This window comes from Haliotis rufescens, unplaced genomic scaffold (assembly GCF_023055435.1).
Source record: "Haliotis rufescens isolate VD_foot unplaced genomic scaffold, xgHalRufe1.0.p SCAF_8, whole genome shotgun sequence".
Lineage (NCBI taxonomy): Eukaryota > Metazoa > Mollusca > Gastropoda > Lepetellida > Haliotidae > Haliotis > Haliotis rufescens.
In genome coordinates, this window is record NW_025964372.1 from 50179650 (window position 1) to 50251738 (window position 72089).

The following is a 72089-nucleotide window of genomic DNA, read 5'->3' on the forward strand; positions in this document are numbered from 1 at the left end:
CTTTTTCAGATTGTCTATTCTTGTGATGACACTTTCTGAAGTAGAAGAAAACATGATCCACATTAACAATGACACCTTTCTCCTCTCATTTTGGATTTATTCGCACGTTAAACAAGAGTCATCAGGAGACGACATTATCATCCCAGTCTGGGGCAATTCGGAGATGGAATTTGACTACCTACACCCCACTTTTTGTTCATTGCCTTTGAAAATGATGCTGTTTGGAGCCAAGTGGGCGCAAATGACCGACATCAGATCCGTACAGAGTGTCGGGGTGTCGGATTGCAGCTTTATGATTGGTCGATGTTTTAATTAGTTGGGGGAAACACTTAAACAGCAAGAACAGTAAACAAATAGAGAGCTGCTTTCTGACTGTGAAATGCCATGCCTAAGGGTTCAAACTTACGGTTTCCTACTGTGAAATGCCTTGTCTGAATGTTCAAAGTTACAGCTTACTACTGTGAAAGGCCGTGTCTGAGTGTTTAAAGTTAGTTTCCTAGTGTGAAAAGCCGTGTCTGAGGGTTCAAAGTTAGTTTCCTAGTGTGAAAGGCCTTGTCTGAATGTTCAAAGTTACAGCTTACTACTGTGAAAGGCCGTGTCTGAGGGGTCAAAGTTAGGTTCCTAGTGTGAAAGGCCGTGTCTGAGGGTTCAAAGTTACAGTTTCCTACTGTGAAAGGCCTTGTCTGAATGTTCAAAGTTACAGCAAACTACTGTGAAAGGTCTTGTCTGAGGGTTAAAAGTTACAGTTTACTACTGTGAAAGGCCGTGTCTGAGGGTTCAAAGTTACAGCTTACTACTGTGAAAGGCCGTGTCTGGGGGTTCAAAGTAAGTTACCTAGTGTGAAAGGTCGTGTCTGAGGGTTCAAAGTTACAGTTTACTACTGTGAAAGGCCGTGTCTGAGGGTTCAAAGTTACAGTTTCCTAGTGTGAAAGGCCGTGTCTGAATGTTCAAAGTTACAACTTACTACTGTGAAAGGCCGTGTCTGAGGGTTCGAAGTTACAGCTTACTACTGTGAAAGGCCGTGTCTGAGGGTTCAAAGTTAGTTTCCTACTGTGAAAGGCCGTGTCTCAGGGTTCAAAGTTACAGCTTACTACTGTGAAAGGCTGTGTCTGAGGGTTCAGAGTTACAGTTTCCTAGTGTGAAAGGCCGTGTCTGAGGGTTCAAAGTTACGGTTTCCTACTGTGAAAGGCCTTGTCTGAATGTTCAAAGTTACAGCTTACTACTGTGAAAGGTCTTGTCTGAGGGTTCAAAGTTACAGTTTGCTACTGTGAAAGGCCGTGTCTGAGGGTTTAAAGGTACAGCTTACTACTGTGAAAGGCCGTGTCTGGGGGTTCAAAGTTACAGCTTACTACTGTGAAAGGCCATGTCTCAGGGTTCAAAGTTACAGCTTACTACTGTGAAAGGCCGTGTCTGAGGGTTCAAAGTTACAGTTTCTTAGTGTGAAAGGCCGTGTCTGAGGGTTCAAAGTTACAGTTTTTTTAGTGTGAAAGTCAGTGTCTGAGGGATCAAAGTTACTGTTTCCTACTGTGAAAGGCCATGACTGAGGGTTCAACGTTACAGTTTACTACTGTGAAAGGCCATGTCTGAGGGGTCAAAGTTACAGCTTACTACTGTGAAAGGCCTTGTCTGAATGTTCAAAGTTACAGCTTACTACTGTGAAAGGCCGTGTCTGAGGGGTCAAAGTTACAGTTTCCTAGTGTGAAAGGCCGTGTCTGAGGGGTCAAAGTTACAGTTTCCTAGTGTGAAAGGCCATGTCTGAATGATCAACTTTACAGCTTACTACTGTGAAAGGCCGTGTCTGAGGGGTCAAAGTTACAGTTTCCTAGTGTGAAAGGCCAAGTCTGAATGATCAACGTTACAGCTTACTACTGTAAAAGGCCGTGTCTGAGGGGTCAAAGTTACAGTTTCCTACTGTGAAAGGCCTTGTCTAAGGGACCAAAATTATGATTTGATGGTATGAGATATTCTTGCCTTGTGTGAGGCATCCCCGATGTCCCTTCTCCCCAAGGCCAACATTAGAGGCGTTAGAGATGTTGGTCTGTGACACGGGGCACTGATCTGGAACAATGAGAAAGCATTACTAGAAACCTTTAGTCTTACATAAAATGAGATCAACGCTGATTATATACTAGTACTTTCTTTAAGAACTATTGGAAGAACTTTGATTGGCAACTCATGAGTTAGTGAATGAGTTACGGTTGATCGTCACATCGGCAATGTTTCAGCCTTATTTGGCAACAAATGAAGTAAAGTAAGATATTCAAATGTAACTCACAATAAAGATGTTGTGTTGTAGATGTTGATGTGGGTTGTCTCCCCTGTTCCAGCTCTCTATGTACTTCAGCTCTGATCTCAGGAGGATTCTGGCGATCATCGGCTTCAACAGGGGTGCGGTACAAAAGGTTTCCCATGGTCCTCGCTGACGACCGTCAAGGGGACATAACTCTGATACGATGATCACTGAAGGTAATATATGAAATAAACATATTTATTTCCATAAAGTTTAGGAATTGGCTTATCTGAATGCCTCTGCCATAGAGGGAGAAGGTAATATATGAATGTAGGGCTTTATCCGTTGTATCAGACATTTCTCACCTTGTGTCGGACTTCGTCAAAACACCATTAAATTAACAGCCCGAAATTTACAGAACATTTATTAAAAGGATGACACACACAATCCTGTTAATTCCACCCAGTGATTTTTCAAAGAGATTGAAGGATAGGATTCGGATATCATTTTTTTGTTTGAAAATATTCAACAAAGGATATGTGACGAAGGATGACTGTACATTGGTGAGGCGAGTATATCTGAGTAATATTCATTACTAATCTCACGGACCGCCGTCACATTGCTTGAATATTGCTGAGTGTGGCGTTAAACAAAAAAATATAAAAGTTAAAACTAATCTTACTTCAAACTGTAATGGGTGTAATAACAAGCGTCATCAGCAGAAGACAAATTCCCGCATCCCCAAAATCGAAAAAACCAAAATCAAATTACTGTTACTTTAAGTCATACTTGATGAGAGAATTTCTTTTTAATTTGTCTGTCCATATACAAGAGTAGTTTTTAACTTCAATTTTTTTTTAAACTTCTAAACAGCCAAAGACACCACTTCCGCCCTTGGTTAATACACATGCCAAGCTTGAATGAAAAATGTTTTTCAGTTCTGCTCCGTCAACGACACATGACACCGTCGTTTCAGGTAAATCAAGCTTGTTTCTATGGATAAAATCTTATTTTAAATCCCTAATTTGCGAAAGGCACCAGTTAACAACCTGGTCTTTGTGTGTGCAAATTTTTCTTGAAAGAATACCTATTTGTTTTAGAGATATGGTGCGGACAAACACACAACTATAAACACTATGAACACTAAAACTATGAGTCAATGTCAAACCTCTTGCCATGGAAACAGAAAAAAATATATAACATTAAAATGCCTTATTAGCAAAAGGCGCCACTTCAACTCATGATTAATACCAAAAATGTTGAATAGTATTTTAGTTCTGCCCTGAATACGAGTCTAAATTATTTCCAAGAAAACAAGGAAAAATCAAATTGTGAAAAAAACCTAAATAGCAAAAAGCACCTTTACAGCCCTTGATTAATACATGTACCAGGTTTGGATGAAAGGTCTTTCAACTCGTCAACAGAAAAACACACCAACAATTGGTGAAACGATCCTGATATGCTTGTCGGACGTGTCAGTATGAGATCAGGGAATTGGGAACGTGTTTCCACGTATGACATCTTTACATGAACGGCCGTAAAAGGTGTAAAGAAAGAAGTGATATAATTTATCCTGAAGGGGGCTTCAGTCTCTACAAGACAGGACACAATACTATCATTATACTATCACAGACAACAGCATCTCTTTTGATGCTTCGTCAAGGCTATCAATCACAACCATGGAAAACAAGTATAAATCACAAAGTGACGAAATGTCCCCCGCCCCGATATGTGTTTTTCAAATATTTTATTCCTTTGGAATAATATTATTTTTTGTGTTTCCTCCTCCATGGAACTATTTGTCTTACCATTAGAAATAATTACCCAAATTCCTGCAAATAAAATCGGCTCATGGCTGCTCATATAGAGACATGTCTGTCATACTTGCATAACAACATGACACAGAAAAAAAAGAAAGGCAGATATATCGAGGCAACACCCGTTTTCCAACTCCAAAAGCCAATATCATCAAACATGAAGGAATCCAGAAATTAGTTCTTGAGATATCGCAGCAACACTGTTTTCCATCTCGAATAACAGATTTCCCTGCTGTTACCTTAAAAATTAAGTTAAGATCACCAAAATCTACTTGTGTCTGCGGAGTCTTTATATACAACATAGTACCAAATATGAAGACAATCCAGCGATTAGTTCTTGAGATAGTGCGGCAACACCGTTTTCCAACTCCAAAAGCAGATTTGCCTGCTGTGACCTTGAAAATGGGGTCAAGGTCACCAAAACCGACTGGTGTCTGCGGGGGCAAAAAAAGGAAGAGATGAGTGAAATAAAGGTTCGGGACACTGTGCACAACAGTCATGACTTGCGGCAAGTTCATTTTCTAAGACCGAAGTGTCTACATACAAGAGAATCCACCCTCCAATCAGGAAATCGGACTGGGAAACCTTAACAATGAAAAAACAATAAACACTGATCTATTTAGTATATTCACGAACACAAGTAAAAGAGTGGGTACACATGTAGGTTATGAGCGTGTAAGGCCATGGTGGAGGTGACAGCTCGAGTTTTTTTCTTGGACTGCAGAGGTGGACTTGCAGCTGCTAAAGGAAAGATGGAGCACTCTCGCTGGACATAAGGAGAGGTAATCCATGCACAAGATAGAGGTGAGTGATGGGATTTTGAAACGCTGATCAAGGCTGTCCCGGAAGGTGGTTCTTTGCAAAATATTCCAGCAAAGGCCCAGAAAAACCTTCCTGTTCAAGGACCGTTCAAACTGCACCAAGTTGACATCCAGAGTGTGGATCTCACTAATACGTGCTGCAGTCACAAGACCTAGTAAAAAACGGTTTTGAAAGTGTTCAACATTTAAACTATAGCAGCAAGCTATTCGTAGTTAGCCAAAGATAAATGGCGATTATTAAAGATTCCAAGCAGGAGGCCCAAACCGGGATAACTTGTCCACCAATTAGTAGGACCGATTGAGAGATTGACATTTAGCAATGGTAGAATCGTTTGATCCCGTGGTAGTGGCAATGACAGTTGATAGCAGCGAGATACATGGCCAGAGTAGACTCCCTGAGCTTCCGTCTGTATCAGAGGTGTTGAAGATAATCAGTGATATGTTGTGGTGAAGCAGTAGTGGGAGAGGAAATGTCATGAGCCCGCCAATAAGACTGAAAAAACGTATTTGCAATGTCGTAAAGGCGTTTGGTTGAGTGGTGAGCCTCGGAAATTGTCTTTGCCACCCTATTGGGATAACCTTTCGTGACATGAGATTTCTGCAAATGTGTCAAACGCGATTGGACTGCCTCCGCGGTCTAGTGGTAGAGCGTCCGCCTGGACAACAGAAAGTCCAGGGTTCGATCCCCAGCCGTGTCATACCAAAAGACATTACAAGATAGTACTTGTTACCCTGTCTGGCGCTCGGGCGAAAACAAGGACTGGACGGCTCGGAGTCAGTATACTGTGTCTGAGTTGGCTATTCATGGTATCTCAGTGAGCTAGCAGTATAAATCGGCATCAGTCCGGACTTGTTCAAACAGCAACACACACAAGTGCATGCACGTCGCTATATAAGTGCAATAATCTTTGACATAACGTTAAACCCAATTTCACCCCTGCTCACCTCCAACGCAATGGCGCAATTGGAAGTAAGGCTGCAGAAGAAAACAACTCAAACTGAAAGGCATGGGGAACTAATTGCACGTTGAACAAACGGGCGCGACCAAAAGCAGATACCAAAACCTTTTGAAGGACCCTAGGAAGAATGTCGGTTGAGGTCCTACCAGGAGACCCTCAGGGCATCGTGGTCTCAAGCCATAGGATCGGGGATTGGAGACCATAACTGGGAGAGCTAAACATTGAATCTACTTGCAAACAGATCAACGTCTTAGACGTACAATTGGCAGATCCACCAAAAGATCGACGGGTGAAGAGACCATTCCATTGGGGACAGGGAGTCGGCTATCACACTGAGACACCGAGAAAGTAGAGTGCAGTAACTGGATGTTGAGGGAGTCGATCAACTGCAAGAAGTTGATAACGAGCGACAGGAGCGACATTGGCTTGGTTGATCCCATCTTGCTGATGTATCAAACTACCATGGATCATGAGGTGAGAGGAACAGAGGAACTCCGAACAATGAGATATTGCCAGTATCACAGCCTTGAACTCGAGGTTGTCCTTATGTAGGCAATGCTTGTCGTCTCACCAACGCCCTGCTACTTGTAGATCTTGAAAATGCGGCCCCCAGCTTCAAACATTCGTCTCTATTAGCCACAACTTGAGGTGCGGACGCCAATGGATTGATAGGGAGAATGGTGTCGAGTAATCTCCGCTCTGGATGAAGGGTGTGAGGAAACACTGGATCGACCAAGGTGAAGTTGGGTTCACAAAGTGAGGGCATGCGCCGACGTCAACAAGCGATTTGGTTGCCCAGATGGGTGTCGAAAAGATCAGCGATAAACCGTAATACAATGTTTTAAAAACTAAAAACTTGCTCATAAGCTTGTATTGTCAACAGCAAAATGAATTCCATTGATTGTAGATTTTAAAGGCGTTTCCCATTTCCGGTCATTGTGATATGAGTAATAATATAGCAAATATCTTTTAAAATTAGCAATATTGACCTACTGCATTCAGATACGGCTGACAAGTTTGAATTTGTATTTATTATTAATTTATTGCATTAATTGTAGATTTAACGGCGTTTTTTTCATATCTAGTTAAAGGGATATGAATACTAATATGGTAATATGGCAGCTGCAGTTAACCGAAATGTGTGTGTGTGTGTGTGTGTGTGTGTGTGTGTGTGTGTGTGTGTGTGTGTGTGTGTGTGTGTGTGTGTGTGTGTGTGTGTGTGTGTGTGTGTGTGTGTGTGTGTGTGCTTGTATTAGTCTCGCCTGATACCGATTTATAGTGCAAGCCCACTGAGATACCATGCCGCAGTTTCACATTAATATCCCCGTCAGACAGTATACTGACAAAATTTTGGTTTCTTTATTAAATATGAGAAATCCAGATTGTTTCATCAACATAATTTGTACCGATGCATATATTTTATCTTGGCTTGATTACCAAATGAAGTTGATTCCTTTTCATCTTTTGTTATTTTATCTGTACTCCTTTCTGGTCAAGACATTTTCAAACTATTCAGGATAGATGTATTAGCAGCTTCCTTTTGATAAACAATTACCTATCATCATACAGGATTAAGTTTCCTTTGAACTTATTTTAACATTTCACACATAATTACTTTTGTCGTGCACGGTGCATTCTCAATTGTTAATAATCGGTTAAATAAGTGATGTTTGAAGAACAAGTAAAGTTTCATCTGTCAATAATTTTTTAATTTGAAGTTTACACGATATACGGCTTTTCCATTAGACGAGAGGTCGGTCACATGACCGCGAAATTGACGTTCATAAGTGTATGAACGACATAATTTGTCGTTCATACGTTTTTCACGAGACCGTGTTCTTGAAAAGACGTACACACTAACGGACTACTTCCACATTCCTGGGAAACCCCTGGGAATTCCTTAGCACGAAAACATACATAAACATTATTTCTGATCATTTAGAATCTTTAATCTTGGTCTCAGAATTTTAGTATACATTGAGAAATGTAAGATAGCTTGACTGCATGATTGTTCACGAATTTCCTTGCTACGGCCCATCCTAATGAACAAACGAATAAAATGCACACCCAAACTATCGTCAGTATCGACTCGATCTCTGTTTAGGCTGACAGTGATTGTCTCCAGCAATCTACGAATTTACCTTGGTGTCTGTTTGACGCATCTTTAATCACCTTTCAATAATTGGTCAGTTGATCAATGCAATGATGACTAACACATGTAACCGCCACAGGTTCATTAAAAACTTCGGAAATCCTCCCGGCACGTTTATCGTGTCAGACATTTTGACGTCTTGTACTTGATGTAAATGTATTACGACGCGCTGACATTGTGACTGACTTACTGAGGTAGTTACTTACAGACCTTTCTCATCTAATGGGGATATTATATGAACACATGTGTTGCGTAAGATGTTTCTGAAGAGCAAATTCTGCATCCATACGCTCATGTCACCTCTCATTTTCTTTTTTCTTTTTTTTTCTTCTTTTTTTTTTTGGGGGGGGGGGGGGGGTCGGGTAGCCTAGTGGTTAAAGCGTTCGCTCGTCACGCCGAAGACCCGGGTTCGATTCCCGACATGGGTACAATGTGTGAAGCCCATTTCTGGTGTCCTCCCGCCGTGATATTGCTGGAATATTGCTAAAAGCGGCGTAAAACCATACTCACTTACTCACTCTCTTTTTGGGGAACTATTTTATTCCGCGATATAGCTGGTTGTTGTTTGGCTGTCAGTGTAAACATGAAGTCGCACGTACTAAATAATAAAATTGTGTTTAGATCTTGGCCTACATCCTTTGAGGTAAGAAATTGTGATAAAAAATTATAAGAATTGACCTTCACTTTGTGTGAGTTCATTGGAGTATGAACCTTCATAGAGTGAGGGCCAAACTGTATGAACGTCGGAGCTTGCGACACAAGGTGAAGGTCAATTCTTAATTGTACACACTGAATAGAGTTATCGCCCCTTCTGAATATATATTTTGACACACGAGTTATTTTGTGAACTAATTTCATTTACATCGTAAAATGTTAAGATGAAAATCATTGCAGAAAAAGTGTTTTTTGTCAACTGCACTCATGGCAAAACGACAGTGCGTTGTACAGCAACCACCACTATGAAACGTGAAATGAACATGATCGACGATCTCGAGTTCGCCAAGCCGCGCATTACTGAGCAAATTTGCAAAAGTACACTGACCTGTTACATGTTATGCGGTTCATTTACGAAACAAAACTTCTTTCATTGAATGTACTGTCATATTGTACCTATATGCCGACGAGGTTATGATGAATATAATATCTGTTTCTCGAAATGCACCTTTCGATTCACTTCCGGGATCCTGACAGCAACATGTTAATGCCAGTGTACTACAGGCATATTGTAGTTGGACCTCAGGATTAAATGGGAAATATCTTCTGTATTAGATACAGAGGATACCATGTTTTGTTTGTTTGAAATGTCCATCAGTGAAATGCACAACATGCTGTCTGTTCCCTATCAGCTGATGCGACTCACATTACATGGAGCTTTGCTCTCCAAGCCTTGTTTTCGATCCAAGATGGCGAAAGTGTGAAAGAGGTCAATAGACCTAAATGAAGAAAGTCTAGACTGTTCACAGGTTCAGGACACCCTCATCTCACTGGGTCTCTATCTATCAAAATTATATTATTATTAGCAGAGACTAAGCGTTAATAGTATGTTACCCTAGCTGTGCTTGATATTTCTCAAAATTACAAGTTGTTTATGGAGGTTTAACGTACAAACTAGTGTTCCCACTGCTGGCAGATTTCCGCGCTTGCCTCCTTATCTGCACATCGTTCTTTTACGTTTACCTCTGTAAACGATAACACATATTTATGTTAATTCTTACGAATAAAAGTTAATAACCACTTCATTGATAGCTTATATAATCATTAATACAAAAAGACCACAGACAACAGTAGCAAGTCTGTGACATAGCACAATAGTGCAACATGTACCCTGCCCACTCTGTTTTCAGGCACTCTGATAATGTTGATGGCTTATTTCCTTTCCGGTTTGTGGAGAGATAAACACAAACAAACGCCTTGGTTAGCCAATCAAATGCCACGAAATTGCAATTTATTAACAGTTTTGTAAACAGACATTGGGCAGAACAACCAATTAACGAATAGGAGTTAATTACCTAAATTATATTTCTTGGTGAGAATTAGTGAATGAATGAGTGAGTTTTACGCCGCTTTTAGCAATATTCCAGCAATATTACGGCGGGAGACACCAGAAATGGGCTTCACACATTGTACCCATGTCGGGAATCGAACCCGGGTCTTCGGCGTGACGAGCGAACGCGAGAATTACTGAAAGATAATCCTCATGGAATAATAGTTATTAATATCAAAGCATGGATGTTGCCGTATAAGGACAGCAAAACGACCATGTGTGTTGGGTATTATGGACACTTCATATCCCATAAGTAGTAGTATGCATCAGTACCAGCGATTCTTTTTCCAAGATGGCGACATACAGGAACCGGAAGTGCCGCCATCATGGAAAAGACGCCGTTAGAAAGGTGGTAAAGTACTCACGGAAATGAAAAAAACCCTGTTTTTTCGATCTCAGATTTTAAATAAATGCAGTTAATATACAAAATATATAAATATACAAACAACTCAATTAGTACTATTTGGGCCTTGGCACAAATACAGCGTATCAAAGGTTTATATGTCTTTTTACACGTAAAAGTGTGTAAAAATATGAAAAAAACAGGCTATTGTGAAACTGAGCATAACCAGGTGTTAGTAGATCAAGGGGAATGTCCATGACCTATGACACCTTGACGACAGGTGAAAACAGGTGCTTGAAACCCACGTGCATGTGATTTGTCAGTGGTTAGTGATTTGTGAGTGGCATTGTGGGATAGTGAAGTATCGTCAAAATATCAGAACATAAAAGTAACATATTCCCTTCTCAAACAACAACTTACAGGTCATGATTATTATGTACATAAACATATCTGTTATTTTTATTGTTGTTTTGATAACTTTTTTCCAGGCTAATTAGCATAACGCCTATAGCCTGTTTCTGCCATGTCAATTTGGACTTAGTTTTACTTTTGAATGTTGAAAGTGCCTACAAATTACCTCCTGTAAAGTACATTTTGTATTGAGCACTGAGATAAAACTAGCAAATCCAGACCAGTACTTTTCCAGTTGTTTTGTTATTTCATATTTACATCTACGTAATGCTTTGTTAAATCCAGCAAAACAGGTTTTTTTCATTTCCATGAGTACTTTAGTATTTTACAGACAACTGCAAACAAGATCCATCAAAAGGCTGACATTTATGCTGCTTGATCCGTATCAGGTACATCTCGGCCCAACAACCCCAAGTGGTTGGCGGTTCTTCTTCGGGTAACAGTGACGGACGTGGGTTTCTCATTCACTTCTCCATCAAGACAATACACACACAAGTATTGACAGGGGATTTTGGTGTGTTTCAGATGTTCTTTCCGGGGTTTGTCTGAGTTTCACACTGCAGCTATAACAGATAACACTATCATCTCGACCATGATAGAAATAGCCAGCCATGGCCATGGCCATGTCCTGAGGGGTTTGGTTCATCTATGTAGTCCAATGTGTATAGGCCAGTGTGGTGGGAGGTGAGGGAAATAGCCTTTCTGGAGTTCAGTCAGTTCAAACGTTTTTGGAAACTGCTTAAGAGTCATGGTCCAGAAAATCAGTGAATCTTTGAAGATGAGACGTCACACGACCACCTGTAAGTTGTGTAAGATGTGTTATCCTCTGGGTTCACCAGGGGCCACTTGCACAAAGCGATCTCAGCACTAAGATGATCGTAACTCCCATACTTTAACATTGGCTTACAATAGTCGTAGCGCTAAGATCGCTTTGTGCAAGTGGCCCCTGGTGAACCCAGAGGACGACACATCTTACAGGTGGTCGTGTGACGTCTCATCTTCAAAGCGATCTTAGCGCTACGACTATTGTAAGCCTATGTTAAAGTATGGGAGTTACGATCATCTTAGCGCTAAGATCGCTTTGTTCAAGTGGGCCCAGATATTGGTGCAGATACAGTAGTGGCATGTCCATCAAGACCACGGTAGTTGTGCAAGAGTGCCTTGCGTTCCTTCTTATGGTTTCTCCTTCTTTTTTTCTGCCAGTCAGCCAATCCCCATGTCATTCAGTGTAGGCCCTTCAAACATTTTGACACGGCTTGGCCCTTTCCTTTCCTTGTGCCACTAACAGTCCCCACACAATTGGTCAGAGGCCTCAGTAATACAGTTTCCACATCCCAGATGTACCGCACACAAGTGGGGAACATTTGTACCTTGGTCTTGGGTGCACTCAAAGTCATAGAAGACAAACTGGCGGTGCTGGTGTAACACTGGTGGTTAGGGCCCACGGGATCTTTATTTTCAGGTTGACTTTGGCACAGCATCGACGACAGGTGTGAATGGTGGAACAGGTGCTGGGATGCTTGTCACAGACTGTCAAGTGGCACAGGAGGGTCCCGAAACCAACACCGACACTTGAGGCAGGAGAGACTTTCATTCACAACATCTCCACACGATCCAGGACGTTGACACCAATCAGGGCAAAACTCTGGTGTACAGGAATGATGTTCAGCCTTGTCATAAATGTCACAAGTTTGTACTGGCCATGGCAATACGGCAATGATATGACTGTTAACTAAAAACAGTGATTCTTGCATGTGGTGTGACTTTGTGTCTATTGGAAGATAACCCCCTGTCGCTGGTGTTACACGAAAGGGAGGAGCTCTAGCTTCAAGACTACATCTGGGCTCTCAGATTCCTCTGTAGGATGACAAAGAGGTCTTCCGTTCTCCAAAAAATGGCTTCCTACAAACACGACAATATCGGCGCAATTGGGATGGTCGACTTGGACGCATGCTGCAATATGTCATTCGTCTCTACAGTAGACCCTAACTCTACCTTATCATAAAACAGGTTGAACCGACATTCGTCACGGAACAGGATTCGTCTCCAGTTATAACGTTGCCAAAGTTGCTTAGCCAAGACAAGAGCAGCCTGCGCTTTGGGCAGAAACATGTCAGTAAATGGAGTACGAGTAGGAACCTTGGATGCGTGTTCTAATTTCTGGGAAGATCAGTGGTCTGGACAGTACTGTTGAAACATCTTAGTAACCTTATTATGGTCTGTCTTGTACATCCAAATGTAGGCGCTCGCTGAACAGCTGACAACCTTGGCGTTTTACTGTTGTGCTTTTGATAATTCTGACCGCTGACAAACTCAGCCGATTGACTTTCCAACTGTTTATGACAAATGAGCAATGAAAGACATTACGACATTATGACATAACGATGGCCACTTTGGTGAGGTTTCATTCTGTCCAGTATACGTACCTTAGTGAATAGTTTTTGCCATATTGTTAAAACGTTGTCATTATACGACTTAGCAGGTCATGTTGGTTGGTTGGTTTGTTGTTTAACACCGCACTCAGCAATATTCCAGCTATATGACGGCGGTCTGTAAATAATCGAGTCTGGACCAGACAATCCAGTGATTAATATCATGAGCATCAATCCACGCAATTGGGATTGATGACATGCATCAACCAAGTCAGCGAGCCTGACCACCCGATCCCGTTAGTCACCTTTTATGGCAAGTATGGGTTGCTGAAGACCTATTCTACCCCGGCGTCTTCACGGGGCAGTAGGTCATGTAAATTCAACGGTGTGGCAAATTCATGGGAAATAATGAATGACCAAAAGGTATTTCATTTAATTACCAGGTATTAATGAGAAATACCCGATCAAGGAAAACATTACACCATGACACACAATCACCACAGTCGCAGCAAAGCCAAAACTAAATGCACTGGTAATCTCAGCATTTCACTACCTTTTTTTTTAGAACCGATCCCTAGAAATCCCACTTAGCACCCGATTTAGAAGTGTACAATCTGGTCACACTTGCATGAAGCCAGTTGACCAGTTCTCCATAATCACCCTTTTTACTGTATTTAATCTGACAGCTACAGGCACTGATCTTTTATACAAGCATTATCTATTTACCAGCATATCAATGATGACGCCAAGTTTCTGTTTGTTATTCACAGGGTCAGCCTAGTCAACCTTTTGCAGATATTGATATTACTAGGTAGTCTCTGTTGAGTACCTTTAAGTATATTATCATGCGCATCTTTGTAGAGTTCTTTTTGGGGGACCAGAAAAACTGGTGAGTAAAACCCCTTTGTAGTGTCTGATATTCATGGGTACAAGGACCTCGTGTTTTGACTGAAAACCCAAGTAGGTATGACCGATGTTTTGTTTTAAGTCATTATATTTATTGATGTCTACCCTCGTGTTTTGACAGGCAACCCAAGTGGCTATGATCGATTGTTGGTTTTAAGTCACAATATTTATTGATGTGTACTCTCGTGCTTTGACTGACAGCCCAAGTGGGTATGATCGATTGTTGGTTTTAAGTCATAACTTTTATTGATGTCTACGCTCGTGTTTTGACTAACAATCCATTTAATGTCAATAAATTAAGCTTTCCAAACGTGCCGAATGTCAGCCATAACTCTGCTGTCATACTTATGACAAAATAGCTCTGAAATAAATAAAGAGATTTGTCGAAGCCAAAGTTCCTGAGCTACCCCTCGAAGAGAGTAAGATCTAAGGCATATTTGTCTCCTTCGTGAAGTGTACCGGTTGGGCAGCATCCGTGGTGTAGTGGATAAAGCGTCTGCCCGTAGAAAGGAAGGTCGGTAGTTCGAACCCTGTCTGCATCATACCAAATTACGATGATGGGGGTGATCCGTGTAAAAAGACATAGCGCTATTACTATTCTAAATGGAAGCATGTTGAATTCGAACCTTAGACTGTTTACTGCAAAGCGTAGGTAGGGTCCACAACTCGGGCGAATAGGCAGACAGACTAGCCAATCTCCTAGTTTGAGGGAATTGCATAATATTTTTACTGAATCCATTTGAAATTTTGGTGGACGTACTAGTCTCTGTTGAGTACCTTTAAGTATATTATCATGCGCATCTTTGTAGAGTTCTTTTGGGGGACCAGAAAAACTCGTGAGTAAAACCCCTTTGTAGTGTCTGACTTTTGTAAGATGCTGATGGCCCCTTTGTCTAGTAGTTCTCGTATAGACAAAGTTGCGGCCGCTAACTTGGCCCCTTACTAGATGTACGTCATCCTTTGGGGTGGACTACAAGCTCCGGACGCTGTTGGAAATGGAGTTTGAACCCTCTTTTTATCACTTCGATAAGCCAAGGGTCTTCCATAATTTACATCCAATTTTCAGCGTATAGTGACAGACGACCGCCGACTGGTCCCGTGGTAGGCGTTAAGATGAACTTTGGTAACCGGTAATCGAGGTCCATTAACATCGCAACGTCCGCTTGATTATAATGAACCAAATGATCCTTTTTACATTTCGACTAACACTCTTGGTCCAAACGCACAATATGGTGATTCCAACAAATGGTTTCGTCGCCAACCAATTAGAGAGAGAAAACTGTGTTCACTTACGAAATCCATGAATGAGTCGGCAGCACTCGAAACATCTGTTGTGTGAGACGATCTCTACTTCTGTCGGAGACATTCGGTTTCCCTCGGAAGTGTTCGGGCAGCCGAGGCCGAGGTGCACGTGGCCGAGCGCTGCCGGAAAAGGGATCGTCTGCAACGAAGCTTCAAGAAAGGTAAAATCCCTAGTTCTGAGCTAACAGTCGCGGACCGCATTTTAGAATAACACTACGCAGATCGTGCCGGACGATCACACTATTAATTGGCGAAACCATCAGGGCAGTTAATCACCATATTGTTCGCGGAAGTAAAATCACTACAGTGGCGCTGCGAACAAAAATACGATTTCTGCTTTTGAACGGGCCGCCATTTTGATTGTTTTGACCGTTGCCGATCTGAAGTGAAAAATTTGTCGTACGATTGGAAGATATTTTCCATTTTTTGTACGGCAAATATTGTAATTATTGATGCTATATGTTATTATATGTATGTCTCAAACATTTTTCATTCAAGTGCCACGCGAATTAACGTGTTTGGCAGATTGAGAAATTTTGACAGTCTGTTGCGAGCGTCAACAAAACCTCTGACCTCGTGACCTTTACCCTCGTCCGTGATACTTTGCATACGAGCGATTGTTTGTATGTATATGTATTTTCTGAATGAAATTTTTGTGTGAGATTGATTTATTACCACGTTTGGTCCACCGTGATACCTATTCATCGTGGATTAATCGTATAATAAAATTGAAATCTTTTGAATATTCTGTGGTGACAAGACAACACAGGAATCGTCGAGATTGGGATCACACACTCGCTGAGTTTTGCGATATTTTTTGCAAAATACAATATTGCTCAACAATTTGAAGTTTGGATCCCACACCTGCTGTGTGTTGCGATAGATTTTGAAAAAACATCTTGTTCATAAAGTGAATTAGGACTTCAAAATTGAATCAAACCATGGCAGAAGACAAAATTTACATTAACTTTTGTGAAATTCAAGATTTGGTCACAGTGCCTGGCATCGGCCGTTCCACAGCAAAATTAATAATGGCACACATTGAGAATAATGGGGAAATCACCAAGGAGGAATTTCTAAATTTAAAAATTCATAAAGTCACCTCCTTGGCTGACTATTTTGATTTCTCTGCACCTGGAAGCCCTACAATGGATAGCCAGCCTCTGGCTCAAAGCCTTCTACAACCAGGTATATCAAGTTCAGCCAACATGGGGCCAAATTCTGCGGCCGGTATGTCATCAGGGTATGGGGGTTTAGGGGGTTTAATGACCCCAGTACATCAACCACCACCTGCTGGCGGTGTTGCGAGCACTCTTGCACTCATACTGACCTGCCTCCTTCTGCTCACATCCAAGACAGAACCTCATGATGACTTGTCGCTCAACATAGTCTTCTGGCAATCTGTCAAATGCAATTGTTGCTGTTGACATGAGCCGTTCCGACCATTTCTCGAGGGACTCATCAGGTTGTTGGCGCATGGTGTTGAATTTCACCTGCGCTGTTTCTGGAAGTTCTTGGCGATCATACCACCGTTGAAACTTCTTAACGAGATCCTCAAATGGGATATCGGGATCTCGCTCAATGCAAGAAGCGAAGTATTCACTTGCTTCGTCCTTCATGCAGAAGCATAACTGGTCCCGTAACTCCTCAGAATTCCAGTTCTCTCGTTTGGCATAAGTCCTAAACTTTAAATAAAAAGCCAACCAACGACTCTTTCCATCAAAGACCAGGGCCCTAGGTACCTTGATTGCCGGGCTGTGTCGGTCCTGACTTGCATAGCTCTGCCTTGGTTGATGCTGTCTGGCCCTTCCTCGGTTAGGAAACCTGTATTCGTCATCATCAACATGATCAAGCGCTGGCTCTATGCAAATCTCTGGTTCTCTGTTACTTGGACGACCAGGCTCGGTAATAATCTGAGTGCGTCGTCTGACATCCCCTGCCCCATACTCTCGGTCACTGAGAAATTGCCCAGGATGTATATCTCTTCCTGGTTGGTTTTCGACCCTTCCTGACTGGGGAATTGTTTGAACATGTGTGGCCTGATATTTGTCAATGACAGAAATTAAATGATTTTGCTGTCTTGTTCGGTCATCTTGAATCCGAGATGCTGTTGCCTGTGCTGGCACGTTGGGTCGAACCCCACCATGGATATTCTGGTCTGGGGTTTGGACTCGGCTGCTTACTGGTACCTGTTGTGTCCGCTCTTTCATGCATGGTATCAAACTCAAGCAAAACAGCAACATTATTGGCTGAATATTTATTTATATTCCTGCTAATTTTCCTGTGACATATATTATTAACTACTCCTGTGACAACAAAGATTTTATAAACACATAGAAGCAGAATGTGTACATAAGACAAACACCCAGGCACATGTATGAAAGACTACCAATGGCCAAACATCTATCATAGCTCATCATGTTACACACTGTCATACATCTCCATCATAATAATGTGCTTATGCCGTCAACCAGCCTACCACACACATCCTTGTACCAGCAGATAGGCATGTCTAGTAGACAGAGCACAGTCTATTTGCACCTACATCTAGAGGATCCTTGCATGAGGTAAGGGAGACAACTTTGTATAGCAATGTGTGGCACCTTAGTTAGACAAATTGAGGCTTATACAAACGCCTATGATATGTTGTCTTTCACAAGTTACATAATCTCATGTACTTCCATCAGGGTAGAGGGGTGGTGGGGTAATCTAGTGGTTAAAGCGTTCACTCATCACGCTTCAGACCCCACTTCGATTCCCCACATGGTATAATGTATGAATCCCATTTCTGGTGTCCACATCCATGATATTGCTGCAATATTGCTAAAAGCAGCGTAAAACCTCACTCTCTCACTCACTCACACTCATTCATTCACTCACTCACTCACTCAGGGTAGATGCAAGTCTGTGATCTGGGAATCAGTCCTGGGGAAGAACACTGATGCAAAGACACTTCCCATTTCAACAACGGCAGTCCAATCGCTGCCTGCTCAGGACTACGGACCAGTCGGTACTCAATTTTGTTAAAGTCAGTGTCTTCATCATTTAGGACACCATCTCTGGGTGTGTTTGGTTGGCATCCTGCTTGCTGCTTGCTGAAAGAAAACCTTGGACGAGTAATATTCAAATGCACATCTAACCCCGTTTCGGGATCAGTTACCCAGTATTTTGATTTAGAAGACACAAAATTCTCAACTGGTCGAACAGGACATTTAAGCTTTGCTTGCTCAATTAAATGTCTGACTCTGCGTCGATGTGAGACTTGGTCATGTGACAAGGGATCTCGACAACCAATCATTTCACACTCTGCATGAGCCTTGTAGAATGTAAGTCGAAGCGGTCTTCGTTTTATCCTCTCCCGTGGTTTGTTAATCTGTCGAAGAACCTCCAGCTTCTCCCTCCATGACAGGCCATCAAGTGTTCTTGGGGTCAAGGTCACCTGGAAAGGGAGACTTTAATAAATGACTTAGAAAATGCAGTTTATACAAATTTACATGGATGACAAAGTCAGGAATATATTTCAGCAAAACTGCTATGGCCAGATGGCATTCAAGTATGTGCAAAAATTGTTACAGGGATATATTACCTTTATACATTATATACATTTGGTAGTAAGAGACACATTTTAACAAGTTAGATGGAACAACAATCCCATTCTGTCTGATAATAATCAATATTGCCACACTAAAAATCCTTTCTTGACATTAATAAGTCAGTAAAGAAAATAATATTTTACTACAACTTGTATACTTGAAAGAAAGATAGTTTACAATCGACAGCACACGCATACAGTTCAGTGAGACAGAGACATGCAGGGAAATGTTGATGTGGTCATTCGTAAGTTGACTTTAACACGAATATAGTTGCCAGCATACATCATAATGAGTGAGTGAGTGAGTGAATTAAGATGGATACCGCTTTGAACAGTATTATTAATCTTCACCATGCTCGTCGTGAGAAATATCATATATATGGATTAGTTTCATGTAGCTCCTTGTGTCAATCCGTGGTCACATGGTATGCATTGATTGAATCCCTGGTCGCAAGGTATGCATTGATTGAATCCCTGGTCACAAGGTATGCATTGATTGAATCCCTGGTCACAAGGTATACTGTGATTGAATCCCTGGTCACCAAGTATGCATTGATTGAATCCCTGGTCACATGGTATGCATTGATTGAATCCCTGGTCACCAGGTATGCATTGATTGAATCCCTGGTCACCAGGTATGCATTGATTGAATCCCTGGTCACCAGGTATGCATTGATTGAATCCCTGGTCACAAGGCATACTGTGATTGAATCCCTGGTCACCAGGTATGCATTGATTGAATCCCTGGTCACATGGTATGCATTGATTGAATCCCTGGTCACCAGGTATGCTTTGATTGAATCCTGGGTTACCAGATATGCTTTGATTGAATCCCTGGTTACCATGAGTGCATTGATTGAATCCCTGGTTACCATGAGCTCATTGATTGAATCCCTGGTCATCAGGTATGCATTGATTGAATCCCTGGTCACCAGGTATGCATTGATTGAATCTCTGGTCACAAGGTATGCTTTGATTGAACCCTTGATTACCAGATATGCTTTGATTGAATCCCTGGTTACCATGAGTGCATTGATTGAAACCCTGGTCACAAGGTATACTGTGATTGAATCCCTGGTCACCAAGTATGCATTGATTGAATCCCTGGTCACATGGTATGCATTGATTGAATCCCTGGTCACCAGGTATGCATTGATTGAATCCCTGGTCACAAGGTATGCATTGATTGAATCCCTGGTCACCAGGTATGCATTGATTGAAGCCCTGGTCACAAGGTATGCATTGATTGAATACCTGGTCACTAGGTATGCATTGATTGAATCCCTGGTCACAAGGCATACTGTGATTGAATCCCTGGTCACAAGGTATGCATTGATTGAATCCCTGGTCACCAGGTATGCATTGATTGAATCCCTGGTCACCAGGTATGCTTTGATTGAATCCTGGGTTACCAGATATGCTTTGATTGAATCCCTGGTTACCATGAGTGCATTGATTGAATCCCTGGTTACCATGAGCTCATTGATTGAATCCCTGGTCATCAGGTATGCATTGATTGAATCCCTGGTCACCAGGTATGCATTGATTGAATCTCTGGTCACAAGGTATGCTTTGATTGAATCCTGGATTACCAGATATGCTTTGATTGAATCCCTGGTTACCATGAGTGCATTGATTGAAACCCTGGTCACAAGGTATACTGTGATTGAATCCCTGGTCACCAAGTATGCATTCATTGAATCCCTGGTCACCAAGTATGCATTCATTGAATCCCTGGTCACATGGTATGCATTGATTGAATCCCTGGTCACCAGGTATGCATTGATTGAATCCCTGGTTACCAGGTATGCATTGATTGAAGCCCTGGTCACCAGGTATACTGTGATTGAATCCCTGGTCACCAAGTATGCATTGATTGAATCCCTGGTCACATGGTATGCATTGATTGAATCCCTGGTCACCAGGTATGCATTGATTGAATCCCTGGTCACAAGGTATGCGTTGATTGAATCCCTGGTCACCAGGTATGCATTGATTGAATCCCTGATCACCAGGTATACTGTGATTGAATCCCTGGTCACCAAGTATGCATTGATTGAATCCCTGGTCACAAGGTATGCATTGATTGAATCCCTGGTCACCAGGTATGCATTGATTGAATCTCTGGTCACAAGGTATGCTTTGATTGAATCCTGGATTACCAGATATGCTTTGATTGAATCCCTGGTTACCATGAGTGCATTGATTGAAACCCTGGTCACAAGGTATACTGTGATTGAATCCCTGGTCACCAAGTATGCATTCATTGAATCCCTGGTCACCAAGTATGCATTCATTGAATCCCTGGTCACATGGTATGCATTGATTGAATCCCTGGTCACCAGGTATGCATTGATTGAATCCCTGGTTACCAGGTATGCATTGATTGAAGCCCTGGTCACCAGATATACTGTGATTGAATCCCTGGTCACCAAGTATGCATTGATTGAGTCCCTGGTCACAAGGTATGCATTGATTGAATCCGTGGTCACATGGTATGCATTGATTGAATCCCTGGTCACCAGGTATGCATTGATTGAATCCCTGGTCACAAGGTATGCGTTGATTGAATCCCTGGTCACCAGGTATGCATTGATTGAATCCCTGATCACCAGGTATACTGTGATTGAATCCCTGGTCACCAAGTATGCATTGATTGAATCCCTGGTCACAAGGTATGCATTGATTGAATCCCTGGTCACCAGGTATGCATTGATTGAATCCCTGGTCACAAGGTATGCGTTGATTGAATCCCTGGTCACCAGGTATGCATTGATTGAATCCCTGATCACCAGGTATACTGTGATTGAATCCCTGGTCACCAAGTATGCATTGATTGAATCCCTTGTCACAAGGTATGCATTGATTGAATCCCTGGTCACCAGGTATGCTTTGATTGAATCCTGGGTTACCAGATATGCTTTGATTGAATCCCTGGTTACCCTGAGTGCATTGATTGAATCCCTGGTTACCATGAGTGCATTGATTGAATCCCTGGTTATCAGGTATGCATTGATTGAATACCTGGTTATCAGGTATGCATTGATTGAATCCCTGGTCACCAGGTATGCATTGATTGAATCCCTGGTCACCAGGTATGCATTGATTGAATCCCTGATCACCAGGTATACTGTGATTGAATCCCTGGTCACCAAGTATGCATTGATTGAATCCCTGGTCACAAGGTATGCATTGATTGAATCCCTGGTCAACAGGTATACTGTGATTGAATCCCTGGTCACCAAGTATGCATTGATTGAATCCCTGGTCACCAGGTATGCATTGATTGAATCCTGGGTTACCAGGTATGGTTTGATTGAATCCTGGGTTACCATGAGTATATTGATTGAATCCCTGGTTACCATGAGTGCATTGATTGAATCCCTGGTTATCAGGTATGCATTGATTGAATCCCTGGTCAACAGGTATACTGTGATTGAATCCCTGGTCATCAAGTATGCATTGATTGAATCCCTGGTCACCAGGTATGCATTGATTGAATCCCTGGTTACCATGAGTGCATTGATTGAATCCCTGGTTATCAGGTATGCATTGATTGCATCCCTGGTCACCAGGTATGCATTGATTGAATCCCTGGTTATCAGGTATGCATTGATTGAATCCCTGGTCACCAGGTATGCATTGATTGAATCCCTGGTTATCAGGTATGCATTGATTGAATCCCTGGTCACGAGGTATGCATTGATTGAATCCCTGATCGCCAGGTATGCATTGATTGAATCCCTGGTCACAAGGTATGCTTTGATTGAATCCCTGGTCACCAGGTATGCATTGACTGAACAGGTATGCATTGACTGAACAGGTATGCATTGTTTGAATCTGAGGTCACCAGGTATGCATTGTTTGAATCTGAGGTCACCAGGTATGCATTGATAGATACAAACATATACAGAAAATCGTTATTAACTCTGTTATTAGGACCGATACATTCATGCACATACAAAACAACAATGTTAGTCACATGCGGTGCGTGGAAAGGAACCACAGATAATTCTATACAAAACACCTTAAAGGTTATTATGCAGTGCTTCAGACTACATGTGGCCCGGTATAGACTAACATTTAGTCTCTGAAATCTTATATTACACAATATCCTTCTTGACTCTAAAAATAAAAAAATTCCCTATGCAGAGCTGGCTTGAGCAGGCTAGACTTGCTTTTGTATGCATTTCTAGATTATTATTTTTTCAATCTGAAGCTCTGACTGTCTCCAGGTCTATGTTTACTGCTTCATGCCACATCCAGAAATATTCCCACAAAATGATGGGGACGTGGTAAATGATTGAGTCTGGTCCAGACAAACCAGAGACTGAAGTTATGTGCTACCATCCATGCCATTAGGCTGCAATGACACTAGAGCTGGGATGGGATACTCGGGTCGAGCAGGTCCTGAGTAGGACTCGGGTACCCACATGACTACCCAGACCCGTGGTTAGTCACCTGATACATGTATATTATATGGGGCGGTCGGGTAGCCTTGTGGTTAAAGTGTTCGCTCATCACGCCGAAGACCCGGGTTCGATTCCCGACATGGGTACAATGTGTGAAGCCCATTTCTGGTGTCCCCCGCCGTGATATTGCTGGAATATTGCTAAAAGCGGCGTAAAACCATACTCACTCACTCACTCACTGTATATTATATTGTATAGTCACTATAGCTCTGTGGTAACACTACAAGTCGCTAATGTTTGCATTTCTTTCTGGCGATGCACAAATTCCTTTTGACTTGTATGTGTTTGAGTAAAGACAAAGCTTCAGTCAACTTCAGTATACGCATGATCTGATTGTTTGATACATGTATCTGAACAGTTTTTTCCAGGGCTGAAGTAAAACTTTTCCCAATCAGATATTTGGTTCCCAACTACAGCGGGTAGGGTCGGGTAATACTACTAATAGGGGGTAGGGTACCCGAGTAGTAAATTTGGACTCATCCCAGCCCTAAAAGACACGCAATCAACCAAGTCATCAAGCCTGACCATTAGGCTGGGACAATACATAGAGAGCCATAAGTGATGTCATTTGATTGTGACGTCATGGTAACCAGTGACGTCACAATGGTTTGCAAAGCATTGTGAGGTAATTTCATTGCAGCGATATCTCCTGTGGGAGCCAGTTTTGGATGATAAACTAACTGTGCGACCCGATACATATCACTATACCTTGCATGTGCTCTTATCTGTGGTGCATAAGCCATCTTTTTCATTGACAGCATGGCCAAATACCTGGCAAACTAACGATTTATTGTTGGCAGTGTCAAGCAAGGCGCAATAGATGAAAATATTTACGTTTTCACTACTCATTTTTACAAGTAATTAGTGTATGGTGTAACATTCATTAAAGAGTACATTTCAGGTAAGAATCAAGTTGTAAAAATAACTCGATCCGCCAATGCATCGGTGTATAGTCCCACTACTAACTGACCACCCGATCCATTAAGTCGCCGATGATGACCAGCATAGGCTGCTTTGTGCCAATTCTAACCCGGAATCCCCGTCTAGGTCTAGTTGCCATGGAAGCAGGAACATGGATACAGAACACAGTTAGACACTTTCGATAAGAACGTACAGGAGTTAGTGACAGTTGGAAGGAAGACTGATACCTGGTTTCTAACTACTTTGTAACAGGGTCATAGCGAGTTGCTAGGCTGACATACGCGCGGCCATTTGTATCAAACCACATCTGAAATACAACATTATACCACATCTTACAAAAGAAACAACAGAAAATGAAACAGTTCTTGCACTGAAATCACAATTGGTCATAAAAGAGAAAACATACATCATGATATCATTTAGAAAATGTATTGTTAATACTTAAATACTTCATAAAACTTTATTGAGCTTATTGATCTGTCAATATGATTATTCATTCTGAAGTTTTCATGTACTCAGCAATATTCCAGCTATATGAAGGTGGCCCGTAAATAATTGAGTATGGGCCAGACAATCAAGTGATTGTTATTTTAAGCAACAATCAAAGCCCTCTGGGTATGATGACATGTACTCAGCAATATTCCCCCCTATATGAAGGTGGCCCGTAAATAATTGAGTATGGGCCAGACAATCAAGTGATTGTTATTTTAAGCAACAATCAAAGCCCTCTGGGTATGATGACATGCTCTCAAACAAGTCTTGTCACCCCATCACCTCTTACAACCTGGGCCCCGTTCCACAAAGTGATCTTAGCGCTAAGTCGATCGTAACTCCCATTCTATAACACTGACTTACGACAATTGTAGTGCTGAGATCGCTTTGTGGAACGGGCCCCAGCATAGGTCCCCAACAATGCAAAAACAACACTACCATTCAGATATTATATTTCCAATAACATTCTATTAAGGCTGGCAGAATGATACAGAGAAAGGACAACAAAAATCAAACATCAACATATTCATTTACAAAATGTCGAATTTAAATTGGAACAAAATATATATACATGTACATAAATATGATTTCTGATCTGAAATGTAAAAAATTTCATATAAGTTACGTATTTCGTATAAATTGTTCCCACCTACGACATGACGATCTGTAAACCAAGAAAGTATAAAAGAACAAATTTCAGTTACCACATTTAACATTAATAGTGTTATTTCAGCCTGTTCACAAGAACACACTATGTGAATAGTAAGTGTAATGAATAAAACAATATAACAACGTAGCATGTTAGAATTTTGTGTTAGTGCTAAAATAAACAAACATTTGGCGAAAATACCTTGTGGCAAACAAATTAGTAATTCAGGCAAAATGTTATATACACCATCATGATCATAGAATTAAACATAGGTGAAGCAAGAATAGGTTGACTTTGTAATCATGACACTATTGTTTTATGAAAGGTTTACACTCACATGAAGTTGGTAAAGTGAAATTCAAATATTCAAGGCAGTTTATTTTAGTTGACATCATGATTACCTTGTAATAGCCACTTGACACAAGTCATCACCAAAACAAATTCCATCATTTGCAAAAGGCAAAATAGCAGTGAAAAGTATACGAATTGATCACTGAAATGCAGTGATGACACCAGGTGTCCATGAAATGGGTAAGCATGCCCTGCAATAAAATACATAATACATGCAGGAATTCCTTTCCAACTGACCATTAGACTATAACTGTTAAAAGTCACAATACCCCTAGCTCGCGTATTGGTACATCACATATTGCTATCGTGTTATTTAAGTCATAATATGATGTGAATGAACATGTACTTGATTTGCAGTTTTTGTGTGAAATTAGCATATTTTACAGATTGATTAGCATTTTGCTTTGTTCTAGACACTAAGGTAATGCTAGCCCAGGCATTATTGCAACAAATCATAAATATAATACTTTTAGAAACTCTGATCAAAACTTGATCTCAAAGATCAGATAGCCTGCATCTGTTGTCAGCGTCAAAGTCATGCACCAGGACATTCGGCGATCAAGCCTTTGACAAAGATGGACCAGTACTGTGGAATAATCTTCCAGCTCATCTCCAATGTATTTAGATTCAGCTGAGACTCACTTCTTCAGCCAGGGGGGGCATGGGTGGCCCAGTCGTCTAAGGCGCCGCGATTCGCTGTGCAGAGTTGCGTCCCTTGGACACACCAGAAACCTATGATTGTGGGTTCGAATCCCGGTTCGCCCCAATTATATTTCTAGGTTTGTCAGCACCATACCCGTGCTTGTGGGTTTCACCGAAGTGGTAAACGTCTGAGACCTGCATCACTTCGAGCTTTCCTCCCACATTAAGCTGACACGCCATGATATAACTGGAATACTGTTAAAAGCTGTGTTAAATCCAACTCACTCACTCACTCTTCAGCCAGGCATACCACTGAATCAAAGAATTGTTCTTTCCTTACTGTCTTTGAGCAGTTAACACTTATGGGAAACAAGCACTCTACTAATGACTATTATTGCTATCATTATCAGTTTGTTTGTTTGTTGTTTAATGTCGCACTCAGCAATATTCCAGATATATGACGGCGGTCTCTAAACAATTGAGTCTGAACCAGACAATCCAGTGATTGACATTATGAGCATCGATCAACCCAATGGGGGATACAATGACATGTATCAACCAAGTCAGCAAGCCTGACCACCCGATCTCGTTAGTCGCCTCTGACAGCAAGCATGGGTTGCTGAAGACCTATTTTTAACCTGGATCTTCACGGGTCTGTGTGAATGATGACACCCCTAACACATGCTGAAATGAAACAAATAATTAGTTCACAATATAATTCAACAACTCGTGAACACGTAAAAATTAACAGTGGATGTGAAGTTAGACGAAATCAACACGGTGAGTAACAACACTGGTGGCTCCTGCACAGCAAACTCAACTCGGTTTACCCCAGATGCGATAGACGGTCCTTGAACCTGCTGTCCAGACCCATTCTCAAACTCCGCCATGAGAGGCGGGGGATCTGCCAGAACCATCTCCGCAAGGTGCTTCAGATTGTGATCCGAGTCCACACACCACTTCTTTGTTCTGGTCAATGCGATCGCACGTTGAGGAACGTTGTGATTCCAGTATTGATGATACGGCACAAATCCTTCCGGAGTCATCACGTCCTCAAGAGGACCTTCTGCCACACAGAGTTCGAAGCCTGGGTGGAGCTGATCAACCAGCCCTGCTGACCCGTGTCGAGCCTCACCCTCATCAATGGGGGAGCGGCAATACTTTTTGGTAGGTGTGCGCATTTTCCGTGATTTCTTGCTCCCATGTAACTCTCCATAACTAACCGTGCTGTGACTCCGGCCCTGAGAGCTGAGACTCTGAACTTTTAACACTGGTTCTTTTTCAGCTTCTGACGTTTCCCCTTTTATTTCCATCAGTGCTAATGTGTGTTCTCTCACCGCACTTCCCTTAGCCATTTTACCTGTTGCCAAGGGAGGGAACTCATCTTTGCCATATTTTCTTTTCGACCGATTCCCATTTGTGTCACCCCTTCTAACAGACAACTTAACATTGGACCGCGGTTGTTTAAATGGGGAATTCATCCCAGCATCCTTTTCATTTCCTTTCGCAGGTTTCCGTTCAAACGCTGATTTCTGTGGGTTCCACATCATGGTACTACTACTGCTAACAATGGTTGCTTGTTGTGTAAGGACAGACTCGGAGGGGAAGATGTGATATGTGCATGATGCCTCTAGTTTTGGAGACTGCTTGACGACAGCGTCGGCTCCCAAGCACGTCGTCGAGAGCTTACCAATACTGATGGCCTCGCTCGCCTCCGAAGCTGCTGTAGCCTTCTCAGCCTCCTCCACATCTGGCTGGGGGACAACGCACACTATATGTCAGTAAGAGATACCCAGTAATAACACTAACATGGGTGGTACATGAACATACGCAGGGGACAACGCATACTATGTCAAAAGGAGATATCGAGCAATGAAAACACTGTCATGGGTGGTACACTTATCCGCTCACCAAAAGCAATCTGCTGAATATTGTTAAATTAGTTGAATGTTGATAGAAATTGATTATAAGTGGTAATTCTATCTACAAGCAGAGCTTCTTCTAGAAAGATCAACATCTGTTCACCCTCACACAAAGGACCAAGGCGCTGTTGCTCACCAGTTCTCCAAGTGAGCTGGATGTTATATATGTTTGTTGGCTGTAAGCTGGATGTTATATATGTTTGTTGGTTGAGAGCTGGATGTTATATATGTTTGTTGGTTGAGAGCTGGATGTTATGTATGTTTGTTGGTTGTGAGCTGGATGTTAAATATGTTTGTTGGTTGAGAGCTGGATGTTATATATGTTTGTTGGTTGAGAGCTGGATGTTATATATGTTTGTTGGTTGAGAGCTGGATGTTATATATGTTTGTTGGTTGAGAGCTGGATGTTATGTATGTTTGTTGGTTGTGAGCTGGATGTTAAATATGTTTGTTGGTTGAGAGCTGGATGTTATATATGTTTGTTGGTTGAGAGCTGGATGTTATATATGTTTGTTGGTTGAGAGCTGGATGTTATATATGTTTGTTGGTTGAGAGCTGGATGTTAAATATGTTTGTTGGTTGTGAGCTGGATGTTATATATGTTTGTTGGTTGTGAGCTGGATGTTATATATGTTTGTTGGTTGTGAGCTGGATGTTATAGATGTTTGTTGGTTGTGAGCTGGAGGTTATATATGTTTGTTGGTTGTGAGCTGGATGTTATAGATTTTTGTTGGTTGTGAGCTGGAGGTTATATATGTTTGTTGGTTGTGAGCTGGATGTTATATATGTTTTTTGGCTGTGAGCTGGATGTTATATATGTTTGTTGGTTGTGAGCTGGATGTTATATATGTTTGTTGGTTGTGAGCTGGATGTTATATATGTTTGTTGGTTGTGAGCTGGATGTTATATATGTTTGTTGGTTGAGAGCTGGATGTTATATATGTTTGTTGGTTGTGAGCTGGATGTTATATATGTTTGTTGGTTGTTGTTTGTGAGTGAGTGAGTTGGGTTTGAACAGTATTCCAGCTATATCATGGCATGTCAGCTTGATGTTGGAGGAAAGTCCGAAGTGATTCAGGTCTCAGATGTTTACCACATGCAATCAACCAAACTATCGAGCCTTACTAATTGATCAATTGTAGTTAATCTTTAGTCAACAAGTAAGGAAAGCGTGGCTGATAATTGGCTGCTTAATATATATCACTAAACCACATTGTTGAAAAAAACACTTGTGTAAGTATCATCACATAAAAAAAATTAGTTCTCTGTCTATCAGTGCCATAATATAAAATCTGAATCCTGTTGTAGTGCCATATATATATATATACTACTCAAAAGAAGTTAAGGATCACCTGATTCTTCCATATTACAATAGTTAAACTCTCATGCCATGACAGATTAACATTACCAATATGAAAGAATTGGGTGATCCTTAACTTCTTTTGAGTAGTATATATATCCTACAAAAGGCGCTTTTGCTTCAGAAATGAAAAGATAATGCATAAACATTTTTTTTTATCCATTTTCAATATATTTAAGCTGCATGACCATGTCATTTCTACATATCATATCTTTCTTCATTCAATAAAAAAAAAAAGAAAAAAAAAAAGTGTAGTTTTTAACACCACTAACAAATCATGTCCTATTGTAATAAACATCTTCCTGTAGATACACGTTCATTCAGCTTCATTAGATTCTGAGACGGACGGATAACGGACAATTCCCCATATGCTCCCTTGTACCCTTGGTCCAGGTGAGCCTAAACCTATTCTCTCTGTCTATTCTATCACACAAGGCTGACATGGAAGCAGGCATGACTGCTGGGGTTACCTGTCCTTCCTGAGCAGCAACACAAGCCAGGGTGTCCAGTGTCCTTGACCCTGTTGGCAATACTTCCGACTTCACATGAAACCCATTTGACCTGAAAGGAAGAAAACGAAAGCTGTTCCGAATGGGCTATTTCAGTGGAACCTGCGATTGTCATTGGTTGGTTGGTTGGTTTGTTGTTTAACGCCGCACTCAGCAATATTCCAGCTATATAACGGCGGTCTGTAAATAATCGAGTCTGGACCAGACAATCCAGTGATTAATATCATGAGCATCGATCCACGCAATTGGGACTGATGACATGTATCAACCAAGTCAGTGAGCCTGACCACCTGATTGCGTTAGTCGCCTTTTACAACAAGCATAGTCATCTTTTACGGCATGCATGGGTTGCTGAAGACCTATTCTACCCCAGAATCTTCCCCGGTCTGCGATTGTCATTAGTTGAGTTAATGGCACGGGTGGTCTGCCTTGGTAACTTGGTTGATTGTGTGTAATATTACCCCGACAACGTGGATCATTACTCTTAATATCACTCATTTGATTGTCTGGTCTACAACGCACCCCTTTGATCATGTATGTCAGGTGATCTTTCCACAAGGGAATTTTACCTCTCTACGAGATGTAAAATTTGCAAACATTGTTTCAGTGTAGCATTTTCCTATATTTTTCGAGCTCTAAGCATTAATGTCAAAACCTTTTCAATGCTGTAAAAGCAAAGACATGAAAATACTTTGTCGCAAAATATAAGCCCTTTACTTGCAATACTATTGATAGCCGTTGAAAAAGTCGGAAGAAAAACATCTGAAAAACAAAGCCACAGAAAGGATTGCTGTATTCACCATACAACCTTTTAGTTTTCAAAGTTTATAAAGACTTCTACATTATTCATTAAAGAATATTCATTTGCCAACTATGAAGTTTCGCTATTCAGTGGTTCATCAGCACCAAAGGACCACCATCCTAACCCACTGAATGCTTTCCACTCCACATGTCAAACACTTTCCACAACGGAACACGTTTTGCCAGTGAACACTTTCCACAACGGAACACGTTTTGCCGGTGAACACTTTCAACAACGGAACAGGTTTTGCCGGTGAACACTTTCAACAACGGAACACGTTTTGCCGGTGAACACTTTCCACAACGGAACACGTTTTGCCGGTGAACACTTTCCACAACGGAACACGTTTTGCCGGTGATCACTTTCCGGGTATCTAGTTGTGGAGTGTAGCTTCTTAATCTGTCAATTTTTTCTGTTGTAATGCATTTTGAAGCCAAATTTGCAAAAAAACTTTCATGTATATACAGTGTTCCAACTTTAAACAAACAAAAAAATGTATGAAAATTATTTAGTTTTAATTCTTCAAACATTATTTTCAGTGCAAAGATGTCATCTCTGCAGTAATTCAGTTAGATCTATACATCATTCACACAAACTTCTGTCACAATTTTCTCTCTTTTTTTTAATATTTAGAGACGAAGTCACTTAACCAAACGATATTGAACCTAGAAATAGACAAGGGGAAAACCCTGATGACAACAGACAAGCTGACTTTGTTCGAAAAATATACTTATATGAATATCACCGATGTTTTGTTCGATAACAAAGATTTATAAGGTACTTTATTTGCTGGTCCACAGGGACTGGCAGTTACATGAATTACCCTTTCAAGCCTAAATTTACTGGTAAAAACATGCTGATATATGTAGAACTTTGTTTAGGAAAGGAAATTTACTGCCCTTGTAATGAGCAGGTAGGGTTGGGGAGGTGAGTACATTTGTTGGTTGATAGTTACGATACCGGTTAATTCCACGAGGGACACTGACAATACACTATATAACTGTACATTAGTAGTGGTTCCATCTGTGCTCATGGGTTTTACCAAAGTGGTATGATCTCTGTAAAACCTTCATCACTTTGGTCTTGCACCCACATTTAAATGACGGACCTTGTTACACCTGAAAACCCAAACTCGCTCGCTCAATAAACAATTTATGCTGACATAAAAACATCCTCATGGTTGATTGGACAGTAATCAAATGGTTTTATGATCATGAGTGAGTGAGTGAGTGAGTTGGGTTTAACGCCGCTCTAATAATAGTACACTGCACCATTTCATTACTCTACACGACCCTCATATTGCCTACAGAGCTCCAGATAAGCTGCGTATCTGCGTAAAATACGCATCAGAAATGCAGAAATACGCAGTAAAATATAATCCAAGCTTATCAAATATGCAACGAACATTACAGATGCGCTACAAAAATAAAACTTGAGCATATCATCAAAATGTTGGGAAGTAACCCTGCGTATTTGATTAGCAAATCACCAACTTATTTTGAACTTATAAACGGGTATTCCGTCAACCTTGCCAAACTCCACGATGACAGTTACACCATGATCATTTGCCAGCACACTTTCTTGTGGAAGTATCATGGTATTTTGGGGTCCTATAAAGCTCTCGAACCCACACGACACCAGTTTGCAGGGACTAGATGAATAGAGTTTTTAAATATTTAACTTAAATACCCACATATGTAAAAACTAGTTGGTAATGGAAATGTGAATACCCAGATAGAATTACTGATACCCAATGATTTTAAAATGCATGGGGAAAATACCCACAACACCAAAAGCTTATCTGGAGCACGGGTCTACATGCACTTCAAGTGAGTGAGTGAGTGAGTGAGTGAGTGAGTGAGTGAGTGAGTGAGTGAGTGAGTGAGTGAGTGAGTGAGTGAGTGAGTGAGTGAGTGAGTGAGTGAGTGAGTGAGTGAGTGAGTTGGGTTTTACGCCGCTTTTAGCAATATTCCAGCAATATCACGGCGGGGGACACCAGAAATGGGCTTCACGTATTGTACCCATGTCGGGAATCGAACCCGGGTCTTAGGCGTGACGAGCGAACGCTTTAACCACTAGGCTACCCGACCGCCCCACTTCAAATGAAAGGAACAGAGACAAACAAGAAATTAAGATTAAGTTTTCATGGAAAAAAGACTAGAATAACTGCTTCATCACAAACTTTAGCAATATCCTCAGTAACTAACATTCCAGTTTGTTTGATATGATATACAACTAGTAAATATGTTTCATCAAGCGACAGAACACACAAGAGAATTATACAGTGGTACATGTTTAAAAACAGATAAATAATACTCAACCACCCTGGTGGAATAATGAACAAGATCACCTCAAACAACAAAAACACATGGCTTTTAAAGATCACACACTGACATTAACACAGATGTTTCACTATTTAGGAAATTAAGATTATTTTTCAGAAGACCCTTCATTCAAAAGAAACAGATATATTTAAGCAAACAGAAAGACAAACTAATACATGCAAGAAATGAGTTTCACAGAGTGACACAATCACAGATGAACAGTGGATAACACACTCTATCAATCGTCTCTGCACAGATACCCTTACAGACAACAACATCCACTGTAGTACTGTTGACCCAGATGATCTGTGCATACTCAACTGTCCCATGACAGAACAGGAAATGTTATCTAGCAACACAAACTTACCAAACAATAAAACTCCTGGGCTCACTACAGAGTTTTTCAAAACTGCACAGCATATAATTATCCAGTCGCTTACACTCCCAAACAGCTGGGGTATAAGTATCATATGCCCCTAACTTAAATTTGACAGTAAAAATGATACAAACAACTACAGGGATATGTCACTGATTGACACTCTCTGCAAAATATTTCTTTCCATTTCCATTTTGAATAAAAGGCTTCAAATTTGGTTGGTTTGTTTGTCTGTTTTTGTTTGTTTGTTGATTTACGCCGCACTCAGCAATATTCCAGCTATGTGATGGCGGTCTGTTAATAATCGAGTCTGGACCAGACAATCCAGTGATTGACATCATTGATCCACGCCGTTGAGATACGATGACATGCATAAACCAAGTCAGCAAGCCTGACCACCCGATCCCATTAGTCGCTTCTTACGGCAAGCCAAGACGCTTCAAATTTGGTGTGAAAGTAATAATGTAATTAGTGATGCGCAGGCTGGTTTCAGACAAAATGACTCCACTACAGATCACATGTTAACTTTACAGGCTGTTATCCAGACGTAATGCTGGAAGAAAAGGGGGAGATTTTACTGCCTCTTTATAGATTTTGTGAAGGCATTTCACGCACTTAGACATGATGTTCTCCTGCATTCATAACATAAAGGACCCGTGAAGATTCCGGGGTAGAATAGGTCTTCAGCAACCCTTGCTTGCCGTAAAAGGTGACTAACAGGATCGGGTGGTCAGACTCGCTGACACATGCTCATTGGGCTCACCAAAGTGGTAAACATGTAAGACCTATATCACTTTAGGCTGTCCTCCCACTACAAGCTGACATGTGAAGATCCTGGGTAGAATAGGTCCTCAGCAACCTATGCTTGCCGTAAAAGGTGACTATGCTTGTCGTTAAAGGCGACAACAATACATACTGGAGTTAGTATTTTTCCAAATGAAAACCATGAAGCCAGGATCTAAACCATCTAAAACAGTGCTTGATTTCTGTATTGTGTCGAGAAAATTATGAATGCTAGAAATTAATAAAGAAGAAGAAAGAATCTGAAAATAGGATACATGTTTACAAAGCGTCTGAGCCTTTTACTATCACTACTACCATCATGTTTTGTAATTGATTCTGCCACTCAGACTGTTGTACTACCACTCTATTGCATGCTGCATTGTATTTGCTGTGCAGTAATTTATACTGATTTGTAAACCTAGTTAACTTTGGAATACAGTTGTTGATTGTTTGTTGGTTTCACACAAAATTCTTCGAAGTAAAGAGTTCTGGGTTAACTTAAATTGTTTCAATTTGGGAGTGAGTGAGTGAGTGAGTGACTATGGTTTTTCGCCGCTTTTAGCAATTTTCCAGCAATATAACGGCGGGGACCCTAGAAATAGGCTTCACACATTGTACCCATGTCGGGAATCAAACCCAGGTCTTCGGCGTGACAAGCGAACGATTTAACCACTAGGCTACCCGACCGCACCTTCAATTTGGGAATCACCATATAACATATATTGTGCAAGCCTGTATCATGCTTTACAGTGTACCGGTAATACTGTGCAGTCTGTTTTTTATCTGTGAGCCAAACTTTTATATTTTACATGTATGGTTTACAGATTTTGCAACATTTAAGTTGGGTCAGTCGAAATAAAAATATAAATTTGAATGGCTCAAGTTATACTTTTGGAGGCATAAAGTTGCATGGGTCTGTATCCAGAGGCACCCTGCCATTAGAGAGGATGCATCTTGTTGACGTGCTTTTTCATGGATGGAGTTCAACGAGAATTCAGCGAGAATTCAGCTTGCAGCATGTATTGCTTGCTAAACATTTCAAGCTGCCTGGAAGGTATTGAGAAACAAAACAGACATCAATCCAATGTTGAGCTAATGTTTCTTTGCCTATGTCATATCAATATTGACTGAACTTTGGGCCAGTGAAATGTAGCCAATGTTGATCCAACTTTGGGCTGACGGTCAAACCAACTTTGGAGCAAAATTGACAGCCAATGTTGACCAAACGTAAGTGATAGCCCAACATCTAAGTGCAAGCTGACATTCTGTGCAGACTATTCAAAAAGGTCGGTTGGCATGATGGGTGTAGTTTATCATGCTGTTTTTCTATTCCGTCAAAGATGGAGCAGTTAGGCTCAAACATAAATAAATTTACACTACGCTTGTTTTATTTACAGATTGTGGCTTTTGGATTTGGTCTGTGAAATCAGTTAGGACAATTCACAAAAAAGGTGTCACCCAAAGAATTATATTGCACCGCCAGGTCGCTACTACATTATGAGGAGTGAGTGAGTAAGTAACGTTTTAAGCCACTTTTAGCAATATTCCAGCAATATCACGGCGGGGGACACCAGAAATGGTTTTCACACATTGTACCCATGTCGGGATTCGAACCTGGGTCATCAGCGTGACGAGCAAATGCTTTTAGCAATAGGCTACCCGACCGCCCACATTATGACGAACACAACATCTCGAGGTATATGCTTACTCCTTCATCAGGTGAACGCTATACTCCGAAACGTTGTGTTTCTCATAATAAAGAAGTTGACATCCATAAATTCTCTTCCTTATGTGTGTCACTTCTAAATGCCTTTCAAAGACTTGCTACAGCTGTTGACAAAAAACATTTATATTTAAACACTGTCCTAACTAAAAGCATAGAATCATCCACAACACAGACATAAGCTGGTGTGAACTCTCTGTCAAAATGACACACATATATGACAAATATACCAGTGTTTACTGTCTCTAAGGACAATACACATGTCTATGAAACCTGTCAATTCAATGGCATACTTAAACACTAGCGGGTCTTTGATTCATTCAAAGGAATTTTGATTAACTGGCGATCTGATATTGAAGCACGCTCTGACAGGTATGTATCAGTAATAGCTCACATACAGATATGTAGACAAACTGAAACGTCTTGCATGACAGGTTACATTGTTTGTTGAGTGGTAAGTCTGTAATAAAGAAATGTGTGTTAGGTGGTTGGTGTGTAACACCTCTAGGGGTTTATCAAGACTGCAGGATATGTCAATAAAAATTCCCCAAATGGAATTAAATCTGTACTCCAAGTCATGTTGATATGGTTATGACAAATGTTATGGCTACGTAGAGGTGACTAATAGTTCACTGATAACAGGACCATTGAAGGGGAAGGCTTTCATACACTGTTTAACAATTTTGTACAGAAGCATTATGCAATGTTAAAATACTTCAGAAATTAGGACAATAAGTAAACTAATTGGGACAATTTAAGAGAATCCCAATTTTGAACAGAAATAGTAATAAAATTCCCAATTTGCCTGCCAAGGAAATTGTATAAAATCCTTGATAAACCCCTGACCTGTGTTGCACTGTTCGTGATACTGTACTTGCAGGTCACTGAGTTAGTGAATGGGGCTCGGATGCTGGGATTTTATCGGAAAAAGTACATCGACCCCAAACTTTTCTTGAAAAAAATCAGGCTGCTGAATAAATAAATTGCCTACAATAAACATTACTTTGTTGCAAAGTTATTTTCTTAAAAGAAAATTTAGGTTCAAAGTTGAAAATAAAACAATACCTGGTTTTGCAGCTGTAGTTGAAATATATGTAATCTCAATAAAATACATAAGTTACTGTAATGAGACAGAGGACAGTTTTAAAAATTCATAAATTTCTGAAGTGAATTTTGCTTGGGCTGGGATGTAATCACATTGACTAATCACGGGTCCTGGTAGTACTGTGGGTACCCAAGTCCTACTCAGTATCCACCCGACCCAAGTACCCGAGTTACCCATGCCAGCCTTAAAATACAGTATAACAAAACGAATGATTTTTCGTCAAGAGTAATTATTTGTATCACATTACAAAGGACTGTACCTCTCTCCTAGGAATGGTGTTACCCAGGAAGTAAATTTGGACTCGTGAGTGAGTTGGTTTAACGCCCTTTTAACAGTATTCCAGTTATATCGCGGCGTGTCAGCTTAATGTGGGAGGAAAAGCCCCAAGTGTTGCAGGACTCTCAGACGTTTACCACTTCGGTGAAACGGGTATGGTGCTGACAAACCTAGAAATATAATTGGGGCGAACCGGGATTGGAACCCACAATCATAGGTTTCTGGCGTGCTCAAGGGACACAACTCTGCACAGCAAATCGCAGTGCCTTCAAGACGACTGGGCCACCCGTGCCCCGCTACAGCCAAGACATGCCATAGATCTGAATATATTGTCAGAGAGACTGATTTTCGACAACTATTGTCTGAATGAACATATTATTCCAAAGGCTACTTACCCCGGAGCCATGTCATGTATATGCCTTGAAACACGTAATTGCCATTATTTTATAAGATGCTAATTAGTGGTGTAACGATATATCGAACTATCGATTGATTGTGATTGCTTGTCTCACGATAGTACACTATCGATTGCAACTTGAAACAATCGATACTATTGGCGATAGTTTGTCTACCTATCGATAGTTTCGATAGTTAATTTGTTTGGTACATTTACTTTCCTAAAAAACATAGAAACAACTCCTATGATCATCGAACCTCTGTCGTGCTTTCGTTTGGATTGTACGACTTTGTCTGCTTGATTTAGAGTTACGTCCCTTAGCTACTCGTCGCTAGGCAACATTGACAAGATGGCGGATGCCACATGTCAGTTTGAAATTGTCACCAATAAGACAGGCAAATCGTGGGTAAGGGACCATTTTGGCTTTGTCAAAACGCAAAACGAGACAGACAAGCAAAAAGTAAGTTGTAGAATCTGTCGGATAATTCTAAAGTATTCAGGAAATACTACTAATCTGACCGACCACTTGACAAGACGGCACCCAGATATTTGTATTAAAATGTTTTTGAGAGGTCAATTTGAATTTGTTTTCTTTTCTTTTCTTGTTTTCTTTACAAATAGGATCACAAAGTTAAAATTATTTTGATGGTGTCAGTCAAAATGCTGAAATATATGCTGCTAAAGCCTGCTATAATTGCAAGTGAAAACTATCGCAATAGTATTGCAATAGTAGGGCCACTATCGCAATGGTATCGCATTAGTTGTTTTAACTATCGCAATAGTATCGCAATAGTCAAAAATGCCTCATTAGTCACCCCTAGAAGATATATACATACAAAAGACACTATGTTCCAGGTCAGCACATAGTGGTAGTGGTTGTTGTCTTGGTGCCCCCGGAGCACCCAGCCTAACCCTAGCTAGGCTAAGGGTAAGACCTTTCTCTCTCCCTCTCTCTGATTTTCATCTCTGGACCAAGGCTTTTTATTGCTAATCCCATTTGTTAATCCTCATTGTATTGTACATCGACTATCTGCCATCCTGAACAAGATTTGCAAGTATGTCAATGTTGCTTATACGTATGACTTACTAAATGTCAGGTGACCTTGGCTATAAAAGCCTTGGTCCAGAGATGAAAATCAGAGAGAGGGAGAGAAAGAGAGAAAGGTCTTACCCTTAGCCTAGCTAGGGTTAGGCTGGGTGCTCCGGGGGCACCAAGACAACAACCACTACCACTATGTGCTGACCTGGCACATAGTGATTTTTGTATGTACATATCTACCTGTATAAAGTAAAACTGTATATACCACAAGCCCTCGTCTCCAAGTTGTCACTTCCTACCAAGAATCATACACCAACCCCTTGCATATACGAGTATGCAATTATAACATTAATCGTCACAATAGCGTGTTGTTAATATATTGTACCAAATTAAAAAAAAGAAACACAAATCAATTTCTAAATAACAGTGTCAAGTCTGCCTAGTCGCATGTAAATTCTGAAATCTATCCAAAGTCAGCTAACATGACATGGGTATCAGCCACAGAAATATGCAGTTTGAATTACCCTAGTCCCATGCAAATGATTCCTGGACATGCAAGCCGGGCGTAGCTTAATGTCCCGAGGAGTCCTTGATAGATTTATTTCCTTGTCGATGCTAGTAGTTGATACGGGAAGATTACACAGGTTGAGTGTGATAGGATTCCGCCTCTACAGCCTGTAGGTTTACGCGCTTGATTAAACTAATATGATTAGTGCTAACCCACTTGGCTCTGATTACACAATATACTGTAACTGATATTAGTACCTGACAACCTTCATTAGTGCTGGTATCCATGCATCTTACACCATTATGAAACAATCAAAGCAATATTCAGATCATGTACCCATTGAATATATTCCATATAGGACAAGGTCATTGCCCTCTAGAACTGTAAAAGGTCGACATACAGCGTTAGAAACTAACAGTTTTCGTCCACTAGTCCTTATAATGATAACATATAGCAAAACCCTTAAAAATGACAATTTTCTACTAGTCCTTATGATACCTTTACCATTGGACAGTTTGGCAAGGACTATAGGACTAGTGCCAATTTCCAACCCTGACATACAAGGCCATTTTTTTCATCACTTGATTGTCTGGTCAAGACTTGATTGTTAATAGGCTGGCATAGTACGGCAGGAGCACTGCTGTGCCGCGTTGGGCAATAAACAAACATACTTTTTCATGTACATCGTGCCAGTGGCAGGTGCTCCCAGTAGAGCAGGACATGCTTACCCTGTCCGTGAACAATGGCCTGGTGGCATCACCAATTTTCAGTGATCCATTCAATGATAACTACTTTTTTTCCTTTAATGTTCATTGAAATCTTTTTGGGGCAGATAATTGGGACTAATAATTGTTTAATTGCCTTTAGGATCTACACAAGGTATTTACCTAGGTCTATCTATTTTCGGTTCCCTTTGCCTTTGGGTGTCCAAGGTATGAACATAGTAGAGTCAGGCAACCTGAGTGAGTGAGTGAGTATGGTTTTACGCCTCTTATAGCAATATTCCAGCAATATCACGGCGGGGGACACCAGAAATGGGCTTCACACATTTTACCCATGTCGGGAATCGAACTCGGGTCTTTGGCGTGGCAAGCGAACGCTTTAACCACTAGGCTACCCGACCGCCCCCAGGCAACCTGAGGCACTGCACATGCTTGGAAGTCTCTATCCTACTATAGATGGGGATTTCAATGCCAGTAGAAAATCTCCCCCAACTTACAACTTGAATTTTTTGCACCCTTTTCATAGTTTACAAGATGCACTATATAGAGTCCAGGAAATCCTACTGCATGATTGAAGCTGTGAACAATACTTTTCACAAAGTTCTGTCACGAAATATGTTCACGTAAATGAGAATAAGACATTCATATTTTCAACACTTGCATATTTTGAAAGCCATAAAAAATGAATATTGAGGTAAGAAGAAAATGGGATTTTAGAAATTTTTAAGAATTTTTTTTCTGTAATATTTGAACAAAAACTTGTTCATTTTCGCCATTTTACGCACACCATAAGGTCAAAAACAAAAATATTGCAACCATAAGAAAAAAAAGCTAATTGTCAGACATGTTAACACGATACCTAATATGCATAACACATTCCAGTTTTCCTAACCATAACATGGTACATTTCCACTCAGCCTGAAAGGACCCCATCAAACTTTCACATGTGGACCTGGAATGTTTAGGTTGATCTAAGAATCAGTGACAGAGTCATTCATCAGTTTTGCTTTTGTCATACACTCTCTACCTTTTATATTCGATTCCGGGGAAGAATAGGTCTTCAGCAACCCATGCTTGCGGTATGAGGCGACTATGCTTGTCGTAAAAGGTGACTAATGGGATCGGGTGGTCAGGCTCGCTGACTTGGTTGATGCATGTCATCGATCCCAATTGCATGGATCGATGCTCATGAAATTAATCACTGGATTGTCTGGTCCAGACTCGATTATTTACAGACCGCCGTCATGTAGCTGGAATATTGCTGAGTGCGGCGTAAAACAACAAACCAACCAAACATTTATATTCTGGTTATTCAAACATTACATGTTTAATCAAGAAAACAATTCCAGTTGTCAGTGATGTGAACAAATTGAGACAATTTGGTTCAATTAAAACACAGAAACCTTTACTTTAAAATTTTGTAAATGAAAATGTCCTTTCAGTGGTTGTATGGAACATGTCATATGTTTTGTGAATGTCCTTGGTTGTGTCAATAATTGTTACAATTTGTACCCATTAAACAGTCACAGACTAATTCTGTGATTCTGCGATTGCAGAAAGACAGGGTTCCCCCTAGACTCCAATATCTGAGAGTCACCTTGATTCAGCCTATGAATATTTGGGAGACAAAAATATTTTAAGACGTTTGCATATATTGTCTTCGGAAAATGTTAATAAACATGATAAATTAAGTTCAGGTGAGTAGTTGGCAAACAACAACATAGATATTTTGAAATTGCGTCAGTCATGACGCAGTCATTTATTTCTGGACGTATTTTTCCTTAATTGAGAGTCATATACGCAAGACTTCTGCGTCAGGGGAAACCCTGGAAAGAGTTGCCGAAAATGTACCTTCCTACATGATTGCAGTAAAAATAAAAAATCTGCCTTTATTTTATCAAGCAATACACTTATTTTTTCATATTTTCAAACAATAAAATAAAATTTAGTGATACTATATTTATTTGCACAATTTTGTCTTGAAATGTCTAAATGCAAGAGAATAATATTTTGAAGGAAAACATCTGTTAATATTACCTTTTGAGAGGGAAATGGTTATGTTTTACTGCAGAATGTACCACTGAATTGTGCAATTTTAGCCACAGAATTTTGATAATTTTCCCTCAGAATTCATCTGGGACTGACTAGACAGTTTTCATGAGCAACAAAACTAAGCAGTGTGCGAACTAAAGGCTTTTCCGTGGTCATTACATGAGAAACTGGGTACCCCACAAAATCTTAAATGGTAGAGTCATTGAATTCAAATACCGTATTCGACGTAATAAGCGCCCCGCTCTAATAAGCGCCCACGGTGACATTTGCTAATATATTGGCTAGTGAACAATCCCACTTAGCACCCCTCCAGATTGATCAATGTACACAAGACATATTTATTCACGTATACTACGCACTCGTGTGTTATATGCACCCTTAATTATGGGCAATTAATTTCTGGAAATATATATCTGTCGTATTATTAACATTTCAGGCTGTCAGCATAAACAACGAAATTTATCTTTCAACTCTGTTTTTTTCACCAAAATAATATTCTAATAGGAGCCCCCTATTTCTAATTTTGAGAGCGCCCTGGGCACTTGTTACGTCGAATACGGTACTGCCTGTACTGCAAGTCTTGGATTTGTGGTTAGAACTGTTCCCCAGCAATCTATGCTGGTCATAAGAGGTAACGTAATGGATCAGTTCGAAATAAATTGTTTGATAGGAATTACTTAGAAGTTGACGGATGACAAAGTAGAGCTAATTTATGGATAACAACTTGACAACTGAATAAGGATCTATACTGAAAGTTTTGCCTTTACGGTAAATAAAAAAGTTGTTATCCATAAATTTTCTCTACTTTGTCAGTTAGTCATAGGAGCAGACTTGATAGAGTGTGTGTCAACAAAACTCGACGGTGGTGTGACTTGTTGCTCATAACATCAATCACTGAATCGTCTTGTTCGGACATGACTATCTACGGGCCACCATTTCGCTGGAATGGTTGAAAACGAACAGAAAAGGAACCTGCCTAATAATGATAAGACTTTCTTTATTTCTTAGAAATGACTGTGTGTTTGTACTTCAAACCTAGTTTTACAAAGCAAGCCCAGCTTTTAACCCAATTTACTTACTATAAAGCTGATAACTGAAATACTTGTCCAGCTTCAAGGTCCTCCAACAATGGCAGGGTTCTTGACAAGGGGTAGTGTATACACCCCGTATTTACCAGCAGTAAGTGAAGTTAACCCACATACCCTTTCAGTTATTATTTTACTTGTTTGAATGGCACTTGTCTCATCAATCAATTGCAACAGCTTCCAGTCACGGCAATAATAGATGGTGTAATAAGTGTGTCTGCAGGTGGCCGGGGCACTGATGGCTTGATAATCTATTACAGTAACCGTTCAACATTTGACAGGTGTATGAACAGCCAATACAAGTACATCTGAAAGAACCTGAAGACTGACAAATTGATTTGTTTTAATATCAGATAACTTTTTGAGCACTTGAGTTTTTACTCGAAGGTTTCTATTTTAATTGGGTTATTACATTTTTCATTTGGTAACCAATATTTCTTCACTCGTCATTTCATCACTCTATTGGGTTTTCTCAAATGAGTAAGCATTTTGTGATTTCAAACGAACAATGAAGTAATGTTTTAGATGTACACAACTGTTCTACATATAGGCTTGACTCGGAAAGTAAATTAGCACGAAATTGTGTTTCGGAAATCAGCTCCGTTGTACACATGCTGAAAAAGCTTCATTGGGTATTCATGCTTGTTGTCTTGAAACAGTTGTGTTTTTCATTTAATGCATGCATTTCTGTACACAAGTTGATTGAAAGTAATTGGGTTTTAGATAGTTTTGATGGTTATTTTACGCAAATATGCAGCTGATCTGTAGCTCTGCATGACATCACCAGGGATTTATTTTGACTGTGATCCCAAGTAAAAAAAAAAAAAACTGGAATAAAACATTTTCCAATTTATGCTATTTGTGTCATAACTAATGTTATATGGCTTTGTAGCAGTGTCTTGTATTTCACTGATAACAGGACCATTACAGAGGAAATGGCTTTTGCTGCTTAGTTTAATATTATTGCATTGAATGTAATGTTAAAATTCAATGTTGTAATGTTATAGTATGAGAGTTCATTAGTATCAAGTTCCTCTATCCTTGAGATCTGTGACAATAATCACGAGGTGGCAACAAAATGTTGCGGACAAGAATATTTGAACTTTTTAAGAAACGTAACCCAGCATTGGCGTCACTGGTATTAATTTTAATCTAAAATGACCTGAAACAAACTATTTTTGTAAGATGACGATGGACAAAGGAAACACAAAGATGACCGATGATCAATAGATGTTTGACATAGCCTCACTTGGGATTTGACAAGGCAAGACAGCAAGGGTAGTTCCAGAAACTGTGACCCATACACACAGGAATCAGTGGGTTTGATACAGCTGATGGAATGGCAGACAAAGAGCACAGTGCACAGACACATTTACTTGTATCGCAGGGATTTATCTAGCATTCCACACCAAGTGAGTGAGTGAGTGAGTTTGGTTTTATGCCACTTTTAGCAATATTCCAGCAATATCACGGCGGGGGACACCAGAAATGGGCTTCACACATTGTACCCATGTCGGGAATGGAACCCGGGTCTGCGGTGTGACGAGCAAACGCTTTAACCACTAGGCTACCCGACCGCCCCTCCACACCAAGTGCCTTTGGCAGGCAAATTAGGAAAAAAAGCAGGATATTGTTCAAAATCTGATTTGTTTTAATGTTCTTATAATTATAAATTCTGAGTAATTGGAAAACGTTTAATTTAAATTGCAGGGAATGGGTACCCGATATTTGCGATGGATGGCGACCTTCTCGCGCCATTGGGTTGTATACTCCCCAGGGAGTTGAGAATGATAACTGGAATGCAAACGGTGGTCGGGGAACAAATAAAACCACATTTGAGCAGATACTAGTACCTGGATACCTGCGGGATATAAATATATTATACTATAATATATATACATATATAAATTGGGAATTTTCACTGTCATTTGATGCAGACGTGGGGCTAAATATCGGCCTCTGAGCAGGTCCAGATAAATCCCCGTATTGGCAATGATTTCTTAACCTGTTTATCTGCTTTTACAAGGGCCAATATAAAGACTATCTCAGGACACATTTCCTGACAAGGCTAGATGACGATCAATGATATACTTGAGTATTACCCCATGGAGCCCTTGTGAGAATCCTGGTTTAAAAGGTCACATTCCATCAACTATCTGAATCAACAATCTCACACACAGGTGAAACACACACACGGCAGCCGTGACACTGTTATTAAGGTATTCGTCACTACATGTTTAAAAAGTTCAACTGGTCTTTTATTAAAAAACATATCACAAAACGATGTTTTTGTTGGGTTAGAAATACAGTTTACCTATATCTATATATAAACAAGTGATTTCATCAGGTGTATAAGTATTAAATATAGTAAAAAAAACAGAGTCCAGGTATTCATGCTTGTCAAAACTGGATAAAGGAGTTTTGATAAGCACGAATAGCTGGACTGTTTTTGCTCTCTCTCTCTCTCTCTCTCTCTCTCTCTCTCTGACCGCATCCCCGACCTGCGTATACATGGTATATTTGGGGTATGAAAATTTATACTCTTAATGTTATATGTTAACAAGCATGTACAATATTTACGTTTTCAACAAAGGTGTACAACCAGGCGTCTGTTTAAGAGCACACTTACCCCGGGACGTTGGAACCTGATAGCTTGCTTTGGACACTTGATATCGCATTGTGAGGTGTTGGAACGCTAACTTTCGTGGGAGTTTTACCTGCGGTTGCAGGTGGTTTAGATCTTGTACCACTCGCTGATGTATTCCGAGGTACAGTATTTCCTTTTGCTTCGTTCTCACTGGAAGATGCCGAATCAGCGCGTGCGGTAGTTGAGACTAGTTTGTATAAATTGGGAACCAGTGAAGGTTTATCAAACTTTTGACTATCCCGTCTGGTGTACTGAAAAGTTCCATTTTGCGAGGACTGGGCTATTTTTGACAACAAATGACAACTGGAATATTCACGATTTGGTTGAGGAGCCACGTTGTAAAACCCTGGGTGGTAGAACGCACTGACTCGTTTAGGAGCTTGGGGCGATGCGGTGTCTAATGTTGAATTCTCCTCTCGATATTGTTTCATATAGTACCTAATGTCCTGATAATGTTTAAACACATAATTTTCTCTGGGGTTGGGGGTAAGTTTCAATCGTGAATCTCTCCAACTCAAAAATTCCCGCGGTCCATCCTTTCCTTTGGAATTCACCGAGTCCTTTTCTGGTTTCCTAAGTGCCACTTTGGAACTGTGTAACCAGCCTGTCAGTTCTTCGCTTTTCTCTCTAATACTTTTGGCAGTTTTTGGTTTCGACGAATTTCCAATAAATTCAATCAGCGCTTCTTTGTCATATCGGTCGTCTGCTGCAAGTAACCTATTCTGGACCAGACGATCTTGGTTAAGAGAAGTGTGTTTTTCGTGAAACGTCACGTCATGTTTAGCCATTTCTCCATTGCTTATTAGCAAAATCATTTAGACCAGGTACATGGGCGTATACTTCACAACTAGCACATACGTTATCGAGCACTGTAATCCGCGCCTAAGCACCGCCAGTTTGCAAACAGTTTAGTTGGCAAGCACGCGACTCGACGCTGGCTGTTCAATTAACTTGACGGACATTATTTACAGTCGGTTACTTTACAACTGGTGGTATTCAATTGCGCATATATCATGTTTACACTTGTTGACATGACATTAACCATTGTGGCCCTATAAGTAAATGTTTCCCCAGCTGACACAGCAGCCAATAAACAATATCATTTGTAACGTCTTGTTGGGAAACGTTTCCCAAAGGGGAGGACAATGGAAGAGCCGTCAACCTGTTGGAAGAAAATTACAGCACGGGTGAGTGGCCAAATGTACTTAATCAATTGTCGAAGATTGAGTCGGAATAGAGTGTCAAAGCTGCTCCTGCTTAGGATTATTGAGAGCTACTTGAAGCTTTAAGAAACATACGACCGTGTTGATGTTTTAATACTCTCCACATGAAAACTTGTATAACATTCCCCAAGATATCTGACGATCAATCATTGAATGGTAGTATATCAATCAAAAGATGGCAAACCAAATGCAGTCGGACCAGGTGATCTTGAAGTCTATTAACTCAAAACACGTGGATACAGTAAACTACGTTTATAACGAACACGCTTATAACGAACTGGCCGATATAACGAACTTATTTTTAAGTCCCGACCATTTGTTGTATAAATGCTGTATATGCTTATAACAAACTACGGTTATTACGAACTAAAATTAGTGGCCCCTTCGAGTTCGTTATAACCGTAGTTTACTGTAGTTTAAGACGATATTGCTGGAGTCCCGGAGTCATGAAATAAGTTCAACCCTGGTATAAAGTTTGTTGTTTAACGTTGCATCCGGCAACATTCCAGCTAAATGGCAGCGCCCTTTAAACAATCGAGTCGGGACCAGACAATCCTGGGATTGATACCTGAGCAGCATCGCGCGCCGTCGGAGTACAGTGACCTACCATCAACCAAATCACCGAGCCTGACCACCTGATGTATGAAGTCGCCTCCAGTGACGAGGACAGGTTGTTGGGGGCATTGGTTATATGTTTTCACAACAATGACTTCCTGATGTATTTGTGATTGTTTCCAAGGAACAAGAGGTATTAAGCTGACAGAATCATAATGTCATACATCATACTGTTGACATTGATATATCTACAGAGGTAAAGGTATTAATATGTTTCATAATTGATCTTTTTAAAATAATAGTTTCATTGTTGTTGTAATATTAGGTTATAATGATCTATATCAGTGGAGACATGCAGATAGTGTTAAAATTGAAACCCACAACGTTGTGAATGCGTATTGTTTTTAACCATGGACCATACTTCTCTTTTGAAGTTACCTTCCTAATGCTGATATGTTTATTCTTGTACCCTGACACATCAAATATTCACGCTGTCCAAAAGTGCTAACACCTCGCTACACCGTCACTGGGTCAACGTTTTCCGCATAGCGATATGCTGAAGGCCTGTCCCAATTCTTCTCGACAGACAGACCCGCTACATGGAAATGGGTCAGTGTTTCACCGCAGCGAAATGCTGAACAGGGAAATAGGTCGGATAGAGTTAGACTGGTACCATGCCTTTCGCTTCCTTGCGGCTGCAGACGAGGAGCCCAAGCGCTCTAGGGCAGGCAAACCAGTCCAGGACAGAGCCCGGCTTCCGCACCCGGAAGAAAATATAAATTACCACCAAAGACAATAAATAGGTCTTAATTGTGCACCCACCCCCACCCCCCACCCCCTTTTAAAAAAAGCTGTATCCGTCCATGCTATCCATTTAGTCGCCTCTCTGCGCAGCCTTTAAGACTCAAAGAAAGCATATGATTTGATCGACAGGAAAAAAGTAAGTAAATATCTTAACGGAAGTGGAGAGAGAAGGAGAATGTTGCGAGCCTCAAGTCACTATATACCACAATGTCAAGTGTTCTATTCGTGTCAACCGGCTAAACGTCATGGTTTACAGTCAAAAGAGGCCTAAAACATAGCTACCGATTATAACAACTGCTTTTTAACCTGCATATATGAATAACTTCATTGAGACAATCATTACCTTAGGGAGAGGAATACAGAATGGAGAAGATACTATCGGAGTGTTAGCCTCATCTTTCTGAGGCAAGGGCGTTAACTGACTACAGTAAGCTACGGTTATAACGAACACGCTTATAACGAACTGACGGATATAACGAACTTACTTTTTGGTCCCGACTACTTGCTGTAGTCATGCTGTATATGTACTTATAACGAACTACGGTTATAACGAACTAAAATGAGTAGTCCCTTTGAGTTCGTTATAACCGTAGTTATATAAGTCCTGTTTCAACCTTTACAATCAGTTACCTCCCTTACCTCGGGATGATGTGTTAGCCTAGGCTGTCGACATTGTTTTACTGACAGAAAGTGAAGAATACCTCATGTGCTTGCTGGATGTATGTATTAAAGCTTATTGTTGTCTCCCGTAATACTACTTTATTTTATTCCAACTGATTTATGGTTGTATGTATGCGAGGGAGACCTAAATAAACATATATGTCTGTCTGCCCAGAACAAGCCTAAGTTGTTGATCTACAATTCTAACCCCGAATCTCTCAAGGGTTGGTTTTCTACTGGATGTGCCCTAAGTTACAAAGATTCATCAACAAATATTGAATGGTTTATGAGTTATGATCCGCAACCTGAAACACTCATTTGAACCTTTGTGTTATTGCCATAGGCCAATCTTTTGCCTTGGAAACGCAACAAAATAGAATTCCCGATTAACAAAATACGCACAAGACAAGGTTCAGATCATGACTGATGTGTATACAAAGATTCATGTCGAAACATTGAACCGTCTATGAGTTATGATTTAATGTATGTTCATACTGTATTCTGTACGACACTTGTATGGTTGTATGTGTATATGTATATATGGACTGAGGTGTGAATGGATGGATATAGGTATGGTTGTATGTGTGTATGTATATATGGATCGATATGTGTATGGATGAATATAGGTATGGTTGTATGTGTGTTAGTATATTTGGATTGAGGTGTGTTTGAACGGACATAGGTATGGATGGACCTGTGTATGTATAATACGGATTGATTTATGTTTGATGGATATAGGTATGTATGTAGGTTGGTATGTTAGTATGTATGCTGGTTATACATGTAGGTTAGTATACACGATTGATGAATTAAGTTGTGTGTATATGGACGCATATGTGTATAGATGTATGACATGTATGAGATTGCCGTGAGTGTTTTGTATGAGATTGTTGTGAGTGTTCTGTATGAAATTGTTGTGAGTGTTCTGTATGAGACTGCTGTGAGTGTCCTGTATGAGATTGCTGTGAGCGTCCTGTATGCTTACCTGTTTGAATGCTTTGAGCGGGATTTTAATGCGGATGTGTGTGTGGGTGTATCGGTGTGGGTGTGGGTGTGGGTGTAGTAATATACAAAGTTGCAACTAATTTTTCCCTTCTATTTTTAAATATTTTAAATGTACCATTATGTAATTAGTGTCTCGTAGGCCAACTGGCCGGGTGCTGTTTTTTTAATGAAATGTTTATATGTCCATATATTTAGTACTGCAGCATGTGACACTTTAATAAAACAATTTTCTTTCTTTCTTTTCTTTCTTTCTTTCTATGATTCAGAAATGAACCCTATCTTCATTTAAAACTTAAGGCCAACTCGTTGCCATGGAAACGCAAGCAACAAAGACAAAGACATGTTGCGTCTGGGCCAGACAATCCAGTGATTGTTTTGTTTGTTTAACGCCGCACTCAGCAGTATTCCAGCTATATGACGGCGGTCTGTAAATAACCGAATCTGGACCAGACAATCCAGTGATTGACATCATGAGCATCGATCCACGCAATTGGGATACGATAGCATGCATCAACCAAGTCAGTGAGCCTGACCACCCGATCCCGTTAGTCGCCTTTAACAACGAGCATAGTCGCCTTTACGACAAGCATGGGTTTCTGAAGACCTATTCTACCCCGATCTTCACGGGTCGCCGTTAGGGAACGCTGTCCCGCCACACGTAACATATTAGAACACCGAACCCCGCCAATCGGAACATACGTTTTATGTCACCAAACTAATTATATCACTCATATCACCCAACTAATTAATAATTATATCACTCATATCACCCAACTAATTCCGAAAGTGATTCCTTAACACGAGGCCCATGCAAATGAGACTGGGTGGTCGTCATTACAGATCGGGCAGTTAGCGAGGTGCCATTTGTATATCATTTAAAACTCTTAAAACTTTTATTTCTCGTGTAAATAAAGGGTGTTTCTAAACAGTTTGAAAGTTGAATATCTAAATATGTTACATGTGATATATTCGGCATAACACTTTCTTTGTAAAGTACAGATTCTCGTACTTTTGGGAGTTGTGTCCCGTCCGGGATTCCAACCCACACTGCCATAATCGCCAGCACACAATGTCAGCGACCTTACCCACTCAGCCACATAGGGGTTCTGGGCCGGAAGAGCGAAACGTAGCCATAATCAACTCTAAAATCTCTTCGCTTTCGTGAAGCTACAGTTAGACTGGTCACGCTACAGTAAACACGGGATATTGCTGTACCGGGACTCTCAAATTACAAGAATAACACAGAAATGCGTATACCGTAATCACAGTAGTAATTTATTAGATGCTATATTGAAGTATAATATAGTTGCACAAAAGTACTTTACATTTAACAAATTTAATAACTCTAATACTTTAATATTTCATAGATGTACATTATAATTTCTACAAAAACAACAATAACTAATATCTTTAAATAAGTCTGGAAATCTCATCTCCGTATATGGTTGGAATCGGCGTTGTTTCCGTCTTAGCACGGTGGATGAGCTTGGACTTGAAAGATTTCCACTTCCATCTCATATGGGATAGGTTGGTGGGTATGGTTCACCTGCAATTACATAATTGCATTTTAACTAATATTAACTATAAACAAATACCTACATGTGACAAATTCCTGTGGTGTCTAAAAATAAGTAATAATAATAAGTAAAATATATAACTGAATAGTTTGTTAAGCAAAGTCTTTTGAGTCTATGTCTTTAAGATTATTATCATCATGATCATGTGCATTATTTTCTTACCTGCAAAGCCGCTTGAAGAATGCCGTTTTTAGTGACCACCGACGCTCTGCAGGCAGCAACAACGCAGTTCCAATACTTCTTCTCACGGAACACACAATGCCATTTAGAAAGTGGTCAAATGTAACATATTTGGGATAACACTTTCTTTGTAAACTACAGATTATCGTACGTTTGGGGGTTGAGTTCCGTTCGACAACTAGTAGTCTATATCACGTACTTTCTGAAAGTGTTATCCCAAATATAACATGGGTAACTTTCAAAATCGGAATAATATTTTTATGCTGTCTGCAATTACGTTTTTCCAACGCTGATTGAAGGTTCTCATGGTGCTTAGAAGTGGGTGTGTTTGTAACGAACATAGCTTGAGGATTGTAAAAGAAATTTACAGAAGACCGCCATCTGCGTGAAGGTGAGGTGAAATGGGGTTTAACGTCGCGTCCAAGATTATTGCACTTATATAGCGACGTGCATGTACGTGTGTGTGTGTGTGTGTGTGGCTGCTTGTACTAGTCCGGACTGATGCCGATTTATAGTGCTAGCTCACTGAGATACCATGCCGCAGTTTAACATGAATACCCCACTCAGACACAGTATACTGACTCCGAGCCGACCAGTCCTAGCTTTAGCCCCTTTATGGGTAACAACAAGTACCATCTTTTAACGTCTTTTGGTATGACGCCGTCGGGGATGGAACCCCGGACCTTCCGCTCTCCGGGCGCACGCTCTACCACTAGACCACGGAGGCGGTCTCCATCTGCGTGGAGGTACTCCTGAACTGTACGACTGGGGGCGGTATTGGTGGAGATTGTTTGATTGGTCACTTGGCTGTTTTTCTTCCTTATAGTGGATAAGCTCATTAATCTGCATACACCTGTGCTTTGGCAAGTGAAAGAAAACAAACGTTTAGAAGGTGGACATTTCCTAAATAAATACATTGCAGGTGAATCCATGTCATTTCACTGGCTAACCAAGCCTACTGTTTTGCGTTTGATGTTTCCAAAAACGTAAATAAACACTGAAGTCCTTGCCAAAGCCAGTCCACGTGTACCCAACCTGGCAACTGTCGAGAACCAAGCCATCAGTAACCTGCGCAATGACTGATTGATTGATTGACAAAACGATCACCTTTGCGCCAGCCGACGTGGCCAAGGCCACGGTGATCCTCAACACACCGCAACATGCCCATATGATCCCCCGAGACCCCACCACCCACCGCAAGATCAAGAAAAACCCCACTGAAAAATTCACACCGCCAACATAAAGCCAGCCTCAGACCACAAGGGGCGGCAGGGTAGCTTAGAGCTTCAAGTGTTCGCTCGTCACGCCGAAGACACGGGTTCGATTCCTCACGTGGGTACAATGTGTGAAGGCAACCCATTCCCGGTATCCCCACCGTGATATTGCTGAAATATTGCTAAACATCGGCGTAAAACAATACTCATTCACCCAACCACTTAAAGATAACTATGACATCAGCCATGAACTGAAAAACAAACAATCAACACCCAATCCACAATCACATTATGCCATAGTCACAATAAAAATCTGCAAGGACCCAGGCAAGGCAAGACTGCTTCTGTTCTAGAGACAATTTGTACTCCTGTTCAACACTTGACCAAAATCTTTTCTCCACTTGGTAAAACAGCTGACTCGATCATCTCCGTTTCCACTATCTTTTGCTTCAAACTTCAGAAAATCACGGGGTCCCGTTGTACAAAAGAACCTTAACGCTACTACTGCGCTACGTCTATGTTAAGGAATGGGAGTTACGATGACCTTAGCGCTAAGATCGCTTTGTACAACTGCATCAAGGTCCTTAGTTACAACGTGGTAGACCTCTTCACTGATGTCCCTATCCATCTTCCCGAGGCAAGAGAGTCAACAGACTTTAAAAGTCCAGTTTCCACCCTTGCCGAACTCGGCTGGAATTACTAGGCTCGATCGTAGCGCCACCAGTGGCTATTACCAGTTATGTCCCTTCTAAGTCTCTTCTATGGACCAATCAGATTCCATCTCTCGTATCTATATTGTGATAAAACGGGTCTTACATCGCAAAAAGTATCAAATCACGTGAGCACCTTGATTTAAATCATGAAAAGATTTGGAAAATATCTGCTGACAATGAGTTGGTGGTGCACATGTTTTGCAAATCCTGCAATCGATCGAAATCTGCACGACAGTTTACGAACCGGATTTCGATTTCTGTGCGCGATTTTGATTGGACTATGCATGGACTCGTTTGTCCAGCCAAAAAGTAACTCCATAATACCAGCCTTGTTGGGCAAGTGTGGAAACTGGGCTTTTATGGTCAGTTACCTCCCTTGCCTCGAGAAGATGGTCCCTATCGTAAACCCTCCAGATCCTCCGACGCTGAGTCATCGACCTAGAATGCCGACTAGACACCAGCCTCTCCATAGATTCCATCACCCCTCACCTCTGCCTGCATCACCTCTACCAATGCGTTTGTTGGTGAAAGCTAACGCCCAAAAAACGCCAGAATAAAAGAACATAAAACATCTACCCCAAAGACCGAAAATCGGCCATCTCAGACCTCATTTCAGCTGTCATAATCACAATACCGTCTCGATGTAATAAGCGCCCCGCTCTAATAAGCGCCCACGGCGATATTTGCTAATATATTGGTTAGTGAACAATCCCAATTGGCACCCCTTCCGATTGATCAGTGTACACAAGACTTATTTTTTTCGCGAACAATAAGCACTCGTGTGTTATATGCACCCTTAATTATGGGCAATTAAATTCTGAAAAAATATATCTGTCGTACATAAACATTTCAGGCTGTCAGCATAAACCACGAAATTTATCTTTCAACTCTGATTTTTTTCACCAAAATAATATTCTAATAAGAGCCCCCTATTTCTAATTTTGAGAGCGCCCTGGACGCTAAATTATTACGTCGAATACGGTATATATCATTTGTAGGACAAAGTAAAATTACTATCATCTCCATGACTTCGCCAAACGAAAACTTCAGTATTAACGAAGTTGTTATCCATAGCTTGTGTCTACTTTGTCATCCGTTAACTTCTAAGTAATATGCCATTCACACAATTCAAACGGAAACTAGTAGAAGCAGTCTACATCCGCCGACACAAGCCACGAATCAACAGCGGTCAAGGATGGCTCATCTCATCTGCCTGCAATGGGTTGATAAAACACAACACTCCAGCGCTCGAATGTTATCCTATCAGCACTGTATATTTCTGGCTTCTACTATATTTATCAACCATTATCCTTTGATGCTTTTGTTCATCCCTATCATATGCACCCTCATGTTGTTTTTTAATGATCACTATTAGATGTATAGACTGTAGTAAGTCAGTGTTAAAGAATGGGAGTTACGATCGACTTAGCGCTAAGATCACTTTGTGGACCGGGGGCAGGCATTGTACAATCTCATTGAAATCAGATCTTAGTTTTCGCTAGTCGCTACCGCTAAACAAAGCGAGAACGAAGATCTGATCTTAATGAGATTGGGCATTGTACTGTTTTTACAAAACATTGCAGTCAATAAGTGACATATTGATATATATAGTGTACCTTCATATATTTTATGTCAGCTTCTATGGCAATTGAAGGCATAATTGAAGCCCTGCAGCATATAGCTACTACATCTGTGAATTATGATAACCCATATCAACACGTTTAACTGTGGAAATAGATTATGAATTGTTCTGTTGTAGAAGTGTGGTGTGTGACAATTAAATATTTCATCGGTGTATGTTGACACGCAACTCAAAGATATGATGACCAAGATATTCCCCTTTACAACTCGCCCAGCAAACCCCTGCACAGTCTTCGCTTTGTGGGACTGTATTGTTTAACGACATATTATATACACTCTAAGCAAATTATATGTCATAAATTCACAATAATAAACCTTCAGTAAAATGACGGACATAGCACAAGACATACTTTTTGGCGTTTGGTGAGTTATTTATAAACTGATAATGTCGTAAAAACTACTTCCTACCGATAAGCACTTGCGCATGCGCATTCACCAATCGCATTCCATTATGGCGGACAAAGCGACGTACTCTAGCAGACTACTTCTGTCACTGATCGGTAATTATGGACATTGTATTTGTTTCCGAGATTCTTAGCGTCAGATTGTAAAGCAAAAAGTCACATTCTAACAGTTAGTCCATGTGTTTAATCTAATATTGTCCTGTCATGTCAGTCCCTGTAGTTTGTTTTTCTGTTGCCATGTAAATGTTTGTATTTTTCACAGATGCCACTGTCACCGTTCATTGTTGTTGACACGATCAATGACACTGAGTATATATAGCACTGTTGGTTAGACGGTTGCTATGACCTATGTCATTCTGATGTCTAAATCGTCGGTCAACTTGTTTATGTAGCAGTTTTACTGACGAAGTTGTTTTTTAGCACGTCCGTGTTTCCGTGGGAATCCTATTTTCGTGGTATGTTGATGTCACGCTCTATCTCAACTCCAAACACTTAAGAGCTCCACCTGGTATATTGTTTTGAATCTAAAGCTGTCATGTTTCTAATGAATGTAAATATTCCAATATTCACAGGTCACAAATACTCACAACAAGTTAGTTTATCAACACAGATGACAACAATAACAACCAGTATGTACTCATATTTCTTATGTCATGAAGTGTTAAGATATAGAATCAGTGTAAACACATGTTATTCCATATGAACACAATTAGTTGTCAGTGTATGCTGGCTTTACTCACTTTTTGCAACTAATCATCATTGTCATGATCACAATTGTGTTCCATGTACTTGTTGGCAATTTAAAAAAATATATTTTTGTCAACCAGCATAAAACAATTTAAGGAGCCTAAGTTAACACTCACTAAATTGCTATTTCATTCATCAGAAATTTCTTTCGGGATCGGTGGAAATTAGGCAGTGTTAGGGGGTCCTTGAGGTTTTTTTCTCAGGCGTTATTTTATTATTACTAATGCAGTTTGATCACTCATAAGTTTTGATCACTGTTTCAGCATCAAAATATCATGTGAAAAATAACACCATTTTCACTATTTTCCATTGCAGCAAAATCTTCAGTCAAGTCAGAATGAAATAAGCACCATGACTGACAACAAGATGACAGCTGAAGTTACTTCAACATTGCCTGGTGGCAGACCACCGGGAACTCCCAAAAGAAAGAAAAAGGGTGCACTTGCAAAACTTGCCGAGAGAAAACGACGTGCATCGCTAGTTTCAGAAGCAGAAAGCAACTTAGGGTCAGTTCTGTCAGTGAAGGAGAAAGCTGTCAGTACAGATGAAAAAGGTCACTCAAAGAGTTCTAGTGCAAGGAATGAAGTGTTCACTTCTAATGAATCCAGAGATGTTTATATAGAACCAGTAGTTGTTGTAAAACCCAACCTACCTGTTGGTGATGATGCTGCAAAACCCAAGCCTAAGCCAAGGAAAATGCCTAAAAACAGTGAAGGTCGTGTGTCCCCAGTCGGAATGGAGATAGGTGAAATGGCTTTGTCAGATGATGATAAAGATTGTTTGCAAGGATCTCAAACTGATGCAACTTTACACAGATTCAGAAATCTTAGAATGGCTACTGAGAGATCTGGGTCGGTTGAATCTCTGAAAAGTAGCCCTTTTATGCCCAAACCTCCTTCTACCCCTAAAAAGTCGGCCAGGGGATCATCAAAAGGAGAGAAACGGACCAGGGATCCGAACTCCTCCGGGGATGAACCAGATCAAGGACATAAGAGACTTGTTTACCAGGGTCTTGAAGATTTAAATGTGAATGCAAATGATTCCAATGGTGCTAATAATATTGTTCAAGGTAGTTCTACAGACCATTCACAATTCCTAGACTCAGCTGTGCCAAAGTCAAGAAGAAAAATAAGGGAACATTTGAATAAAGAATTCGACAATGCGGACTCTGCTTTTGGTGATTCAGTAAGTGAACCAAAGGCAGAGGTGATAATGGGATCTGTTTCTGATCTGAAGGCTGTTTCTGAGAGTATTGTCTCAATGGATGCCAAGGAAAAGTCCCTGACCCCTCGCTCAGCAAGACTGCCACCTTTGTCTCCAAAAACACGCCCCCCACCTCTGGGACAGAATATATCCTCGAAATCCTTAAGGACAACATATAAATCTGATCTGTATCCAGAAAAGTTTATGTCATCTCAACAGAGCAACCTGGACTGTTTATCCGAGAGATCATTTGCTTCTTCCAGTGTTATGACATCTATTACCACACGACAAGCCAGGGAAAGGTAACAATGTTAGACAAAAAAAATTTAATTAAGAAATAAATGACAAAAATTAAATTGAATATCATGATATCAACCACCGATTGACTCTGTGTCTCCTCCCTGTACAACATGGCTTGATACTCATGCTATCAACCATTTGGTGGTTCATTCTCCCTGTGTGTTGTCTTAGGTGCCAGGGGGGCACGGGTGACCCAGTCGTGTAAGGCGCCGCGATTCGCTGAACAGAGTTGCGTCCCTTGGGCACGCCAGAAACCTATGATTGTGGGTTCGAATCCCGGTTCGCCTCGATTATGTTTCTAGATTTGTCAGCACCATACCCGTGCTTGTGGGTTTCACCGAAGTGGTAAACGTCTGAGACCTGCATCACTTCGGGCTTTCCTCCCACATTAAGCTGACACGCCGCGATATAACTGGAATACTGTTAAAAGCGGCGTTAAACCCAACTCACTCACTCACTCTTATATGCCACAATTTGCTGTGTGGAGTTGTGTCCCTTGGGCACACCAGAAACCTGTGATCGTGGGTTCGAATCCAGGTTTTCCCTGTTTATATTTCTAGGTTTGTCAGCACCATACCTGTGCTGGTCACTAGAATGGTAAATGACCTCCCACATGAAGCTGACATGCCATCATATAACTGGAATACTGTTTTAAGGTGGCATTAAACCCAACTCACTCACTCACTCATTCTCCCTGTACAACATCGTTTGATGCTCATGCTATCAACCACTGGCTGACTGTGTCCTCTACCTGTACACTGGCTGACTGGGCCACCTGTTGGCACTGTGGACAGCAATATAAACTAATAGGTTTTGTCCACTAATCCTTATAATGATAACATATAGTAAAATCCTTAGAAATGGCAAATTTCTACTGGTCCTTAGGATACCTTGGCAAGGCCTACAGGACTAGTGCCAATTTCTAATGCTGTTGGAGGAGGTTGTACTTTTATGTCAAACTAGCAGTGATCACAATATACGTCAAGGGCTTAACAAAATCTGGACTGGTAACTTCTCAGAGTCCTTTGTGAAATGTTCCCAGTGTTATTGTTATTGCAGGAACTTCCTGGTGGGCAACTCCAGCACCCACTCATTGCTGGGCAGTGAGGAGCTAGAGCGGTACTTCCCCTCCAAGGAAGTCCATGTCTGGGTCGGCACCTGGAACATGAATGAGATCAAGGTAACAATAAAATAGAGTGAGTGAGTTGGTTTAACGCCGCTTTTAACAGTATTCCAGTTATATCACGGCGTGTCAGCTTAATGTGGGAGGAAAGCACGAAGTGATGCAGGTCTCAGACGTTTACCACTTCGGTGAAACCCACGAGCACGGGTATGGTGCTGACAAACCTAGAAACATAATCGGGGTGAACCGGGATTCGAACCCACAATCATAGGTTTCTGGCGTGCCCAAGGGACGCAACTCTGCACAGCGAATCACAACGACTTGGCCATCCGTGCCCCCCAATAAAACAGAGAAACTGCGTGCAGCAAGTCAGAGTCTGTGACTTCAGACACTCGAAACTCGTTCTTTTAACAGTCTAGGAATCTAGAAAAATCAGTGATTGGAAAATTCCTCTTTTCCCATTAAAATGTTCAAATTAAAAATTAAAATAAAGAGGTTGCTCTAATTAAAGTTATGTTAGAAATTTCAGGTAATAGGGTTGGTTACCTGGACAGATATGTAAATCCATCAATGATGCCCATCGCCCCATGGATGCACTTAATATATGACATTTTTTATGAATGTAATAGTGCAGACAAACCAAGATTTGTATTTCAGTCTCAAGTAGTTTCAGGCTATTGCAAGCACTGCTTCATTAGGGGCGGTTGGGTAGCCCCAAATGGGTTCAATGTGTGAAGCCCATTTCTGGTGTCCCCCGCCTTGATATTGCTGGGATATTGCTAAAAGCGGCGTAAAACCAAACTCACTCACTCACTCAAGTAGTTTCAGGCTATTGCAAGCACTGCTTCATTAGGGGCGGTTGGGTCGCCCCAAATGGGTACAATGTGTGAAGCCCATTTCTGGTGTCCCGCCTTGATATTGCTGGAATATTGCTAAAAGCAGTGTAAAGCCATACTCACTCTCTCACTCAAGTAGTTTCAGGCTATTGCAAGCACTGCATCATTGATGGCAGGAAACTAATGATTTGATACTTTTTTTCCCAGACAGTTCCTGATGACATCAACGACTTCCTACTGCCGCAGACTTCCATGTATGTTCAGGACATCTACTGTGTGTGTACCCAGGAGAATGCCCTCAACAAGTAAGCCAGTAGGGATTGATAGATCCTTTGCCCACATCTGAATCACAGGATTTGTTTAGTATTTATGTTGGCAACCGACCATTTGATTTCCTGGGGTGGGGTGGGGTGGGGTGGGGGTGAGGGAGAATTTTCGGGACAGTTTATCATTTTCCAGTTCCTCACAAGGTGTTACCATGTTACCAGTTCCTCACTGACTAGGGGTTACCATGTTACCAGTTCCTCACAAGGTGTTACCATGTCACCAGTTCCTCACTGACTAGGTGGTACCATATCACCAGTTCCTCACTAGGTGTTACCATGTCACCAGTTCCTCACTAGGTGTTACCATGTTACCAGTTCTTCACTAGGTGTTACCAGTTCCTCAGTAGATGTTACCATGTCACCAGTTCCTCAGTAGGTGTTACCATGTTACCAGTTCCTCACTAGGTGTTACCATGTTATCAGTTCTCACTAGGTGTTACCATGTTACCAGTTCCTCACTAGGTGTTACCATGTTACCAGTTCCTCACTAGGTGTAACCCTGTCACCAGTTCCTCACTAGGTGTTACCATGTTACCAGTTCCTCACTAGGTGTAACCATGTTACCAGTTCCTCACTACGTGTTACCATGTCACCAGTTCCACTCTAGGTGTAACCATGTAACCAGTTCCTCACTAGGTGTTACCATGTTACCAGTTCCTCACTAGGTGTAACCCTGTCACCAGTACCTCACTAGGTGTTACCATGTTACCAGTTCCTCACTGACTAGGGGTTACCATGTTACCAGTTCCTCACAAGGTGTTACCATGTCACCAGTTCCTCACTGACTAGGTGGTACCATATCACCAGTTCCTCACTAGGTGTTACCATGTCACCAGTTCCTCACTAGGTGTTACCATGTTACCAGTTCTTCACTAGGTGTTACCAGTTCCTCAGTAGATGTTACCATGTCACCAGTTCCTCAGTAGGTGTTACCATGTTACCAGTTCCTCACTAGGTGTTACCATGTTATCAGTTCTCACTAGGTGTTACCATGTTACCAGTTCCTCACTAGGTGTTACCATGTTACCAGTTCCTCACTAGGTGTAACCCTGTCACCAGTTCCTCACTAGGTGTTACCATGTTACCAGTTCCTCACTAGGTGTAACCATGTTACCAGTTCCTCACTACGTGTTACCATGTCACCAGTTCCACTCTAGGTGTAACCATGTAACCAGTTCCTCACTAGGTGTTACCATGTTACCAGTTCCTCACTAGGTGTAACCCTGTCACCAGTACCTCACTAGGTGTTACCATGTTACCAGTTCCTCACTGACTAGGGGTTACCATGTTACCAGTTCCTCACAAGGTGTTACCATGTCACCAGTTCCTAACTGACTAGGTGGTACCATATCACCAGTTCCTCACTAGGTGTTACCATGTCACCAGTTCCTCACTAGGTGTTACCATGTTACCAGTTCTTCACTAGGTGTTACCAGTTCCTCAGTAGATGTTACCATGTCACCAGTTCCTCAGTAGGTGTTACCATGTTACCAGTTCCTCACTAGGTGTTACCATGTTATCAGTTCTCACTAGGTGTTACCATGTTACCAGTTCCTCACTAGGTGTTACCATGTTACCAGTTCCTCACTAGGTGTAACCCTGTCACCAGTTCCTCACTAGGTGTTACCATGTTACCAGTTCCTCACTAGGTGTAACCATGTTACCAGTTCCTCACTACGTGTTACCATGTCACCAGTTCCACTCTAGGTGTAACCATGTAACCAGTTCCTCACTAGGTGTTACCATGTTACCAGTTCCTCACTAGGTGTAACCCTGTCACCAGTACCTCACTAGGTGTTACCATGTTACCAGTTCCTCACTGACTAGGGGTTACCATGTTACCAGTTCCTCACAAGGTGTTACCATGTCACCAGTTCCTCACTGACTAGGTGTTACCATGTCACCAGTTCCTCACTAGGTGTTACCATGTCAACAGTTCCTCACTAGGTGTTACCATGTTACCAGTTCCTCACTAGGTGTTACCAGTTCCTCAGTAGATGTTACCATGTCACCAGTTCCTCAGTAGGTGTTACCATGTTACCAGTTCCTCACTAGGTGTTACCATGTTATCAGTTCCTCACTAGGTGTTACCATGTTACCAGTTCCTCACTAGGTGTTACCATGTCACCAGTTCCTCACTAGGTGTTACCATGTCACCAGTTCCTCACTAGGTGTTACCATGTTACCAGTTCCTCACTAGGTGTTACCAGTTCCTCAGTAGATGTTACCATGTCACCAGTTCCTCAGTAGGTGTTACCATGTTACCAGTTCCTCACTTGGTGTAACCATGTTACCAGTTCCTCACTAGGTGTTACCATGTTATCAGTTCTCACTAGGTGTTACCATGTTACCAGTTCCTCACTAGGTGTTACCATGTTACCAGTTCCTCACTAGGTGTAACCCTGTCACCAGTTCCTCACTAGGTGTTACCATGTTACCAGTTCCTCACTAGGTGTAACCATGTTACCAGTTCCTCACTACGTGTAACCATGTCACCAGTTCCACTCTAGGTGTAACCATGTTACCAGTTCCTCACTAGGTGTTACCATGTTACCAGTTCCTCACTAGGTGTAACCCTGTCACCAGTACCTCACTAGGTGTTACCATGTTACCAGTTCCTCACTAGGTGTAACCATGTTACCAGTTCCTCACTACGTGTTACCATGTCACCAGTTTCACTCTAGGTGTAACCATGTTACCAGTTCCTCACTAGGTGTTACCATGTTACCAGTTCCTCACTAGGTGTTACCATGTCACCAGTTCCTCTCTAGGTGTTACCATGTCTCCAGTTCCTCACTAGGTGTAACCATGTTACCAGTTCCTCACTACGTGTTACCATGTCACCAGTTCCACTCTAGGTGTAACCATGTTACCAGTTCCTCACTAGGTGTTACCATGTTACCAGTTCCTCACTAGGTGTTACCATGTTACCAGTTCCTCACTAGGTGTTACCATGTTATCAGTTCACACTAGGTGTTACCATGTTACCAGTTCCTCACTAGGTGTTACCATAGTACCAGTTCCTCACTAGGTGAACCATGTTACCAGTTCCTCACTAGGTGTTACCATGTTACCAGTTCCTCACTTGATGTAACCATGTTACCAGTTCCTCACTTGGTGTAACCATGTTACCAGTTCCTCACTTGGTGTTACCATGTCACCATTTCCTCACTAGGTGTTACCAGTTCCTCACTAGGTGTTACCATGTTACCAGTTCCTCACTAGGTGTTACCATGTCACCAGTTCCTCACTAGGTGCTACCGTGTTACCAGTTCCTCACTAGGTGTTACCATGTTACCAGTTCCTCACTAGGTGTTACCATGTCACCAGTTCCTCACTAGGTGCTACCATGTTACCAGTTCCTCACTAGGTGTTACCAGTTCCTCAGTAGGTGTTACCATGTTACCAGTTCCTCACTAGGTGTTACCATGTTATCAGTTCTCACTAGGTGTTACCATGTTACCAGTTCGTCACTAGGTGTTACCATGTAACCAGTTCCTCACTAGGTGTTACCATGTCACCAGTTCCTCACTAGGTGTTACCATGTTACCAGTTCCTCACTAGGTGTTACCATGTTACCAGTTCCTCACTAGGTGTAACCATGCTACTAGTTCCTCACTACGTGTTACCATGTCACCAGTTCCTCACTAGGTGTTGCCATGTTACCAGTTCCTCACTAGGTGAACCATGTTACCAGTTCCTCACTAGGTGTTACCATGTTACCAGTTCCTCACTTGGTGTAACCATGTTACCAGTTCCTCACTTGGTGTTACCATGTTACCAGTTCCTCACTAGGTGTTGCCATGTTACCAGTTCCTCACTAGGTGTTACCATGTTACCAGTTCCTCACTAGGTGTAACCATGTTACCAGTTCCTCACTAGGTGCTACCATGTTACCAGATCCTCACTAGGTGTTACCATGTCACCAGTTCCTCACTAGGTGTTACCATGTTACCAGTTCCTCACTAGCTTTTTGTTATGTTGCAGGAGAGAGTGGGAGATCAAGATCCAGGAGACCCTGGGGCCATCTCACGTCATGTATCACTCCGCAGCGCATGGCGCACTCCACCTCGCAATCTTCATCCGCAGGGACCTCATCTGGTTCTGTTCAGGTAGGCCAGCTGCAGGGTCCAAAATGACTGAAACACACTGAGATGAACCTTGTACCTGCATTGTGATGCACCTAAGTCTTGAAACCTGAGGAAACTAAAAACTAACTTTACGAACTTGCGTATTTCAGCTCCAGAGGAGGACTTTGTGACAACCCGTGCAATGACGATGGTGCGGACGAAGGGCAGCATCGCTTGCTGCTTCTCTATATTTGGTTCCTCCTACCTCTTCCTCAACTGTCACTTTACATGTGAGTAGCCCCTCCCACATCCCTAAACTGTCACTTTACATGTGAGTAGCCCCTCCCACATCCCTAAACTGTCACTTTACATGTGAGTAGCCCCTCCTTTCTCAACTGTCACTTTACATGTGAGTAGCCCCTCCTACATTCCTCAACTGCCACTTTACATGTGGCTTTATGAGTGACTTTACTTTACTGTTTCAGCTGATCTGAGCAAGAAGAAAGAGCGTCTGAATGACTACATGAAGATAATCCAAGGCATTAAACTGCCCAAGTCTTCCTCTACGGGTACACCCAGATCAGGTCAGTAATTCTGGTATTCACACGGATGTAATGTCTGTTTCTTTGAATGTAAATAAACTGAATTCAATTGTGTAAAGGTGAATTCTGCAGATATACATGATCACCAGTCAGTTGGTCCGGTTTTCAGGCATGGGAATGGAAGTCCCAGGCATGGTAATGGAGGTCCAGGGATGGTAATGGAGGTCCCAGGCATGATAATATGGATCCAAGGCATGAAAATGGAGGTCCCGGGGATAAAAATGGAGGTCCCAGGCATGGTAATGGAGGTCCCAGGGATGAAAATGGAGGCCCCAGGCATGGTAATGGAGGCCCCGGGGATGGTAATGGAGGTCCCGGGATGGTAATGGAGGTCCCAGGCATGGCAATGGAGGCCCCGGGGATGGTAACGGTTGTCCAGGCATGGTAATGGAGGTTCCCGGGCATGGTAATTGGGTACCCAGGCATGGTAATGGAGGTCCCAGGGATGGTAATGGAGGTCCCAGGCATGGTAATTGAGGTCCAGGGCATGGTAATGGAGGCCCCAGGGATGGTAATGGAGGTCCCGGGGATGAAAATGGAGGTCCCGGGGATGGTAATGGAGGTCCTTGGCATGGTAATGGAGGTCCCGGGATGGTAATCGAGGTCCCAGGCATGGTAATGGAGGTCCCGGGGATGAAAATGGAGGTCCCGGGATGGTAATGGAGGTGCAGGGATGGTAATGGAGGTCCCAGGCATGGTAATGGAGGTCCAAGGCATGGTAATGGAGGCCCCAGGGATGGTAATGGAGGTCCCAGGGATGGTAATGGAGGTCCCGGGGATGAAAATGGGAACTCCCGGGATGGTAATGGAGGTGAAGGGATGGTAATGGAGGTCCCAGGCATGGTAATTGAGGTCCCAGGCATGGTAATGGAGGCCCCAGGGATGGTAATGGAGGTCCCGGGGATGAAAATGGAGGTCCTTGGCATGGTAATGGAGGCCCTGGGGATGGTAATGGAGGTCCCGGGATGGTAATGGAGGTCCCGGGGATGAAAATGGAGGTCCCGGGATGGTAATGGAGGTGCAGGGATGGTAATCGAGGTCCCAGGGATGAAAATGGAGGTCTCAGGCATGGTAATGGAGGTGCAGGGATGGTAATGGAGGTCCAAGGCATGAAAATGGAGGTCCCAGGGATGGTAATGTGGGTCCCAGGCATGGTAATGGAGGTCCCGGGATGGTAATGGAGGTGCAGGGATGGTAATCGAGGTCCCAGGCATGAAAATGGAGGTCCCGGGATGGTAATGGAGGTGCAGGGATGGTAATGGAGGTCCCAGGCATGATAATATGGGTCCAAGGCATGAAAATGGAGGTCCCGGGGATAAAAATGGAGGTCCCAGGCATGGTAATGGAGGTCCCAGGGATGAAAATGGAGGCCCCAGGCATGGTAATGGAGGCCCCAGGGATGGGTAATGGAGGTCCCGGGATGGTAATGGAGGTCCCAGGCATGGCAATGGAGGCCCCGGGGATGGTAACAGTTGTCCAGGCATGGAAAATGGAGGTTCCCGGGCATGGTAATGGGGTACCCAGGCATGGTAATGGAGGTCCCAGGGATGGTAATGGAGGTCCCAGGCATGGTAATTGAGGTCCAGGGCATGGTAATGGAGGCCCCAGGGATGGTAATGGAGGTCCCAGGGATGGTAATGGAGGTCCCAGGGATGGTAATGGAGGTCCCGGGGATGAAAATGGAGGTCCCGGGATGGTAATGGAGGTGCAGGGATGGTAATGGAGGTCCCAGGCATGGTAATGGAGGTCCCAGGCATGGTTATGGAGGCCCCAGGGATGGTAATGGAGGTCCCAGGGATGGTAATGGAGGTCCCGGGGATGAAAATGGAGGTCCCGGGATGGTAATGGAGGTGAAGGGATGGTAATGGAGGTCCCAGGCATGGTAATGGAGGTCCCAGGGATGGTAATGGAGGTCCCAGGGATGGTAATGGAGGTCCCGGGGATGAAAATGGAGGTCCCGGGATGGTAATGGAGGTGCAGGGATGGTAATGGAGGTCCCAGGCATGGTAATGGAGGTCCCAGGCATGGTTATGGAGGCCCCAGGGATGGTAATGGAGGTCCCAGGGATGGTAATGGAGGTCCCGGGGATGAAAATGGAGGTCCCGGGATGGTAATGGAGGTGAAGGGATGGTAATGGAGGTCCCAGGCATGGTAATTGAGGTCCCAGGCATGGTAATGGAGGCCCCAGGGATGGTAATGGAGGTCCCGGGGATGAAAATGGAGGTCCTTGGCATGGTAATGGAGGCCCTGGGGATGGTAATGGAGGTCCCGGGATGGTAATGGAGGTCCCGGGGATGAAAATGGAGGTCCCGGGGATGAAAATGGAGGTCCCGGGATGTTAATGGAGGTGCAGGGATGGTAATCGAGGTCCCAGGGATGAAAATGGAGGTCTCAGGCATGGTAATGGAGGTGCAGGGATGGTAATGGAGGTCCCAGGCATGAAAATGGATGTCCCAGGGATGGTAATGTTGGTCCCGGGATGGTAATGGAGGTGCAGGGATGGTAATCGAGGTCCAAGGCATGAAAATGGAGGTCCCGGGATGGTAATGGAGGTGCAGGGATGGTAATGGAGGTCCCAGGCATGGTAATGGAGGTCCCAGGCATGGTGATGGAGGTCCCAGGCATGGTAATGGAGGTCCCAGGCATGGTGATGGAGGTCCCAGGCATGGTAATGGAGGTCCCAGGCATGAAAATGGAGGTCCCAGGCATGGTAATGGAGGTCCCAGGCATGAAAATGGAGGTCCCAGGCATGGTAATGTGGGTCCCAGGCATGGTAATGGATAGGCCCCAGGCATGGTAATGGATAGGTCCCAGGCATGGTAATGGAGGTCTCACCCTAAAAAGTACTTGAATTTGTTCAATAAAGTGCAATCCCAAATTTCAAAAACATTTGTTACAAGGTCCCACACTGTTGGGGTCATCTGCCCAGGGCAAGGGAGTTGACTGACCATAAAATTCCAGTTTCCATCGTTGCTGAACTAAGCCCATTTTATTACAATAAAGATCTGGAGTATTAATCAGATTGTCTTGACTGAGCGCTGACATTTTGTTTGAAGCAAATGCAAGTGATCTGGGTGGAATCTGATTGGTCAGTAGGAGACGTAGGAGGGACATAACTTGTAATCACCACTGGTGGCGCTACAATTAAACAATGAAATTATAGCCTAGTTCATCAAGGGTGGAAACTGGACTTATCCTGTCAGTTATCTCCCTTGTCTCGTGTTGGAGTACGATGCGTTGTCATAAAAAAGCCTTGTGATTTCACCCCTGCCCCTGCTGGTGCTACAGGGGATGCTACATCCAACTTCGACAGCGTCTTCTTCAGTGGCGACCTCAACTTCCGCATCGAGAGGAAGAAGGCTGCAGTGGAGGGGATGGTGGACCACATCGAAGACCAGCAGTTTAAGAACTACGAGAACCTCCTGGGAGGAGACCAGCTGTCCAAGTTCATGGTGGAAGGTATGTTTATTGTCTGACGACACAGTCACCAATATTCTAGCTTTGTCATGGCCGCTTGTAAATAAGGCTTTAAAAAAATGAATTGCTACTCAGACAATGACTTTTGAAAACATAGAGCAGGCGGGCGGTGTTTTTTTTGTATTTTTTCGTTTGCTCAAAACAAGTTACAACCAAACAGTTGTGTACCACTAACCTGGGAATGGGCCTCCCTACATAAACAAGCATACAAAGTCCAATTGCCACCATGGCCATAAGATGAGATGCGCAGTAAAACAGTGTGCATGTATAGGGAAGTAACTGTGTGCTAGATAGGACCACTTTGTATTATGATTACTTTATTTTTAAAAAAAATGAAAATAAAAACCAAATATGCAGCAGACTTTATGATGATGTGGGCGGTGCCAAAGAACCAAGACTATTATTTTTTTTAGCCTAATCAAATCTAAACCAGAGAAACTGGTGATTAATATAATAGCTGTTTCCGTACAATGACAAGCATTCAACTAAGTCGACAAATTTGATCACCCGATCCATTTTAGTGATTGAAATTTAACATAAAGTTAAAGGGTACCTTGTCATTAAACTCGTGTTAACAGCGCCAAATTCAGGGCTTTCTTGTCATTAAACTCGTGTTAACAGCGCCAAATTCAGGGGTCCCAGGATTCCAATACTACATAAGCAAACATTCATCTCGGGTCAGTGTCTTGCTCTTAGTAAGATTTTCTCTTGAAGTTGGAAAAATCAGTCTTCATCATCAGTTTAGAAATTAGAAAGTGTAAGAATAAAACAAGGCAACTTGTCAACCATCTGAAAATGTCTGAAAGTTTTTGTACCATTATTATCCCGCCATGAAGTGGGGTGGGGGATATCGGAACAGAGTCCGTCCGTCTGTCCGCCAAATTCTCAAAGTGGACAAATTTTTTCCAATCTATTCAAGTAAGAATATCCTTCCTTATCCTTCCTTATCTTTCTCTTTCCTTCCTTTTCCAACCTTATCCTTCCTTATCCTTCCTTATCCCTCCTTATCCACCCTTATCCTTCCTTATCCACCCTTATCCTACCTTATCCACCTTTATCCATCCTTATCCCTCCTTATCCACCCTTATCCATCCTTATCCTTCCTTATCCTTCCTTATCCATCCTTATCCACCCTTTTCCTTCCTTATCCTTCCTTATCCACCCTTATCCTTCCTTATCCTTCCTTATCCCTCCTTATCCACCCTTATCCTTCCTTATCCCTCCTTATGCTTCCTTATCATCCTTATCAACCCTTATCCTTCCTTATCCATCCTTATCCACCCTTATCCATCCTTATCCCTCCTTATCCACCCTTATCCTTCCTTATCCCTCCTTATCCACCCTTATCACTCCTTATCCACCCTTATCCTTCCTTATACTTCCTTATCCCTCCTTATCCTTCCTTATCCATCCTTATCCTTCCTTATCCACCTTATCCTTCCTTATCCCTCCTTATCAATCCTTATCCTTCCTTATCCACCTTACCCTTCCTTATCCACCTTATCCTTCCTTATCCCTTCCTTATCCACCCTTATCCTTCAGTATCCCTCCTTATCCTTCCTTATCCATCTTTATCCTTCCTTATCCTTGCTTGTCCTCCCTTCCTAGTCCTTCCTTGTCTTTTCTTATCCTTGCTTGTCCTTCCTTCCTTATCCACCCTTATCCTTCCTTATCCGTCCTTATCCTTCCTTGTCCTTGCTTGTCCTTCCTTCCTAGTCCTTCCTTGTCCTTCCTTATCCTTGCTTGTCTTTTCTTCCTTATCTCTCTCTATCCTTCCTTTTCCCTCCTTGTTCTTCCTTGTCTTTCCTTCCCTATCCTTCCTTGTCTTTCCTTCCCTATCCTTCCTTGTTTTTCCGTGTCCCGCACTGACTCTGGTTCCTACCCTACAGATTTGTTCTTCTTGTTATCCATTACCATAAGTGTGATGTGGAATGAATGATCTTTTTCCAGGAAAAATATTTCAAGGTTTCCAAGAGGGAAGGATAAATTTTCAGCCGTCATACAAGTTTGACATCAAGACTGACCAGTATGATACATCTAACAAATCCAGGATTCCCTCATACACGGTATGTCCATACGCATGGCACTGGTAGCGCAGTGTTTGAGACTAAACATAGATGGCCAAGGCTCCTTGTCATAGCCCCAATGTTAAACGTTACATATTGAGGGGGTCCCTAGAGTCATATACTATAGGAACCAACCCCCAGTTGTCCAAGGCGCCGTGATTCGCTGTACAGAGTTTGGGCACACCAGAAACCTATGATTGTGGGTTCGAATCCATGTTCGCCTGATTATGTTTCTAGGTTTGTCAGCACCATACCTGTGCTTAGGGGTTTCACCGAAGTGGTAAACGTCTGAGACCTGCATGACTTTGGGCTTTTCTCCCACATTAAGCTGACATGCTGTGATATAACTGGAATACTGTTAAAAGCAGGGTTAAACCCAACTCACTCACTCACTCTGTGATTACCAATGTGTGATAACTAAGCAAGTGTTGAGCCGTGGCCTTGCACAGCACCTGAACAGATAAAAGGAAACATTTCAGAATTACAAAATAGCCTCAGTGTGAGCATGCTTGAGGGTGTGGATTTATTGCATTATGAGGAAGTACATTATTATGATTTTTATTATTGTCAGCTAAGCATGATCAGTTCACTAGCCCAAAAGGAATGTCACTTGCCTTTAAATTTGGAAGAGAGCTTAAAGTTTCAGACCATTTTTTTATTCACTGCTATTAGGTTAGCATGTGTATCAAATATTGAGAAATAGATGTCAGAAAATCACATTTGTGGGAATACTTCTTTTATCTTTGTTTGTTGTTTAACGCTGCACTCAGGTATATGACGGTGGTCTGTAAATAATGGAGTCTGAACCAGACAATCCAATGATTGACATTATGAGCATCAATCCACACAATTATGATACGATGACATGCATCAACCAGGCCCATGAGCCTGACCACCCGATCCCGTTAGTCGCCTCTTACACCTCTAAGCATAGTCGCCTTTTACGGCAAGCATGGGTTGCAGAAGATTTATTCTATCCCGGATCTTCACGGGTCGGGAATACTTCTACATCAGTGTGGGGGCACGAGTGGCCCAGTCGTCTAAGGCGCCGCGATTCGCTGTGCAGAGGTGCGTCCCTTGGGCATGCAAGAAACCTATGATTGTGGGTTCGAATCCCGTTTTCTCCCCAATTATGTTTCTAGGTTTGTCAGCACCATACCCGTGCTTGTGGGTTTCACCGAAGTGGTAAACGTCTGAGACCTGCATCACTTCGGGCTTTCCTCCCACATTAAGCTGACACGCCGCAATATGACTGTA

General features: G+C 41.8%; 4 protein-coding genes across 6 annotated transcripts in view; 1 reads left to right on the forward strand and 3 right to left on the reverse strand.

Annotated features, from left to right (window-relative positions):
* Positions 1 to 2177, reverse strand: part of LOC124152382 — a 2813-nt gene extending 636 nt beyond the window's left edge. Inside the window, exons 1-3 of the mRNA XM_046525307.2 lie at positions 2174 to 2177; positions 1972 to 2058; positions 1 to 35 (exon numbers count right to left, since the gene is read on the reverse strand). The exon at positions 1 to 35 is cut by the window's left edge and continues 636 nt beyond it. Coding sequence (XP_046381263.1) covers positions 1 to 35; positions 1972 to 2058; positions 2174 to 2177 — 126 coding nt within the window. The remainder of the gene's footprint in view (positions 36 to 1971; positions 2059 to 2173) is intronic.
* A 16485-nt stretch (positions 2178 to 18662) lies between these two features.
* Positions 18663 to 47038, reverse strand: LOC124152407. 2 transcript variants are annotated; one of them, XM_046525335.2, is made up of 5 exons: positions 46089 to 47038; positions 30229 to 30319; positions 27307 to 28230; positions 24570 to 24649; positions 18663 to 18796 (listed from the first exon to the last, which is right to left on the reverse strand). In XM_046525335.2, exons 1-4 carry the CDS (start codon positions 46919 to 46921, stop codon positions 24581 to 24583), a joined length of 1917 nt encoding a protein of 638 aa, XP_046381291.2. In that variant the 5' UTR covers positions 46922 to 47038; the 3' UTR covers positions 18663 to 18796; positions 24570 to 24580. The 2 variants fall into 2 exon arrangements, with proteins under 2 accessions (XP_046381291.2, XP_046381290.2); XM_046525334.2 differs by having other exon boundaries at positions 27298 to 28230.
* On the reverse strand, positions 20428 to 23459 carry LOC125376899. Its single transcript, XM_048389323.1, has one exon. It carries the CDS (start codon positions 22778 to 22780, stop codon positions 20429 to 20431), a length of 2352 nt encoding a protein of 783 aa, XP_048245280.1. The 5' UTR covers positions 22781 to 23459; the 3' UTR covers position 20428.
* A 9078-nt stretch (positions 47039 to 56116) lies between the features above and the next one.
* LOC124152405 (phosphatidylinositol polyphosphate 5-phosphatase type IV-like) overlaps positions 56117 to 72089 on the forward strand; it is a 22701-nt gene continuing 6728 nt past the window's right edge. The window contains exons 1-10 of one of the 2 annotated variants that reach the window (XM_046525331.2): positions 56119 to 56178; positions 56655 to 56711; positions 57145 to 58334; positions 59392 to 59512; positions 60499 to 60596; positions 64605 to 64729; positions 64858 to 64977; positions 65173 to 65271; positions 68578 to 68748; positions 70717 to 70832. In XM_046525331.2, coding sequence (XP_046381287.2) covers positions 57181 to 58334; positions 59392 to 59512; positions 60499 to 60596; positions 64605 to 64729; positions 64858 to 64977; positions 65173 to 65271; positions 68578 to 68748; positions 70717 to 70832 — 2004 coding nt within the window. In that variant the 5' untranslated portion in view covers positions 56119 to 56178; positions 56655 to 56711; positions 57145 to 57180. Of the gene's footprint in view, positions 56179 to 56654; positions 56712 to 57144; positions 58335 to 59391; positions 59513 to 60498; positions 60597 to 64604; positions 64730 to 64857; positions 64978 to 65172; positions 65272 to 68577; positions 68749 to 70716; positions 70833 to 72089 lie in introns of both variants that reach the window. The other variant, XM_046525330.2, reaches the window with a different exon arrangement.

What these genes read in the sequence shown, in the direction of transcription:
- LOC125376899 (XM_048389323.1), bottom strand. Translation starts at nt 22,780, where the DNA reads ATGCATACCTGTTCAGTCAATGCATACCTGTTCAGTCAATGCATACCT.
- LOC124152407 (XM_046525334.2), bottom strand. Translation starts at nt 46,921, where the DNA reads ATGATTTTGCTAATAAGCAATGGAGAAATGGCTAAACATGACGTGACG. An exon ending in TTGCTGCTCAGGAAGGACAG is followed by an intron (nt 28,231 to 30,228) that starts GTAACCCCAGCA and finishes GTTGTCCCCCAG; the next exon opens with CCAGATGTGGAGGAGGCTGA. An exon ending in TCGCATCTGGGGTAAACCGA is followed by an intron (nt 24,650 to 27,297) that starts GTTGAGTTTGCT and finishes GTTGTATTTCAG; the next exon opens with ATGTGGTTTGATACAAATGG.